Raw genomic sequence first — 72,089 nt, 5'->3', positions numbered from 1 at the left:
ATTTCCACTGCATGGGGTCTCAGTTTTCATTCAGTATTGCCCCGCTCTTTCGAATCTTTTCAGCTACTGAATAAGCTAAATTTAATCTAAAAATTCTGTTAGTTTGACTTTTTTGCGATCAATGGACTTTTATGGATATTTTTGACTCGTTGACATATGAATGGCATATCAAAGTGTCTGTTAATATTGTTGGCTTAGTGTTTTTAATAATATTTACCTTTGCAACACATCAATCGGAAATTTTTTTTGAGAAAGATTTAATACTAAACTTTATCATTAAGTTAATAAATATATTGCCATAATAATTATGCTTAGAATACTTACATTGCAAAAAACTCGAAGTGCATACCAATGAAAATGGTACAACCTGTACTTTCCATTTCCTTTTAACGCCCCCGCCATTTTTTCTTACTTACTGCAAAAATGTTGATGGAATTCTTTGTTCACCAGCCGCAGGTGAAGTGGCAAATGCTGTAACGTGTCCATTCTAATTATAAACTTGGAAGCGGAAAATGCTTTTGCACACGCTTAAGAAACCCATAAATAAAGAAAAAAAACAGACCGCAGCTAAGAATTTTAAAAGTTTCTGTAAATGGTAAAGAATGTGCAAAAAAAAGAATTGGAAAGAGCTACTACAAGCTTGAGATTACTAAAAAAAAACCTTTCGAACAAACCTTTAATTAATTTTTAAGCATCTACTAGGTTAAATAGGTATGTTCTCTGCATGTCTCTGAAATTGCAATTTGATTACAAATTTTTAATTATGGCGTTGGCTAATCCCCAGCTGCCTTCTAATTAAGATGATTATGCACAAGCCGCTGCTCAAAATCAGATGCTATGCTAATTCCGCGAACTGAAACTCAAACACACTGCCGAAAATATACACTGGCACACGGCGAAAGGTAAACGCAGACTGCGGCTTGGCTTGACCTCATCTAATTGAAAAGCCATTAAAAAGCTTTCAACTGCTCATTATAAATTTAAATATTCGCCGTTTTTATTTCGGCGCTCAAAACTTCCACGCCCACTCCCTAGTGCCCTGCATAAGCAAAGTTATTTCACTGTTTTTTTTTTTATAAAGCTTATGTTCTGGCAGCACAGGAATGCACAAAAAAAAAACCACATACGAAAACATGTTTCACATGCAATTTATGCTCAGGTAGCTACGTTTCCTTTTTCCATATTCAGCAGCGGTGCTTTCAAGGCATTGACTTTGTACATAAATGCATAAGAGTGCCACCCTACAGGCGAATTGAATTGTAAGTCGCTGCATTGGCAACCGAAATAATAAATACGACAGTGAGTTGTATAGATTTTTTCCTCTCCTACCAATTTCGGCTGCTACATTTTGTTATTGTAAAAAATGTTAGTTGGTTTCAAACTCATTATAGTTGTTTTCCTGTGTTTTTAGATTCTTCTATCAAAGCAAAAATTTTAGTTCTAGCTAGAAGTTCTCCGATTCCCCCTTGAGTTTCCCCAAAGGCAGCCATTAACCCGCTGACTCTCCAGACAGCTTAAAGTGGATGTGCACCGCACATCGAAATCCAATATCGCGCCAAACAAGTTCAACCTGCGTTGGCTGTGCGCTAACCGCTAATACTATAAACGCCCGAAACAGATTGCACAATTATAACGGACAGCATCCCGAGGGCGAATCCTGACATGCGGAGCGAAAGAGAGGGGCATACACTCGGCGAAAGAGACGGGGACACATATCCGCGGTCAACAAAGAAAGGCTTTAAGGCACTTAACGAGATGAAGGCGTCATCAGCTATGCAACGTGAGTTCGAATGGCTCCAAATAGAAGCCAAGAGGAGGGTGGAAATAAAATATTAATAATTTAAGGGGGGAAGAAAGCGAAACTAGACCAGAAATGGCTCGACAGGTGTCGTGCTCGGCTTACACAACAATAAACAAGGCTTCGAGGGGAGGTTGAGAGATCCTGGGAAGAGGTCCTTTTGCTGCGTGTCTGGGAATTGGACCAACGACTCCTTTTCCGGTTGGCAATCTTTGGGGAAATTAGTTTAAAAGGTCAACAAAGACGTTACCTTCGGTGCGAGCCAAAATTAACTGCGTAACTAACTTGTAAACAGATTATTTATGATGCCAATCGTGGACTCCAGGAAAGAGTTAGTGTGCAAAATTGTATTTTACTTGCCGCACATAGCAGCGAGTGAAATTATAAATTGCACTAAAAATTAACAACTTCACCAACAATTCCACTTAAAATGTTTATTGCGCTCATTAATTTTTCGGTTGTTTTCTGGAGAGCTGTTGTTTTCGGTTGTTTTGGCCAACACAATAAAAATTGAAATGGCAGCTGCTAAAAGTCGAAAGCCCGACGCTCAGGAATTGCATTAAAGTTTCAAGAGCTTTAATTTGTGCAATACTCTTTCGATCCTTGCCGTCTCCTTCTCCGGCTGTCTGGCGATACTTAATGAAAATTCCGAGCAGGCAAATATAATTTATGCCTTCTATATGGTTTATTGAGTGCGATTTATACGACAGCAGGCGACATCAGACGGAGTCAGCCAATGCGTAGCCAATACAAAGAGAGATATATGTGCGGCATAATAACAGTAAACAAGGACATCATCAACGCAAAGTTATTGTCCACGCATATATGTGTAATATATAAAATAAATTTAATATTAATATTAACAATGTTGTTGGCCGGACCAGCTATAAATAAAGACGACTTAAAGTTTTAATGGAGCGCATAAATAAAATGCGCAAATTAAGTTCATTGTATTTGTCAGGCGAAGGGAAACAAAAGGAAAGAAGAATGTTGGATAATCGATGAAAAACAGAAACGCTTTAAATAAAATAAAATTTTAAAAAAGTGTTCAAACAAAATGAAGTATTGAGTTTTAATTTAGAGTGGACCTGACTAAAACAAATTACCTGAGCTCACATCAAGTGTGATGCAAAGCCCCTCGAATATGAACACATGTTCCTTGAGTGCCACTTCATGAGTAAGTCCCAAAGCGAATGGCTTAGGGCTGTAAAAAAAGTCGGCCATAACAGAAGCGGGGCAGAAACACAAGTCCTGAAGTGAGCGGCCTAGAACACCATGCGCCATTAGGCCAGGAAATGAAACGGGAAAGGCTGGGACTAGAAACTAGAGAACTACACGAAGATGAAGATGCATGTAAGTCTCCGTCCACGTCCAAGTCCCCGCAGTCCTCCCCTCCTTCGGAGTGTAAATTGGTGCTAAAGTGCAGTACAGACAAGTCGGGCCAAAAGGAAATGTCGCTCCGAATCGACTGACACACGCAGGAGATCCTTTCAAGGATATACTCGCACACACCCGTTGCTTTAGAGGAGAAGGGGATTGAATTGAACGTTGAATGGATAAAGCCTCAGTCGCCGAGATGGGGACAGGTGAGAAAAATCATCAATGGAAAGTTGAAAATAACACAGGAAAAAATGTGTATGTCTGAGGGGAAATCAAGGAAAACCAGTTCAACACTTTTCAAAATTATTTTATAGCAAATTATAAATCTGTTATTTTAAAGGGCTTTTTAAATGCATATCCATTTCCATACAGTCAAATTGGATTATACCAAATAGTGTTATGGTATCAAAAGGAAACTAATAAAAAATTTTAGCTATTAAAGTAAATTTGATTTCCTTGAAAATTTGTCACAAATTTTTTAATTAGTTTTTAAGTTTCAAACTTTTATGTTCGTTTTCATTTTCGGTTTTTTGGCTTTTAAAATATCATTGGAGGCAAAGCGCCTTTAACGGCGAAACTTTTCCATTAGAATTGTTAATACAACAGCAGCGATACCAACAACAATAATGCCAAAAATCCCACGGCCACGCCCACTGGCGAAAAGAAGGCGCTCAGCGAACTTTGGCGACCGCCGTCAAATGCACTTCAAACTCATTTCATTTGGAAAATAAAACCTGAACCCAAAAAGCGGCGAATAAAAGACACTGGAACTCAAAGCGGCAAAAGCAAAAACAACAACGGCGACGAAAGGAAAACTTAGTTTTTCCAACTGTTATTGTTGTTGCTTTTTGGGTTTTGTTGTAGTTGTTGCCGTCAAGTGCGCGTGACTTTTTCGGGAGCTTCAACAAATTTCGGTTGAATAATTTAATTGTTGCCGAAAAGAGAGCGTGGGAAAAGAGAGAAGGGGAGGTGGAAAAATGGGTGGGAAAACAGAGGAACCTTGAATGATGGCAGCATCAGTGCTGCGGGAACTTTAGATTTTCCAGTCAGTTATTTTGTACGCTAAAATTTTAATTTTATAACTGAACTTTCAACTTTTTGAAACACAAGTTTAAAACTACAAATTTTCATGTTATTATTACCTTATTTAAAATAAAAAGAAATTGTTTCTTCTTTCTTTTACAACATTTTTTACTTGAGAGCAAAAACTAAAATTTAAGGAGAGTACATTTTTTTAAACTTAAAATTAAATTCTTACATTTAATAGCTCGTTGGTTTAATAACAGTCACATGAACATCATCCATTTTAGCAGCATTGCCGAAAAGCAAAGTTTTTTTTTGTTTTTACCACCCTGGTTATTCGTTCGCTTTGAAAATAAGCGCAAATAAAATATGCAAAAAGGCGTAGCGAACTTTATGATATTTGACTTTGTGGGACGCTAAGAAAAAAAAATCTCGCAAAAAAGAAAGAAAATAAAAAAATGCCAACCGAAAAAAAGCGAAGCAAACTTTTATTTTAAGTTCAAGTTAACTTTCTGGTTAGAATGCTGCGGAGGAGGTAAGGAAAAGCGTTTTTGGTAAAGGAAAAAGGGTGTTGATAATTTTATTTGGACTGTTTAGCTATGGAGCATTGTATACCCTACATCACATTTAAGTACTTTTTGGGGAGAATTTAAATAAATAAAAGAACGTAAAATAATTATACAACTTACTTATAAAAACGAAACTAGGATGTGTGCAAGTGCAACTCATATTCTTCATGACCGATTGTCAAAAACAAGCATACCCAATACCGACCCCTAAAAAAATGATTGTACGTTTTCCTAGCGAATCGCTCACCTGTTTTTGTTTCATACTTTCGTTTTTACTTTTCCTTCCTTCTGCTTTCTCAGGCAGGATTTTCATTTTTGGCCCATAGAGCAAAGCGAACGGAATAATTTATTTGCAAATCAAAGTCGGCAGCGCGTTGCGTATATTAGCAATGTGCACTTGGTGTGTGTTTTTTTTTTTTTTTTTGGTTAGCTGCCTAGTCGAAAATTTAATTTCCCTGCTTTCGCTCGCACTGTGTTTTATTTATGATCTTGATATGCTTATTCGTACCTTTCTGCAAGTTTTCACAATTCGACTTGGAGTCATATTTCATATTTCTTTTCTTTGGCTCGGCAAAAACTTGGCCAAAATGTGCGAGGAAGGGGGGAGTTAGACTACCTGCTGGTTTTACCTTTTGCTACCTTTTAGCCAGGTCTCTTCCGCTCCTCGAATTTTCTTGGCCTCCCCCCCTGCGCCTTTAACATATGACTTCCGTAATGTTTGCGTGCACAATGAATAACTTACTTCTATGTTATCCTTTTGTGCTCCTGCTCCTGCTCCTGCTCCTGCAGCTCCTGTGCGTGTGTGTTAGTGGGCTTGGTCCTTGCGTTGAAGCATACCCCATATAATATATATTTGTGTGTACTATATCCCAGCCCCAGCTGCGCTTTAAGTCATAATTTTGCATGCAAGCAGCGACAGCTGCTTAAAAATGTAAGCTCGGTCGCTCCTAGATTAAGTTTGCTCTGTTCCTGTTTTTACCCGCTTCTTCAGATCCTTCTGCGCTCCAGTTTCCATTCAAATACTTCTATAGCGCAGCCATCATCCAATCTGAATACGTTTCTATCAGCCAGGGAAATATGGGGAAAATGTTTTGCAGCTCAGTTTCGGTTGACGTAAATGTGGGGTTTATGATCCATTTCAAGAATTGTTTAGCATTTGAATTTTTAGATATCTAAAGATGTTTGTAAAGAGTTGAAGGGGTTTAATAAGAAGTTAGATCTAGACTACAATTTCCTTGTCATAGTACAGATTAATCATGACCACAATAAATCGGCAACTTTTAGGATGTTATATATTTTTATTTCTTTGTGCACTTTCTGTCAAATAATAATAAGTGGATTATTGATCAATGCGAATAATATATCAAATATTTTCAGAAATATAACACCCCCTCTCAAATTAAACACACACGCACAGCAAAAATATCCTCGTTAGCCAATGTTCCCCGAGTTTTCTGTTGTAATCAGCGAGTTTGACAAAATTACATTTATCAAGGCAACAGCAACAACGATGGCGATAAACAAATTACGTTTCTTTTTGCAACTAATCAAAAGTAATCACTTTGCAATTTTCCGACAAAAAGACAAACAGAAAGTGAGTCGAAGGGAAAATTCCTGACACAAGAGAGTTAGAAAGGGGGTTTCGTAGGCGGCGGTGAAAAGGTCTGAGGAACGGCGGAGGCAACCAACAACAGCTGTCATTTGCTGCTGGCATTCTCATCAAAAACAACAGTAACAGAGACACTTTCCCGCCTATCAAGGAACCAAACATACGCGACAAAGTTCGGCAAACAAAATCATGATAAATGAACCCAACCAACAAACAAACAAAGTGAAAACAGAGAGCTTCAACCGGGCCAAACTTCTGCCTTGTGTCTCTTCTGTGTGTTTTTAATTTGACAAAAGAGCGCAGGAAATTAGCGGGAAAAGGGCAAGAAAAACAAAACTCACGCTGATTGAAAGGGGTGAAATGATTAGGCAAAGTGCAAGCGTGGGAAATCGCAAAGTAGATGTGATCGAATCATTAAATTCTCTAGCGCTTCTAGAAAAGTTATCAATTTTGTTGAAAAATTGTTTAGCAATCAATTGAAATTTTTTTAAATATTTTAAGGAAACGAAACAAATATAAACAAACAGGGGACAGATTGTTTAAGATTAATAAACTAAGAAAAACATAAGTGGGGTGGGGGGGGGTTTTTGTATTTTTTTTTTAATTTTTTAAAAATATATTTTTTTTTTTTTTTTTATTTTATTTATAATATTTTTTATTTATTATTTTTATAAAAATAAATTTTTTTTTTTTTTTATTTTTTGTTTTTGTTTTTGGTTGATGGGGTATGGGGTGTTAAAAATTTTTTAAAAATTTTTATATTTTATTTAAATTAATTAAAAAATAAAAAAATTTTTTTTTTTTTTTTATTTATTTAAAAAAAATAAAAAAAATAAAAATTTATTAAAATTTTTTTTTATTTTTTTTTTTTTTTTTTTAATGGGGGGGGGGGGGGGGGAATGGGGGGGGGTGTGTTTTTTTTTTTTTTTTTTTTTTTTTTTTTTTTTTTTATTTTTTTTTTTTTTTTTTTTTTTTTTTTTTTTTTTAATACTTTTTTTAATTTTTGTTTTGAGCCTCCCCCGCTGGGGGGGGTTTGAGTTAATTTTTAAATTTTTTTTTTTTTTTTTTGGTTTCCGGATTTTTGGAAATTTTTTGTTTATAATTTATTATTCTTTTTTTTTTTTTTTTTTTTTTTTTTTTAAATTTTTAAAAAAATTTATTTTTTTTTTTTTTTTTTTTTTTGGTGTTTTTTTTTTTTTTTTTTTTTTTTTTTTTTTTTTTTTTCTTTGCCCCCCCCCCCCCCCCAAAAAAAAAAATTTTTTATATTTTAATTTTTTATATAAAATATTTATTTTTTTTTTTTATAAATGAAATTTTTTTTTTCTTCATAATTAGGTTTTGTCGTTTTCTTCTTTAACACACCCATTTCTCCAAATAATAATATAGTTTTGATTAATAACCAAAAAAAAAAACTACCCCACCCCCCCCCCCCCCCCTCGAAAATTATTGTCAAATAAGAAACACATTTTGGTGGTAATAAATTTCTTATAACAGCTCAAGTACCCACTCAAAATTTAGGAAAATCAAGTTCAAGAGCACAAGTGAAAAAGAAACGACTGCAGAAAGATCTAGTCATCGAAAAACTTTTCTTACGCGAAAAAGTATTTTTGTGAAATATCCTGCGGGCTTTCCAAAAGTTCTGTTTGAATTCCAGCACCATCCTAAAATTGTTTTGGATATTGTTGCGTTTGTTCACTGCACGCAAATAATTCAGCGAGTTATTAGAAAAGCTAATTACAACGGCTCTTACCACTCCATTCATTCCGAAAACCCTTCGCAAAACCCACCAAGTAATTATGTTGCCGAAACATTTGGGCCACAGGACAGCGAAAATATCTCATGTTTGTCTGGCCAATGCGATGCATTTTCCACACGCAATTCGCATAAATTTTCAAGTTTTCAGACCGCAATATAACGCATGTAGAGCAGTTATAGTTTTCCAATGGGGGAAAAAGGGGGGTTTCATGTCGCAGACAATGAATGAACATCGATTAGAAAGCCGCTAAAATGTTTCGCAAATTAACGACCTCTGAAAGGGTCGTGGCCAAATAATTGTTATGGCTCCCCTAGCTTTCCCTTTCCAATATAAAATGCATAAATGCGTATTAATTAAGGAAGTTTGGATTTGTTTAAAATTTTGTTAAAGGTTTGTTTTGATAAAAAAAGGGTTTATAACGAAAAAAAGTGTAGATATTTTTAAAGCAACAAAAACAATATCGTAGTATTTCTGGAAAAGTAAAACGAACTTTTCTCCAAAGTTAGAAAATCGAATAAAATTAAGTTCTAGAAGTACGGCGACCTGCCCTCATAATTTCTATACTATTTCTTCGACCATCACCAACCCCAACAATCATAATTCAATAATTCCCTGGCCGTCATTAGAGCAACTTCAACGGCTGTCCATCAATTAGACATGAGCGGAAAGCGGCGTCCTCTTGTCTGCGGACTTTCTGACCCCCAGTCAAGACGAGTCAAATCAAAATGGGCCAGGTGGGCGGGATTGTAGGCTTCTACCTGTGCCGGACCATTAATGATTGAAATGTATTCAATTGTCAGATTCACTGAGTGGGCGAGTAAGTGGATGGCCAGGGACTCCCAAGTACAATGCATGATTAATGATCTGCAGACATTTTGGGTTTTTTTTTTAGGCGCCGGTTCTTTTCGGGCGTAGGAATTAAAAAATTATTTGGAGGGGCAGTGTAAAACGTGTGGGCATCATTCATCGTTATCGTTATCGAATTATGCGGCAATTACTTGCTGGAATCATCGACAACCAGCGCCCTTCCTCCGACTGTCTGCTTAGCATTTGTCAATCATTAATCACACAATTTATGTTAATTGAATTGACGTCGATTTATGGCAATTTTTCAATCAGATTTCCGTTTTTTTCTTTTTTTTTGTATTTCGTGGCCCGTCCTTCGCTTGAACTGTCAGTTTCATATTGATTTTGCATAAAAAATCAAATTCCCGCCCAACCTCCCACGAGGAGGACGATGATGATGATGATGACGATGTGACAATAAAATGTCCGCAGTGCCCATCGTTGGCCATGGCCATAAAATGTATCCATGGATGCATGAGTATAAGCGCTTTAACTGCAGTTATTCCCTGCTTTTATGGACAGTGCGTTGCATAACCGTAATGCAGTTGATGATTTGAATTGCGGGGATTTATAAACTATAAACTAAAGCTCTAAAAATGCGGGGATTTCGTAGATGCGCACTTAATTCCCTAATGGGAATCCGTTAAATCTGTTTAAAAGTCATTTATTTTATATGCTATTATTCAAGCAAAAACGTTCTTTATTCGATTAAATCTATTCTTGTCTAATTCTAAAGTCTAATGAAGAAAGATACTTGATAATTGAAGTCAGTTGTCATTACGCTTGCCGTCTAATTGTCACACGCACTGTATATTATAGCCGAAATCAACTCAAACAATTGACCCAGTTAGAAACGCATACTAGCAAACACATTCTCTAACTCACACACAAACAAGCTTCACTGATAGTGTGTGTACTTCCGATGGATGGTCTAAATTTAAGTTTACCCAATCGTAACGAAAGCTTGACACAAGGGAACCTCCTCCGCAGCCAAAGCGCCCATATTTGTTTAGCTTGATTACAGACCAAATGTGATTTAAGGCACGTTAAATACATACAGACACGTTTCCGCAAAGCAGGAATTGGAAAGGGGAAAGCGGACAATCCACCGGGCCACAATCAAAGCTCAGGCAACAACAATTTAGAGCCCGCCAGACGGACAGACCGTAAGTGGAGTCGTGTCCTGTGGTCAGCTGCAGTTCCACTTTACTTTTCGTCCTCGTACATCTCCGATGAAGCCATAAAATATGCAAGCGCACGCCCCTCTTATTTTCCGAACGCCCACATATTTTCACTTGCCACTCAGCAACAAGGCCATGTTCGCTATTGAAAATTTCCCTTTTAAAGGAAATTTTAGTTAAAAAACAACGCAGTTTTTGTTAAACTATTTTCTTGCCAAATATTATTATATATTTCTTTTAATAATTACTTTTAAAATAAACTGTAACAAATGAATTTAAAGTAAAATTTTAGACTTTATGCAGGTTTCCAATTCCATTACAACCGAACAACTTGAGGAGCAATAACCATTTTAGGTTTTGAGTACAGCTTTTTGAGCAGAAAAAAGTTCGACAAGGAATCTGCAGTAATGAATCTGCACATCCACATTCGGCTCATCTCGGCAGAGGTTAAAGTGGAAGCTCTGTCGGAGATTCACTATTTTGGAATGCCTTCGGAAGTTGTTTCTGGCGTAGAAGTGGCAGTGATTCTGGTTTTGTGTCTATGCCACTGCCTGTGATGCCGCTGAAACCACAGCCAAAACAAACCCGAGCAACGCATCAGGAGACTGAGAGTGGCAGTCTTGGTCCATCCAATTCAAATGCACTTGGAAAAAATTGAAAAGGATTTAAGCAATTGAAGAACGGATGAAATCTTCGATTTTAAAAGCATAATTTAGTTGGTGGAAATTGGAATACATTTTTTATAAATATCTGCACTATCACATTTCCTTTTTTACTTCGCAGGAATTTCTCTCAGTTTTGAAATCTCTGTCAGACTCCAATGAGGTTGAGGGGCAGGCGATGCTGCTGTTACCTGGTTAACTCGTTGTTTCCTTGGCCCCACCTTGCTGAAATTGCCCGTATGTACAGTTTGTGGTCTCGATTTGTAATTAAGTCGAAGTTGCCTCTTTTAATGCATACTTTTAGCTGTGCTTTCGGCCTGCCTAAATGACAAATCGTTGCGGGTGAGAAACTTCAGTTTCTGCGTATGAAGGGGAATCATAAAAAAGAGGGCAAATCCTTTGATTTGTGTGCGTGCCGATGCCAAATTGCTTAATCTCCCTTCGCACGAACACTTGACCCAATTTTTAATCACTTTCCAAGCACACATGCTCACTTCTGCTCCGTTCCGGCATAAATTTGTGTCTTAAAACTTTCCACCTGGCCAAAGCGAAAGTTTCCATTGCACGTTTTAAGCTGCCCCAGCAGAATCGCCGTCCGAAACAAGCTTAAAAATTGTGAATAAAGCCAAACCGACGTAACTGCCACAAACTCCGAACTGCCGTTTTCGAGATGGAATATTTTGGGGAATAATATTTGGCAATAATCTGAACAGGATATTAAAGGCTAAAAGTTCTTCTTGTAAAATTCAGAACCTTAACGGTCAATTTGTTAACTCAAAATTTTACTTTTACCAACTTGATGATGAAAACTTAACTTTGATTTAAAACTCTTGTTTGAAATATTTTCAGAATCCAATCGAAAAATAAATTTTAATTTTTGGACGGCCACCTCTAGTCTCACTATGCATATGTGCACTTTTTGAGGTAATTCCTGTGCTACAAAATTTTCTAAAAACACATTTGCTCAGCACGAAACACGGAGACAAGGCCAATTGTGTGTGAGCACAACTTTTTGTTGTGCGGGCGCAAAAGTTTCTGACAATAATAAGCAAATGCCCAAAAGCGAGCAGGGGGATACTGTTGTTTTGTCTCCACTGCTACAATTGCCAACACTAAAGTCCCCTCAGAAAATATATATATCCCTCCTGTTGTTGGTGCAAATACGATTAAATATGGCAAAAGTTGTGCGTACACACACGTCGGCCATTTTATTTAGATTGCAAGAGGGCAAAAACAGAGGCAGTAACAGAAAGAGGAGCACCAACAACATTGAGGTTGTCGTCGGAGGGACCCCAAAAATATTTTGTGTACTGAAAACGATATTTAATAAATATTTGTTTATAAAATAATTTAAATCAATTCGAATTAATCCCTGTAAAATTACTTATAACAGATATGACTGATCAAACCCAGTTCTTAGAAATCACCAAAGATAATCTTAATATTTTGATATGTTCCAGAAATAATCATATACGGACACCTTATTAATTCCTTTCAAAATAATCACATGTATTTAAATTTCAAAAAACTTCTGGCTTATGGAATTCCTAAACAATTTCTAAATAACCACATAAGTCTGCAAAGTTTTACAATATTTTTTTGCTGTGCAAATGTGTGTGCTTTTCCTGCTAACAAGGGCAACACATGTTTTTGTGTTTGGCCCGGCTCGCACAAAGCACAGCAATTCTGTTAACAATTTTATTATTAAAATGATGTCAGTGCCTCAGTTCGTTTTACCACTCGCTTCCTGCGGCCCGGCAATTGACCACAAATGCATTAGAGTCGCCTCCACCTCCGCCTCCGCTTTCACCTACTTCCCAAGGCGAATTACACAAAAATTTGCAACACTCCATGCCATGCATAGATAAATAGGGGAATGTGTGGAGGCCAATTTCTGTGGTAATCCCCGGATGACCTACAAGTTGTCGGACATCGGTGTAGGAATTTCTGCACGGCTTACTTTGGTCGGAAATTGGCTAATTGATATAAATTTTTTACAATAGAATAACAATTCTGAACTGGTGAATTCAGTTGTTAGCGAACGGGTCGATATTTAATGGATTAAATATACGTTTCAATAAATCATTCATCCCGGTCAACCTGTGTTATTATACGGCTTATTTACTCCGGAGATATATCAACTGATATTCGTTCTTGTTTATTTATTTTATTATTCGGTCTTTATTTACATTTTTATGCGAGATCCACTTTCCCCGTCTGGATTTGCTCAGCTTTAGGCTATCGAAAACGCAAGTAACTCCCCCATTTTTCCCCCCGCCCAACAACCTGATTATAGAGCCAACCGTTCACAGCTCCTGAGCAGTTATTACGTTTTACTTATTGCATTTTTCTGCTCTTTGCATTTTCGCTTGAGCTTGCAAAACGATACAGGAACGGGAATGGAAATGGTAACGAGGATTCAAGGAGCCCCAGCATGTGGCTCACATGACATCTGGCCAAGGGGGAGATCACTGTGTTCCTGTATTCCTGGTGGGAGGGGGACGAAAAATGGGGCAACGAGGACGAACCCCCGTTGAGCTAAGCTCTATGCCCTCGCCCATTGTTTGTTTGTTTTTACAACTCTGATTGAGGTGAAATTGCATATTTCTGTGCTCTTTCCTCATTCCATTTCATTTCCTCAACTGCAGCACCATCTCCCCCTCTCCCTCTCTCTCTCTCTCTCTCTCTCTCTCTTTCTCTTTCTATTTGTGTAATATTTTCAAACGTTTTATTGAATGTCGTTTACCGCTTGCACTGTTTGCCAGTCCTGGCTTTTCCTTTTGCCACGTGCCCATCTTCAGCTCCATCTCCACATTTTCTCCTGGCTTGCACTTATTTCACCTGTGCTTTCCCCGCCGCCTTGCCTTTGAGTTTATTGTGCGAATAAATGTCAACAATGGAAAAATGCACATGGATTGGCAGCCGATTTAAAAGTTGGAGTGATTGGAATATTTGTCAACGATTTTAAGATGGCCATTTTATGGCACAATTGCCAACACTTTAATCCTTTGGATTTCCATAAAAAAAATTTAAAGGGATACTGACTATTTTCCAATACTGTAGTTTTAGGATTTTTAGGTATCATTTCAAGGACTTATTTCTCGGCAGGCTTTGCTTTTCACTTTCGATAACTTTTTATTGATTTGCTCCAAATATACGCACAAATATACGGGTTCTGTCTGATACAATTATTACAAAAGCAGTCAATATTCACATAAAAAAGCAGGTAAATAACAGAAGAACCAAACAAAAAAGTTTTGCACAAAAAGAAAATCTCAAATCTGCTAGGGGCAGATCAAAAATGATGGAACATGAAAGAGATACTGAAAAATTAGAGGGCGAAAATATTGTGAAGCTAAATGCCTTCGCCCAGGAGTTTGTTCCACGTTCTAAAAAGGAAGAGTCAACTAAAGAAGAAGCTGATGAAATTAAGAAATCGTTTGAGGCTACAAAAGCGCAGACAAAAAAAATTACTCTGACATTGCCGTGGAAAGGATTTCCCAAGAAAACAGAAAGACGTAAGAAAATAACAACCTTATACCATCAAAAATTATGTTTACAATCTTTATTGTTTTAGCCGCTCGCAGTACTCAGGTGGTTTTATTAAATGATGTGGACTACACAATTCTTCCCCGTATTAAAAGAGCTAAGAATTCCAATGCCGATAACCCACTGGTCGTAAATGTTCCTACTACATCGTCCAAAAACCTTCAGATTTCACAAAAGCGTTTTGATGCCGAAGAAAAGCGCCGTGAAAATGAGAGGAAAGTGGCTTTGGAAGCCATCAAATTAGTGGAACAGAGACGTATGAGTGGTTCCATAGTGCCCACAAATCAAGAAAACGAAAATTCCAAAGTAGAACCAATTATACATCTCTCTAGATCTCCAATAAGATTTTCGCCAGAAGAAAGAATTAGGGTGGACCGCTTAAGAGCTGCGAAAAAGGAGCGTATAGAAAGGGTCCTTCGGGAAATGACAAACGAAAAGCAGGAACAACTAATGCAACAGAGTCAGAACATGATGAATAAGCAGACAGAAAAAACAGAGGAAAAGAAAGGAGAAAAGAAAACGGAGGAGATAGTGGGAAGTAATGAGGAGAACAAACTGGAAGAGAAAAAGCCAGAGAAAAATAAGGAAGAATCGGTTGTGGTTCCCCCCAAAAGATTTATACCCACCACAAAGGAATGGGATGAGCTATGTCGTGCCAAATATATGCCTAAATCGAATGGGGGAAAGGATATAGAAGCCAATCAACCAACACCTCGCAGCACAGCTCCATTAAATCGACCTCAGGTCAACCCCAATCTGGTGGACATCACTCCATCGGGAGTTATCAGACTGGGTGATCTTAGGGCTACAGCAAAGCCACGTTATTGTCCGCCAACTGATCTTCTTGAAACCGAAAAACGAAAGGGAAATCTCACTCATTTCCGACCACTTCCCAACTGGACAACCCGTCAGAAGCCCCAAGCTCAATTGAAGGAGTTAGTCAATCAGAAGGGGAGAGTAATCAAACGCTACAGCATAGAGCAATTACTACAACTGGAACCTCAACCTAAAGAGCTTGAGAAACCCTGCATAAATGAGCACCTAAAAGGCCTAGGATTTGTATGCGAATGATTTAAATACAATCTCTTATATCGAAATTCCTAAAGCTTAGTTTTTGATTTGACTGTTTGCTTTTTGTAAGTAGTAATCATCATAAGTGTTCATTGTAAGCAGGTAGATAAAAAGAAAATTTTAACCAAAGCAAAGAAAGTAAATTTGTCAATTTGCATATCTACTTTCTTTGCTTAGGTTGGAATTTTCTACTGAATTGAAAAGAAACTGAACTCAAACATAAACCATTTACAAATTGATATAGATACAACTTGAACTCGTATGGTTTATTATTACAGTATTAATGCATTGGCATTATTCTGCTCTTTGCAGTTTGACTCCCGTAATTGAGCAGCATAATTATTCGATGTCATTGGAGCCGCTGTCAACTGCATTGGCCAGGTGCAATAATTTTAATGCCATTATTGTGCTTATTATTATTATGCCTACTGTGCGCAGTCCGCTGCTCTTGCATATTGAATTTCACTGAAAACTTGTTTTAATTTCATTAAACGGGAGAGAGAGCAATTTACACATCAGTAAAGAGTCTGCCGCTGCGATGAAATAAATTTTACAGGACGAATCCCCTGCGGACTCATGTAACCGAGGCCGAAGCGTAAAAATATTGACATGTGGCTATGGCAACGATTGCCGGTGGGGATGAGGGAGGCGGGGAGGTGGCTGGTGGGGGTCATGGGTGCACCGAAAAAGGGGGCAGCGAAAGGGGGTCCAGGGGCAGTATCATATAACGTACAGACATTGCCCTTGTCATTCTTGCTGTTGTTGTGGCTCGACCAGCATTGCGCAAATAAAGCGGAAAATTGTGTTTTTTGCAACTTGTTTTTTGCGTGTTCGAAATAAAACAAAAAAAAACAATGAATGAAACTGGAAAAAAAAACAAACAAACAATCAAATGCATTTCACTGCCCTGCATGTACGAGGATATGTGCATGTGTTCGTGTGACCTTTGGCTTTTATTGTCGCCTCCTTCTCAACAGCAATTTACTTCAACCAACTCCCACCAATGACCTTTTTGATTTTACCTTCTCACTTAGTTTGTCTGCTCTCCTTGTTTTCGATCCGCTGTTTTAATTACAGTGGTTATTTATCTTTATTTTAAAGGGCAATCAGTATTACATTACTTGTTAAATTATGCTAAAAAAAATATAAGATTTTCTATAAGAAACCCGAAACTTCCAATTAGTTATACGGTTATAAAATTTTATAAAGGCACTAAAAGAATATTCAATATATATTTCGGTAAAAGAGCACTGTAGTGAAATTATTACTTTACGCCTTTGCATTTAACCCTACTCATTCTTTCTTTATTTGCTTTTTTTTTTTTTTTTGCTTCAAGCTGTTGCGTTAATTGCATATTAAAATTTATGCTGTTAATTGTTGGCAGCCCACGAGCTCCGGATGCATTGCCTTCATTGCCAGTCGCTCGGCTGAATTATGGGTTCCCGGCCAATGCGAATTCGCGAATTCCCTTCGCTGAGTGAAAGCCATCATCAACTCGGCTTGATAGGCGCGTTTCCATGGATGTATTTGTGTAGGGGAATGAGCTTTTCTGCCGCCTCAATCGTTACATTGTATGCATTTAATGGAGCCGCTGTACAAAAAGACCTGGAAAATGGCACTCAGGGTGAATCATTTTAAAGAATATTTAATTGGTTTTAAAGGTTCACACTCAAAACTTTTGAATAAAATAAAAGAAATCCTTTAATATATATACGAATATTAATTTACACTGTATGTATTATTTATTTGTATATTTATTTAAATGATTTATATGCATTTAAAAAAAGTTAAACATAATCACCTTTCACATTATCCCTAAGTAGAATCAGATCTAAATCCTATATATTCCAACATATTACTATGTAATGGGGATTCTATTTATCTGCCGCATATCCTAGCAACAGATGGTGGTTTTCCTGGTCGGTTGACTTATGCCAAGCCACTTTTGACTGGTCCAACGAGAGGGAAAATCCTTAGCGCAGGACTCACACAGTCCACGATGTGTAAGCTGATTAAGGGCCGCAAGTTTGGGCCAGCCAAAAGAGGGACTCAGGAGGAGCTGGTTGCGTCCCTTAAATTGGCAAACACTTTGTCGCACTAATTAAGCCACTTATAGGTGGTCGTGGGCCTTGGCTTCTTCTTAGTGGAGCGCTTCACCCGGTCGTATGCGTAATAAATATTGAATGCACCAGCGATAAGCTCAGCCCGGCAAAGGCCAAAGTTTTGCATCAAGTATTCCCTTTTTGGGCGAGCGTGTGGGTCACTACGTGATCCTCGAAAGAAGACGTGACGAGCTGCAGGACCCGCTCTGAATTGCCTTAATTTCCCTGCTTCCGTCGCCGTGAGCAAAGTGGAAAGTGCAAAGTGCAAAAAGAGGCTGTTTCTTTTCAGGCTCGTAAAATTACGAGGCTTGCAAAAAGGGTTTTCCCTTAACTTCACTTAATATATATGGTTTAAAATCAACTTAATTTATTTTCCCAGAACAGAAATATGTTTTCAAAGAGGTATTTTTGGTTGCATAGTAGCTCCACATCGCTTATTCTTTGGAGTAATATTTCAGTAATCTAGTGAATTGTTAACGTACTTTGAAGTATATGCAAGTAACTATCCAAAACTGACCCCAAACTTAAGCCATGTTTTTTTGGTAAGAAGCCATTTTTAATTAGCTTTTTCTAGTTTTCCATTCATCATAAAACTTTGCCTTGTCAGCATGAATTCTTTTTTATGAAAACAAGCCTTGCCGAAATATGTCTTTATAGGAAAAAGGGTAAATGTGTGTGTGTGTGTGTGTGTGTGGCAAAGGTGCAACATAATATTGCCGTGTTGTCACCGATTGTTGTAGTTGCTCCGTGTTTCCTGTTTAGTCGTGTTGTTATTGCAGCTGGCTGTTGTTATTGTCAGCCATCCCATCATCAACATCATTGTCGGCACCATCAGCGTTGATGGCTTGTTAAATTGCCTGTTTCACCTTGTTCCTGTTGTTGTTATTGTTGCACGTGTTACCTGAATGCGAGTGTGCCAATGTGTGTGTGCGAGTGTGTGGGTGTTGTGTTGTATGTGAGTGTGTGTGTAAAGGACGTGGAATGTTGTCGTGAAAGTATGCGTGTCTGGTCTTTGGCTCGCATACATTATGCACATTAGCGCACATTATGAACATGTTCGCTGTGACCCTTTCACAGGAACATGAAAAATCAGGGCCCCGAAAAACTAAAACTGGACAAGCGACAGTTCGTGACCTGATTGGCAACTAGCCAGAAAGGCGAAAGCGGCGAAAATGATTTTCACTCTTAAATTAGTCGTCGCATCGGCAGCCTTCTGCTGCCAGTACTGAAATTAAGTCGACCATCAGCCAGCCGGGTGCCTGCCATGTTTTCCATTCCCCCCACTCCCCCAATCAGGGCCAGGTTAAGTGTTTACGTGTGCACTTTAGCCATCATCAAAGCCCAGCCAGCGGATGTCAGCTCGGCTTAGGAAAAAGTGCGTTAGAGTGTTGGAATTGCCGGGAACTCGAAAAGTGCTGCCTGCTTTTCGGCTGACAAACTCCACTGCAGTGCTGAGAAGTTGATTAAAATAGGTCAAATATGGTTCAATGGGTATTTTCTGAAAAATGTTGGAGCTCACGGAACTGCAAGTAGTATTGTATTATTATTGCCATTACACTTAATGTTGAATACTTAACACTCGAATCCTGAGAGTTTCAAATGGATGATCTGCGCTGAGTTGCAATTATTATCTGATTAAGAGTCGTCTGCGAATTGAAACTGTTCCCAGCTTAAATGCTACTTAAATGCACTTAAATATGTCTACCCATTTAAACCCTTGCCTCTCCACCTCAAACCTTTGTGTGGCCATAATTATCGCTGGAAATGGCTCTGCACCAATCGATGGCGAAAAATGCAGACACAAAAAGTCGTACATGACAATGAATGTTAATTGCAATGGGAGACTGTCTCTTTCCACAACTCATTACCCCGCTCGCTCTTTCTCTGCTTGTCTGAGCGACTCTGAAATTTACGCGCTCAAATTATGTTTAATAAATGTGTTACAATAACAGAACCATTTTGCATTAAGGGAAGCCACAATTGTTAGTAACTGTGCGAGCATTTTTTTATTTTTTATGCGGTAAAAGCAACAAAAAGATCAACGAGCGTCAGGCTATGAAGATTAAACTCGACTGGAGAAGTCACCAGCAGCTAATGGAAATTATTATTTTTAATTAAGGATTGCCATATAAAGTGCACTTTTATTCCTTTGGAAAAAATAGAGCCAGCAGAACGGTTACAGTGATAAGTTTTTTCCAAGGCAATAACATTTTTCCCTAATAAAAAATAAAAATGTGTATAACCAGACTTATCATTACACAGTTTTCGGCCTTGTTATCCGATGCTCTAAATATATATATTTTTTGCTTAACTTCAATGTATCCTTTTATGTCAATTGTAATCAGATTTTATTAATCCCGCATTCAAAGCTTTCATGTCATTGGTTAGTCAAGCACTTTTCGCATTAATAGCATTAAAAACTATTTGAAAATCCAAAGCAACAAAAAATGTTCATTATTCCTTTACAGTGGCTATAAGAATTAACTATTGAAAGTGCTTTTTACTAGGGCATGATTTTTTTGCAATTTCTGCAGGCGAAAAACAACAAAAAGTGGACAAAATTTAGTAAAAAATGTAATATAATGAAATAGTTTTAGATTTGAACAAACTGATGCATGGTAAATATTATAAATAAATTAATTCATTTCACTGATTGTTTGGCAGTTTGATAAACATTTTTTCTTTGAATTATATAATTCGTTTCGTTGATTGTTTGACAGTTTATTTAATTACTTTCTTTGGCCATTAAATTTATGCTTCAATGTAATCTTACAGAATCCAACTTAGTTCTATCTATCGTTTCCATATCCTAAACTTAATCCTTGATGTGCATATGAACGTTTATTCTGATTGTACCTGGCACTCATTAAGTTGACTTTAAGCCGTGCAGCGCTTTGTCCACATTAATCCTCTTGTTCAGCTTTCATTACATTTGCGCTTATCTGCATAATTGAAATGAATGTTTAAACGTTATTTGCCGTTTTAAATACCGATAAAAGTGTGCATAAAAAAGCGCATATTTACCGGACATGTATTTATATAAAATAAATGCACAAATGTGCAATGACATATGAAAAACATATCATTAATTTTAAATAACCAAATTAAACAATTAATTGCCAAAGACATGGCCCACACGCAGAAATTCGCGACAGCAAATTTAATTTCACATTTGAATGCACAAGCACCCGGTCCCAAAGAACCAATTCCAACTCAAACTTGAATGCGACCGTTCCCACTCGACCGTCATAAGTCGATAATTAAAAATTAAATAACTATCAACCAGCTGGCAAATGGAACATTGCCGAACAAAGAAAAACAAGAAAGAGGTCACTCATTCAAAATCAATACAAGATACTTATATATGTGGAATGCTTTTTGCATTTATTTGATATTTAAGAATTATGAATAAACAAGAATTAAAAGCAACTGTACAACAATTTAAGTGGTTTCCGTTTTTCATAAAATACTTCTTTTGAATATGTAAAATAAAAGAAAGGGTATCTCATTTTCAAATAACGCATACGTATCGAAAGCAAAAGTGTACAAAACAGAAAGCAAACAAACCAAACAGAAAAAGACTGAAAAAATGTTGAGTTTTGTAAACAGACCGACAAACAAATGAAATTCATTAACAGCTTTCTAATTACAACAGACAATGACAGCCGACGTTCGGCGGACGTAGGGAATAGGCCTCGTTTTTGGAGTCTGTGTGTGTATTTTGCATACAGATTGCCAAATTAATGAGCCCCCCAACGCGAAACCGCAGTAAATAAAGCCCAAATAAATATATAAACACAATGAAAACCGCGGAAAAAGATTTTCGCGATATTTTTTTTTTCGAATAGACAAATTAGAAACTGATTGAGACTTTAAATTTAAGGTTCATATTATTTTTGAGAATAAATTTAAAAAATTTGTGGTTGGAAACATTGAAAACGAGTTTAACTTTTGCAAAAATATCTGAAGTGTCGTCTTTTAAAACCATAATTGATATAATTTCGTTAGAAATATCCTATGAATGCCATTTAGAACTCATCGTAACCTCTGGCTAAGCATCTGTTTTGTGGCCAGGCCCACTCTCACTTCGGAAATGTTACCGATTTTTCAGAGTTGGGAGGAAAAACAGTTTTAAACCTGGCTATCGGCACCTGGTACATGTGCTTGGAGTTCTCCCAACAAGCCGAAACAGAATACGCCATCACAAAAGTCAGTAGTCGGAGTCAGAAGTCGGACACTGTCTATAGAGCCAAATCCTAGTTCACTTAAAATTTCACATTTCCTTCCGCACACTCGAAATGCTTGCGGGAAGCTCATAGATTGCGGAGGGAAATGCGGAGAAAGTCAGTGGGAAATGCAGAGAGAGAGAGGATGGCAGGAACTCACACAGCTCGACAGTAAAAGCTGCTATAGGAGCTTAAGTTAACAACTTATGCCGGTTGTGGAGATATCATGGCCACAGAGCTGGCGCTCAGCTCCTCGAAGCGGAGGACGAAGGACTTGGGACTTGGGACTCAGGCCGAAGGACATCTCGCACAGAGAATGCATTTAGGAAGGAAATTAGTAAGTAAATGTCATAATTTGCCGAAGCTAGTGGAAAATGGCTTTGTGCACGAAAAGGGGATAACGAAGTCATTATGGACACATATGTCTGAGCTCTCGCCTTCCCTCTCACTTTCTCCCCGCAAATGAAAATTAATGAGATAAGGAGCGGGGATCGGGCACCTTGGACTGTCATTCAGCGCGAGCTAATCAAAATGCAAATTTCAATTGGCCAACCAAAGGGACTAGGATACTCAGTGAGGAAAAAATAGGTAAAAACAAATGGATGGAGAGGCGTACATATCTGCACTTAGAAATCAAATACCTACTAAAGTAAATATATGTTTTTATAATATTGAAAAATTACGATGTCCGTTTTGTAGTCACAAAAAACAGAACCCATTATTATTATTAGAAAAAAAAGAATAACTGAAATGCTTTATACAAGAATAGAAAATTATATTATAATAACAACAATAGCATATTAAAAAGCAATTTTTTTATTTGTTCCCAAATTGCAAGTTAAAGCCTTCTTCAGCTAAAAGTATCCTTCTAACTGGAATATTCTTTTAGTGTGTTAAGTGTAGTGTGTTTCAGTTAACAATGCTTTTAATAACGAAGTCCCAATTGCACAAAATCTTTGGCTTTTTACCTTGCTCCGAGCAAGTGGGAAAATAAGGCGAGGACACTGGCAGTCAAAGGAGCGAAGGACCCAAGGGGTAGCGACAAATGGCCCAATAGCTGGTGATGCTAACTGGTTGTTGTCAACACAGACACACACATAGACACGGCTGGAGAAAGGAGAAAGTCAAGTGGCGGCGGAGAAATGGAGGAAGGGAAGCTAGCTGGCTGAAAGCGAGAGTTGGTCACAAAAGACGAGTCCCTGGCACGCCGTAATCCTTTTCAATGTTAACTTCCGCTGTGCCCACATTGCCCTTGGCAAATTACTTGTATTCTTTTCTTTCTTTACTCAGTTTTTTTTTTATTTTTGTATATATATATCTTTCCTGGCTGCTTCGTCTTATTTTTGTTATTTGTCCCGCAACTTTTGATAACGTCAACAGAATTGAACATAGCCGCAAACCAAAAGCAGCAACAATTTCTGTCTCTGCTGTGGCACATTTTCTTTGGCTTTGAATTTTCATTTTGGATTTTCCTTGTTTTTTTTTCTTGGCTCTGCTGCTTTTGGTTTACATATTTTTATAAATTTTTGCTTCCTTTTGTGTGGTTCCTGGTTGAGGAAGCAAGTTGGAAAATCCCTTTGTTCCATCGACGAGTTGGTCAATTTGTGGCAAATGCAGTAAACATCATCTAATTGACGTTGAAACTACCGCCTGCCAAAGCGCCACAAAAGGTTCGATCTGCTACACTACTGCGCTTTCCAGAGTTTTCTCCATCTGCTTGATTTTCCTTTTGCCGGTTAGGTTTCCCACTAATGCTGTGCTTGACATCTGTCCACGTGTCTTTCTCCTAAAGCTCCTGGCAATTTGCAAATAAGATTCCCAGAAGGGCAGCGGGTATGTTCAATTAAATCGAATGGAATACAATATCAATTGACTACATTTTTATTTTCTCTTTTCTTAGTAAAAATTATCTCTAATTCCAATTACAAAAATGTGTAATAACAACACTCAGATAATATTTCTCCACAGTATTAAACTTGCAAAAAACTCAATCTACACAAATTCCAAATCGTCAACACTGACATTTGTGTGATTGGTCCATACTTTCTTGTTTAAGGAAAACCCCCTCTTTTACATGTCTATTCTAAAGACAGCCTGTGCCTGTCAGTTGATTAAAGTTGCTTTGCATAATGTTTTTAATAGAGTGATGGATCGGTTATGAAATAATATCAATGGCTGCTGGCTTGCTTTAGCAAAGTAAAGTTCTCTTTCCGGAAGGTGAAATGGAAAATTGGGGTAAGAAAACGTATAACGATGCTGTCGTCCTTTTCAACAAGTCTATCAGTCAAAAATCAAATGTGCCATGTGTGTGTTGTAACGAAGAAAGTTTCTGGATTTTTCAAAAGTTTATAGTGCGCCAACTAGTAAAAAGAACATAGTGAAAGGGAGAAAAGCCTAACGGTATACATAAAACTAAGTGAAAGAAAAAAATGCTAGACAAACTGAACAAAAATATTCATATTAAATTCATTTTTCCCATGACTACAAAAAAAAAAAAAAACCTGTTGTGTAAACTAATTTGTGTTATTAATTCGTCTACATTTTTTGAATTAAAATAAATGAAAAATATTTGCGTTTAGTGGTTAATATTTGCTATTCCACTAATAAATCTAATTAATTATCTGAGCATAGTCGTAAAAAAACGATTCTTGGAAATGAGCAATGTACAAAATCTGAAAAAACCAAGGGTAAAATACACATAATTTGACCTTGGGGGAAAATTTAAATTTTCCAATAGCAAACAAAAATGTTTTTGTTTTGTATTTGTATATTATTTTTATAATATACCTACATTTTAAAAGCCTTCCCCAAAATATTATTTCTTAAATACACCCATTGTGTCGAGCAGCACTGTTTCGTGTTGTTTTAAATTGTTGGAATTCCTTTCGGTTCGCCAGCGTTTTATTATTTTCGCTTTACCTCGGCGTTGTTACTTGATTTGTTGTTATTGTTCTAGTTATTGTAGTTGCCCTCATTGCGCATTGTTTGCGCTGCTCGCGTTTTCCTCAGTTGCGGTTCAACGCGCCCGCCCACAACCCGCTTACCCCTTTTTCTCCTTTCTCCCCCTTTTCCCCAACCGCTTTCATCATCATCAAAGACAACAGCAACAACCAATTTCTGAGCGCGGCGAAAACTTTCGGCCGAAAAAAAGTTTCTCTGCACATGCCAATGGAGGCGAAAAAGGGTTCCACATGCGTGCAGGTGCACTCACCTGTGTGTGTGTAAGTTTGGTTTAAGTTTTTAGCATACACCAAAAGACAGAGCGGCAGAGGCGATATAGGTAGAAGGGGGCGTGGCACATCGGCGGAGGCAAAGTAACGCCAACGGTAGTGGCTTGTGCAAAGGCGAATGGCAAAAACTTGCACAAAAGACCAGCAGTCAGACAGCAGTCGAATGTGTAGGTGTGCACTCTAAAAAATAATTAATATAATTTTATCTCATATACATATTTTAAATATGAAGATTTTCAAAACTTTGTGTTAATTAATTTTAAAATGCTATCACTATTCATAAGCGTGCTCAGAAACGTATTGCTTACTTTATAAATATGAACCAAAATATTTATTTATTTCATATTCATTTTGATTAATGCTTTTAATAGTTATAAATAAACCCTTGAATAACCTTTATAACATTTTTTGAAATCAGTTTCAATTTCTAAAAATGTTTTTCATTAGTACCTTAATTTACAATTCATTAGAGCTTTCGGAATTTTTTCGCCCTGTGTATCAGCGAGTGTGTGTTTTTAACTGCGTGCCAGGCACACCTTGAGGAAAATTTTGCGCCTCGCCCGCAAGCAGACATTGGTTAACAAACTTTTCAACTACCTAACGCACACACACACACACGCACACACACTCGCAGCACACATGCGTGGCTTGAGAAATTATTATAACACGCCACGTTGGCAACCTTTTCATATGCCAACAACTTTGGACAGGACGCCAAGGATGTGGGGGATTCCTGGGGTCTTGGCAACTCCTCTGTAGATATAAAATTATGCGCGTTTATTCGTAAATTAAGTGTGCTGGGGCTGTTGCTCTTTGAAAGTTTGAAAGCAAATCGCTGGCTAACTTGGCCAAAACGGGAACCCATAGGGGATTTAACCAAGGCAAATGCACCTTTTGCGGTAAGAGGCGGGGTGGCACGTGACCGGGCGATTCCTTTCAGCCAGGGTGTTTATTAAAAATGCACAAGTCCTAAGTGGTCATGTCCATCGATAGCCGCAGTCATATTAAATTTATTTAACAAGGTTCACGAAATTACACCCCCTATAGGCTGAATTTTGGCCATAAACCAGACGATAAGCAAGTGTCTTTTGGTGTCAGACCGATGGATGGATAAGTGGTAAATGCTTCTTTAAATTTCCGAAAACTTTAAGGCGAAGCCTAGCAGTATAGTATTTCGTTTGAACTTAATCATACCGACAACTATCAGTAGCCCAGGGTTACCAAATTATTCATTAACAATTCGCTAAAGTTGTTTCGTAAACTAAGTCTTCAAAAATGACTTCTCCTCTCCCCGCCTAAATGATCAGTTTTCAAAGTTTAGTTCCATGTAATCGATATAATCAAAGGTTTGCCCCGACTCTGCACTTCCCAAACGATAAGTGCGGTAATACAAGAGGATGGCGGAAAGGGGGTCCTTCGAGTGCAACATTGGAGGAGTGAAAACCCAATGGGGCAGACACCGCAAAGTGGAGATGTTGCGGAGCTCCGATCCCAAACTGGGGAAAATTCAGGTGCAGATGCCAAGCGAAGCGCAGCGCACACAACATTATTGGCAGGTGGAAACAGCAGCCGTTCTCTTGGCCAAAGGGGCGTGGCAGGGAGAAAGCTTTGAAGCGCGCTAAAAATTTTCAGATTTTCAGAACATAACATTTTACGGTTTCACGGTTCATTGCCACATGCAGGAAAAGTGAAAGATACTTTCCCATACAGGTGTGTTTGTGCACGGAAAGAAAACGGATTCCCATAATATCATGCAACAAATATGTCTCATTCTTATAACATTTAAAAAAAATGCACAGTTCCATTATCAATGAGTTTAAATATAATTAGGAAATATATTGAATTGTTCTATCATACGATTTAATTATAATACTATTTTAAAAATTAATCTATTGATTTTTAAGAGTGCATCAAAGCACATATGAAACCGATACCTCTCGTTCAGACGTTTGAAAATCATTTGAAGAGCTCAAGGGGTCCAAAGGAGGTTTCGATGAGAGTTGGTGCCATGGATAACTTTTGGGTTTTCGTTGATTTTGTTTTTGGTAAGCTTCAACAAAATATTTTAAGCAGTTTAGAAACTGCTCATGTATATCAGAAGAGTTCACATATCACGCACACAAGAGACAGGCAGAGTGGGGAACGAAATTCTCCCACTCATCGATGCAACTTTTCCTTTTTTGGATTTTATTTCGCTGTTCCACAGGTTTTCGTCCGCTGTTTTTAAATTTTTTTTTATCACCTAGTCTCGGCGTCGTCGCTAAGCCTTTTGATTTTGGCTCTAAGCGTTTCGGATTTTCGCATATTAATTCATTTAAAATGTGAACAGAGTTTTATCGTGCCATTTTTATGGTGTTTTATTCATTTTTAATACCAGAGCTATTTGCGGTTTCTTGACTGATGGATTTAACTCCCGCTCAATTTAAATTAATTCATTTTGCACTTTTAATGATTCATTAATAAATAACCTAAATTTAATTGTTGAAATTACGGGTGCTTTTTCTTCTGAAAAAATTAATTTATGACAATAATTGTTTAAAATTCGAAGAACAAGTTGGATTTCCATTCTGAAAGGTTCTATAGGCTCTCGGTTTAATCATTTATGGGCATAAATAAATGTCAGCATTCCTCAAGCTGCCCTTTGCGGTCAGTCCTCTAATGCCCCTCCTTTAAACCTGAACAGCCTCCTCCATATTGATAATTTATGTTTATTGCTTATGCAAAGCGCAAAGTCCAATAAGCGGCAAATCAAACAAATTGCTGGAAAGTTTTCACCCAGAAGGAAGTGGCAGGGCCATATCCATTTTATGGGGAAGTGGAGGCCCTGAGCTAATGGCATTTGGCTTGTTGATAAGGCGCTTGATCTCGAAAATTAGCAAACAAAGAGCGTAGTCTTAAATGCCTTTGCCTTTGCCCTTGCCCTTGCCATCGGCCTTTGCCCTCTTCTACTTCCGCCGCTTGCATTTATTGTTTTTCATTTTGGGTTTTCCGCAGAGGTGAAAATTGTGTGCGAAAAAATCGTACGTGCGTGAAAATGGATGGCGTGGGCCAAGTGTAATTGTCCAGCGATGGAATGGGGGAAAATGCTTTCCGAGATGGCTGCGGTCCCGAAGAGATTGGCGATGTTCGCGTGGAGTTTTCCCGTTGGCGTGTGGTCAGGTGTTTGTCAGAGATATGACCATGCCCCCCGCGTCCATATGATTTAATGTTAATCACACTTAATGGGGGCGTTAGGAAGAAAATAAAAAGGCAAGGTTGGGAAAGGTAAGCGGGCGGGCATATTGAAAATACAAGCTCGTAAATTAAATTTTCACCGGCGAACAGCCATGAATAGCAAACAAAATAGATGAGAAACCAAGGAAAACATCTAGGAAAAGAGATAAATTCTTTGAAAACATATCTCCTATAACAATAGAGTTGATTTAAAAGTTTTGTTGCTCATTAACAAAAAAAAAAAGAATTAATATTTATTTAAAAAATATTGTTTAGAATTTTTTTTTAAATACATTAATTTTTCAAGAGAAGTAGTTCGTTCTATTTCTACCAATATATATCATAAAGTGGCCTACAAAGACTCCCTGCAAGAGGTGGTGCTTTTTATAACCCTCCTGATTTTACTCCATCGCAAACTTACAAAGAATAATGCCCCCAGGAAGGGTGTGAAAAATAGGACCGCTCACAATGGCCAAATGATGCCGCTACTTGGCTTCCCCTAAACTTTTCCATCTGCCAGACTAGGCCCATAAATTTTTACTAAGCACACGCAGTGCGCTCTCCACTGGACTGCTCCGTACTTTTTTCCCTTGCTGGCCTGGTCATCTATTTCCCTGGCCTGAGAGATGTGTCTACGTCTGCTGGCCGTAATTTTTTCTCCTTGCTTTTTTATCGTTTAATTAAAATTCGCAACACGTAAATCCATTTGAGCCGCTGCTGCAATCTTTACTTTAACCTTAAGGCGGTCCAATCCCAATCCCAATCCCAGTCCCAGTCCAGCTTTCCTGGTTCCATCTGCCATTGCCGAGTGCTACGTATTGTGTGTGAGTGTGTGTGTGTGTGTGTGAGTGTGGTAAATCCTATTTTTCTATTTTGTTGCCCTATAAAACCACTTTACACAATTTTCGTCTTTTGTTTTTCGATTTTCTCCATGTTTTCTGGGGCTGTTTCTTCTATCGTTCTTCTGATACACTTATTGGTATTAGGTTCTGTTGGGTATTCTGATCAGTTTCGATTGATAATAAATAGATAATGTAAGTTTTCTTAAGAGCAACTAGTTCAAGGATAATTTACTTGCTTGTGTTTTCTGTTCTTTTTTTTTTGTTAAATAATAAGCCCACATGTAAAAATTGTAAATTTTTTGTACTAAAAATATTATAAGTAATATCTATTTTCAAGTTTACTATTCAAAAAAACTTAATATTTTTCTATTATATTTTTATCTTCATTAGGTATTAAACTTTAAGAGTATTGTGCGGTTGTGGCGATGAAATTATTTTGCCGTTCTGATTCCGCTGCTTGTTTTGCAGTCGCAGTTGTTGTTGGCACACTAGTGTTGTTGGCCTGCTGAAGCCCTGACTTTTACCAATTATTGCTAGTGCCGGGGCCAGCCAGCGAATTAGCCTTTGTTGGGCAACCAATCAACTGGATCTGCCCCTCCCATCCTCCGGTGCTCCTCTTCGAATTTCCCCTTTCGGTCGCCGCTGGCTTTTCATTACTTTTCTATCAACGTACTTAGGCCATTGTTGTGCAGTTATTTAGCACAATCAACACCCGATGCCGCTGATGGCACTCACACTCCCTCTCCCCGCTTTTGATTTTCCCTTTGTCTTAGCCGAACATCGAAGGGATATCCTGCTACTTACTTGGGAGAGCTTAGTAAATTTTATCAATGGCAAACATTTCTTCGACAGTGCCCCTCGCATCCTGACGGGCATTTCACCTGGAGGCAGGTTCCTTTGTTCACTTACGTTTCAGTTGAGCTGCACACAAAATTAATGGAAATTGCTCTGCACAATGTACTGGGCAATCCAATCTAAGCAAGGACGAGAGACGGAGGCATTAAAAAATTAACAAAAAGCCCGGCTGCAAGTGGCAAACTGGAACTACGAACAAGCCGGTCTGACTTCAAGGGATTCCATGTAATTGTTGCATGCCCTGCCTCCGCCTGCGATTGCATTCAATTGGAATTATCTATGAACGGGCCGGTCAACTGAGGACTCGGAACTCTGTAGACGATAAAGGATGAGAAAGCCGGGAGCCGGGAGCAGAGAGCAGGTAGCTGATAGCTGGGCGCCCACTGATTGTCCAGGGATCTTGTCGGCTCTCGGACAAGTTGTTAAGCGCTTAAGTTGGGCCAGAAATTGTGTGGAAGGAATCGAGGGCCGTTGAGAGGTGAGATTAGGTTTAAAATTACAGCTAAGGTGGGCTGAAAAGGATTTAAGGGCGGTTTGATTACATGTGTAAGGGGAATGATTTTTGGGGGATCAATAAAATCATGACTAACCATTGAGTAAAATCACTACTCCCCCATAAGTATGCTATATTTTTTTACAACGTATTTCAGCCAGCTAAAATGTTTTCAATTTGTATTGAATATTTCATCGCATTTTGCAGTAATATCTTTACTCATCAGTTAAATTCGTTGCTCATCGCTAATAGTTCTTTCTGATTTTCTCGCAACTTGTTGATTAGTTTTAAATGAGTTCTGCCGGCGGCATTGCTTGACTTCACCCGCTGCCGTCTTAACCCTTTGCACCCACTTCCCCGCGGGCCCTGATTGATATTTACGCGCCTCGGCTGATTGAAGTGTAATCAGCAGGCAGTCAGTCAGCGAGTCAGTCGCTCCTTTACGCAGTCAATCAATCGAAGAAGCTGCGGGCCACGTATTAGCAGCTGAATGAAATGTAAGTGAGCAAATCGTAATTAAAATGGCGCCCATCAGCGGCAAGAAGGGCAAAAACAAAGCGAAGCGTGCCAACAACAAACGAGCCAGCAAAGTACGCTCGAGGACACAAACAATATGCATTAGAGCTGAACGCGTTAGGCGGCGTGGGAAAGTGGGAAAGTGGGTGGGGCTGGTTGGATGATGGCGGATCTGGAGAGGGAACGGGTCAAAGCACTCCACTGTCTGATGGCAATGACGTTGACAGAGACGAGACACTAATGAAAATGCATAAGCAGTTGCAGTCGAGGGAAAACAGAAGCTGAAAATGGGAGAATTACTGCCAGGAGTTCCCAGTGTTAATATCACAAAAGGTTATGAATTTCAACGAAGGTTTATACAAGTTTTTAATTCGAAATTATTAAAAAATTGTGAGTTTCAACCGTGTTCTCTATAAAGGTAATTTTAAATATATTCAAGTTTTCAACGAAATCGTACCCCCAAAAGTGGAGGTCCTCAGCCCATAAATTAGCCAATTTCGATCCGATTTCAAAATGGCATACCTCTAAACGTTTGTAATTTATCTTTTTGAAACTGCATTCAAAATTTTTAATTTCTCGGAGGTCGATATTTTGACCCCTGTTAATGTCCGGTTTTTCCATGTTTTGCATTGGTTTGCTGACTGTACCCCCAAAAGTGGAGGTCCGCAACCCATAACTCTGACAATTTTTCTCCGATTTCAAAGTGGCCTTTCTCTAAGCATTTGTTCCTGCATTCTTAAAGAAACTGAATTTATAATTTTCCACTTCTTGGAGGGCAAGTTCATGTTGGATTTTTCCTCTAAGCGTGGGTTATCGGATGTTCAAAGTTAAATTCCCAAAAGCTCTAAAAAAATAGTAAGTCGGAACGTCTTCCGTTCCTCGAACTGCAAACAGGAGTTACTGCAACAAGAATGAGTTACTGGATAATGAGGAGTGCAGCGCGGCAGAAAGGAGTTAGCGCATTGGGAATGCGCCAGCAAAACAAATGCTAAAATGGGCAGCACAAAGGATGAAAGCGGCTCACTCATAAATAGGGTGACACAAGTGGAAAACGAGAGGGACGAGAATGCACTGCACTCATCGTGTGTGTCTCTGTCAGACTTTCTGTTTGTCCCTGTCACTCACTCCGCCACTCAGTCGCCCCGTCTCTTTCCCTTTTGTTGGTGTCCCTTCGCTCAGTCTCGCTCGCGCCCTCCGATCCGGATTCTGAGTCTCCGTCCGGGCGTAAATCAAAGTGAAAAGCGTGCTAATTGCATTAAAAGCATATAAACAAAATGCAATGCAAGTGGCTGTGATAAATATAAAAAGCAACAGCCCAGGCCCTGAAAGCCTCCGACTGAATGTCACTGAATGTGCACTATAGCCGTATATCTCCCCGTCTCCCTCCGTTGACATCGTCCCTTTTCAGGGCTTTTTCTGCTGTGAAATTAAGCAAATAAGCATGGATAAAAAACCAAAAAAGGGGGAGCGCAAAAAGGACTGAAGATCCCACCAACATTTCAGCCCCAACGAAACCCTTTTCAGGTCCTGTAAATGCAAGAAAAGCTTTAAAGTCTGGCAATATGCCTTTTGAAATGGGTATTACTCAACTATAGAAACTCCTAGGATGCAAGTAAGCCGTTTTTAATTATTACTCTCTGAATATGTAGCTACCTGTAAAGACATTCAATGCTTTTCTATTAGTTCAACAGTCTGAGATATATTTTAATATATAAACGTCATATTAACAACAACATTGGTACATTCGGTAGTCCTTAACTCCAGTGTACATTTCTAGCAATACACATTATAATTTTTCCACTTAGCCAAAGCCTAATGTCTGATTTTGGCCCATAAATAGTCTGTGAATCCTTGGAACTTATCAAAATAAACATCATTCATTTCCCGAGTCGCTCTGGAGTATTCCCAAGTCATTAACCCGCCGTTAGGAAAGCATTCTGGATAAGAAAGAACACAATATGAGCTGCTCACATTTATGGTTAGCGATACGAATGTTCTTAACTGCATGTGCTCAGGCATCGGCCAAAGTTCGTAGCCCTGAATCGGGAGCTTTATAGCACCCAATCACGACTCGAAACGGAGAACCACCGCATGCGTAGCGAAAATTCAATCGTACAATGTGTTGATATATGACACGTAATCAAATGTTTAAGTGCATGGCACACGCATCGCCGACTCAAAGGGGGTTTTTCCATGGCACCCGATTTTCCATCGTGAAAATATGAACAAAATCTATAGGAGCGGGTGGCCGTGGAGGTGGCCAGAGTACACACAGCAAATCCGACAAGTAAATATAATAACAATAAAATGAAGCAACGACATGAATGCCATCGCAGCGCCAAGGCGAGATATTATGACACTGCCAGCAACAATAAAAAAGTATAACAGCGAAAAGAATGCCTGGCAAGGACAATTGCCGGCACGAATCTGTTCCCCGTTCTCAGTTTTCTGTTCCAGGTCAAGAGCGCTTACGAAGACGACGATGAAAAGCGGAGAGAGTAGTGGAAAAATTCTGACAAAAACAAGCAAGTTCGATGGGAAATATTAAATACCCTGTCATACAAATAGCTCTTAAAAACGTTTAGGTTGAATAGTTGAGCTGGGAACTGGTTAACTATTTTTGTAGTCAATTATTTAGTTACGGCGAACTCTTACCTTTTTATTTTTATGCCAATATGGGTTTCATATAGCCCTAAACCACCCACTTACAGGGTACCAGAGAACACAGAGCAAAGGCCCTGAAAATATGTTGGCAGTTACTTCCTTGGGGCAGTGCCAACAACAATCAGGCACTCTCATTTGTCTTTTCTTTTTTTTGCATTCTTTATTTTTTTTAAAGACTTAATAACATTCATTATCCGCATATACTTTACACTGCTACACAAGGTTTTGGCTTAAGTTCTCTATGGTTGGATATGATTTCGCTAGTTATGGTCTTAGTCTAGGTAACATTTAACAATTTGTTCATCGCACAAGAGAGAGACAAAGATTTTCTCGACAGAGATATGTTTTGGGGGTGCATCATACATTTAAGTGCCGAAAAATAATTCTAATGATATATTTGGGGAGGGATTGTGTTAGTCATTCCAATTATAACACATTTCGCACTGTCGAAATTGGAGTCAATTATGTTCTTATTAACTCCGACTAACAGATTACAAATAGTCATGAAAAACCTATTTTTTTCGTTTTTAAAACCAAATTAAAGAGGTGATGCTTTAAAAAATTGTAATATAAAAATACGGAAATAATTTGTTTGATATTAATTTTATTTAAACATGAACGAATTACATTTTATTCTAGGGTTTTGTTGGCTAGATTATTTGCTAGGTTTGAAATAAAATCAAGTTCCTAACTCGTTAATTTTTTGTTTTTCCTCTATTGATTTAACTTTTACAGTTGTTTTCTTAGAACTAAAATATCTTAAGATTAACTCTTAAAATTTACAGCTTTGGCTACTTACTTGAGTTAATTTATCTATACAGTTATGCGTACTATTGAAAATGTTTATTTTCTTTCTCATTTTCCCTTAGCAATTTCATAGCCAACAACTTTGAGCATTTTCCCTAAGACCGACAAGCAAAGTAAGCCCAGAGAGGAACAACGACATTTCAATGCTTTGCTAATAAATGTGTGATATAAATACAGTAAATATATGGATATGTACATACACTAGTTAAGCGAGCCGCCCACGCGGCGTATACTTGATGTGACAAAAACTTGAAATATTTACAAAGAGCCTAATGGGATTTTAGGCCGTGTAGCTGCCTCTTTTGATGCCACGACTGTTCATTTGCTCGCTGGTTAATTGTTATCTACGCCGAGCAGTCGCCTCCTTGGAGCCTAATTGGCTCGACAGGCGGCTCCCGTTTGCGTTGCCGCTGCTTATGTTGCTGCTGCTGCTGCTGATGTTGCTGTTGTTGTTGCTGCTGCTGCTGCTGCTGCCACGGTTGCCATTGTTCCTCTGACAGCAACTCCCCTCGACTGCCGGTCGAGAGCTACACAGAAACGCTATTAAGACTGGCAGCGCGTAGAGGGAAATGCGTGCAATTGATTTGGAAGCTAATATGCGTGACCAGGGCGCCGATGAGCCCCAGATCGCCCCAAATGGCGCCACAGTTGCCGTTGCACTGGACGAGGCTGCTGCCGCTGCTGCTGCCGCCGCAGCAGCCGCCGAAGTTGCCGCTGCAGGGCGTCGGCTCTTCTTCAGTTGTTTGTCTAGTTTGTGGATTCAAAACGGGTCAGTGGTCAGGAGGGGTTTGGTTATCGAAGGCGGGCGGATGGTTGGGCAAACTTTTGTGGCCACAACTGTTGCGGGTGCACTCGGAAAAAATAATCAATAATTATCTATTATTAATCCAAATGTAAAATAATGGAAATTAAAAAATATTTTTTTATCTGACAAATATTAAATTAAAACATTTATAAAACATTTAAATTACATTTAGACTTTTGTTTGAAATTGCCTTCTTCTTTCATTATCTGCATTAGTTTTTTTTTCCGAGTGCACAACCGTTGTTGACCAACTAACCGCTGGATGATTGATGATCACTCACCTTCGAGCGAGGACTGGGCCTTGTCCATGGACTGGCGGGACTTGACCGTCTCCCGCGACTCCAGGACCGGAATCCTTTGGTGCTTGTCACTCTCCACACTCTCCTCGTTGCTCTGCCAGTACACGGATGAGATTTTGGCGACACACTGCAGTCGGATGATGGCCGTGGAAAATGCAAGAACGAAGAACGGGGAGAACTTTCATCAAATCTGTGTACATTGATAAATGTGTGTTGAGGGCTGTGGGAAATGGGAAATGGGGACAACGACGGATTGGCCATCCTCTTGACGGCGTAGTAAAAGTTTTATGTTTTCATTAACTCCCCCCGTGCGGCCAAATAACCCGAAAATGACCCGCATACATCTCCGCAGGACCCACACAAATATGCACACCAGCACACCCACCAGCGTCACCACATATGCAAACGGACAGTGACCCACAGGGTGGCCAAAGGTCGGTGCACAGTGGGCTGAACGCAATGTTTTTCGGGTAAAAATTGTTAGTGGTTGAACAAAGAAGGAGCAATTATTGCAAGTAGAAAAAATACAAATTAAAATATATCCTAACACTTAATTAATTCTAAGATTTACTAATGGTTCAGTGAACTATTTTTTTTTTCCACCATTTCACAATAAAACATTTTAAGAAAGAGAACACTACACTCGAACCCAATGTCCTTAGTGGCCATGTCATAAGAGCACTTCGACTGCCGCCCGCGTTCGCATGAAATTTTGTGGCTTGTTCAACATACATTTGCACTCGCAGTGGTGCGGGTGGTTGGGTGGTTGGCTGGTGGGGTGGCTCAGTGGAGCGGCTCAGTGGGAATGGCCGTCGGGTGAGTGGCTGGCCAACTGGGTCCGGTCCGAATGGATAATAATCAACATGAGCTGCCATGTTATGTTGTCGCAAATTGAATCAGAGCAACAGTCCGCTGGCAAATATGTATGAGATGGTGTATCGGATGAATGAATGTATCAATTTTCATGGGCTTTCGTGGTAACAATAATCAGCTTACTGAAATCCTTGGCGGAGTTTCAGTACTTGCAAGTTATCTTTTAATTTTAATAAAAAATTAAAGATGTTTTACGGAAAAATCGTAGAAAATGGAGATATTATCCCCATTTATTTATAGTGGCTAGGTATCACTCTTAAAGCATTTATTATAAGGTAGGGTAAGATGGGGTAAAACCGCCAAAAATGTATATTTGACGATGTCAAGCTATCATTTATAAAATGATCAATGAACCAACCCATATTTCTGAAAGTTTAATCCCTTGGCTACATAATTCATTTAGAAAGTTTTTATGTAGCTTTTATTTTAAAACAATTGTGATCGTTCAAAGAAAAGTTTAAAACGGCGGTTTTACCCCACCTAGTGGGGTAAAAACGCCATTCTGGTTTCAGTGTAGTTAAGTGCCCAAATAATGTCAATAACAAGTAGATTATTATCATAAAATATTGAAATCTTAGATATTGATACCGAATAGAAGAAAATCTTCAATTTCAAAATTTCCAACATGTGGATTCAGAAGTTTTTTATTTAAAAACTATATCCATTGAAATGTTGCAAAAACTTTTTATTTAACAATTTCAACAGTCAATTTCACAATTATTAAGTGCCTAGTGAATTTCCAAAGTGTCCGCTTCAATATTATAGAAAAGTAAAATATTATAGAGTTTAAAAATTAAAACTTCTGAGCAATACCTTTTCGCGGCGTTTTTACCCCACACGCCAATTTTTTTTCGAGGTCACTTAGTTTGTACAATTTTGGAAATATTGGCTAACTTGATGTATGTACATCAGTATCAAGGTTCTTACTATAAGCGGACACTTACCTCTTTTTTTCAAGCCGTTTATTTACACTTGATTGAGCAATGTTGATAACAAAAATTTTTTGCTGCCGTCGAGTGAAACAAAAATGGCGCAATAGAAATTTTCACGACAAAGCTGCAGTATTCCGACCGACTGCAAAAACCGCGCATTATCAATCAGAATCTACATTATCAACGGTTAATCGTTTCGGCGCTTCATTTGAATTTGAAATCCAAATGGCGGTTTTACCCACCGGCGGTTTTACCCCATCTTACCCTATAATAATGACATATGATTTTTTTATAAATGGTGCATCTTTTTAAGGATAAAAATCTCTTCCAAAATGTCTACACTTCAATCAAACGCCCCAGTATAAATAACATGGGGTTTTTATTGACTCGTTAAAAGGTATACACCTCATAAAAATCAAAATCCAACCAGGTTTTTATTTTGCTGTTCAAGGACCATTTGAGATTGTGACCTCACTTACCTTTAGCTTCATGTCGCCGTGCTTGAAATGTCATCCGCGCACCCGGAACTCCAGGCCCAATCGGGCGACCTCCAACCCTTCGCGACCCACAACGAGGGGTTCATAAGGTCGCAGCAGCGAGCGATTGGCGTGCATCCCGTTAATCAGCCAGCTGAGATGGCAAACAGGCCTCGATGCCGCCGAGGTGCAATTGACGCGCACCATGTCGCCAATTTGGTACCGCGGCTGTCCGCCCGTGATTTGTGGCCCGTGCTTCGGAGTTACTGGAAACACAAAGGTAAACGGAGATACCGGATTAGGGCTTAACCCGATTGAGATGCCAGTCCTCATATAGGAGCTGTTTTAGTATCGGTTTGCGAGTTGTCACTAACTAAAGTTACTTTCTTAACGATGAGTATAAAGACATTTTTTTTTAACGACTGGAGGAAGCTTCAGATTCTTTACAATGAAAACAGTAAAAAGCACAAAATAATGATATCAAATTCTCCAATTTACTCATTTTAATTTGATATAACCCAATTGTTTTAAACAAAAGAAAACCAGGAAATAGTTGTTTGGCCATTCCATCATTGCTCTGTCATATATCAAAAAATGAAGTTGTTTCCCCCAAACAAGATTGATGGTTAATTTGTTTTTAGTTCCCAGCCAAATTCTATCCCCCTGGCTATTAAGAGATGCCAAATAATTTTTGTAAGCCATCAGTTGGGCAATTAAATCGATTCCCATCAGCAAAAAAGAGAACAATGCAAATTTAGTTAAAACCCAACAAAAACAGAAAATAATAAATATACGGATATGTCGAAAGCATCTCCTCGGTGCGCTATTTTTGCACGTTGTAGCATTTGATTTGTCTTTTGTGGGGACTGTGTGTGTGGTGGCCATGAAGTCCAGCTGCTGGACAGATGGCAATTGGGCGGAATAAAGGGGCTGGAGGGCAAAGCCATGTCTGCTGGCCGACCTGGCTGCCTGCCAATTGGGTCAAAAGCTGTGAAAATCGAACAAAACTAAAGCGAAACTTCAATTAAACATAATCGATAGTTTCCCACTGATGAAAAGTTTAGGAATATGAAAGGAAACTTCAACGTTTATCGCACAAAAGAATATTTCTTCCACACTTTTCCATCCGCTTCTTAATAATGGTAATAATTGCGCCAGGACTTTTCCAAATACAAAGCAGAAAGGAAAAAGAAAATTTATGAGAATACACTGTGAGCATTCTTAGGATCTAAAAACAAACAATTTTTGTAAAATTTTGCAATAGATTCCTAATTTGTATTATGATTACTTTAATACAGTTGCCATCTCGTAAGCCAAAAAAGAATTATTCTGATTGGAAATGTTAATATTAGATGTATATATTATCTGCATAAATTGTTACATTTAAAAGTGCCAAGTCAGGTAACGTTATTTATGGAAGTGTCCAAAATAGGGTCAGAAGAAATTCCCATTTCCTTCGAGAAATTTTGCTTTGTCCTTCTTTTTCACCCTCTCCAACTTTTCTTTTCTTCATCCTTTCTTCGTCTTATTGTTCGGCTTAACCGAACTGAACTGCATAAATTATTATTTTCAGCGACTATTTTTACGCTGCCCTGACATTGATTAAGCTGTTGATATTTTGCGGCACTCCTTTACGATTTTCCGCCTTTAATATTTGGCAAAGCGTCCAGCATTTTTCCCTTGTTGTTTGAGTTAAGGAACTGAGGGCTTACATTCTCTGTTGTGTTCTGTACCAGTATCAATTGGTAGTAATTGCTGGGCATTTTTATTCTATAGCCGTTATTATCCGACTTTGTTTGCCTCCGAGTGCTTTCAGACAAGGGATCAACATGGATCCATTTTGTTTTTCGTGGTCCGTTCCCTCGGGTTTTCATTGTCCCGGTCTTTGGTGAACAATGGGTTCAATTGAGCAACTGAAACAAATATCTAAGTAAATCGGATGCCTAAATAAACTAACAATTTTTCACCTTAATAGCTTTTTGGGCCACACATCTTTACAAAAGGGTCAAAGGGGCGCAATTGATTGAAAAGAAACGAGTTGCCAAACTTTTCGAACGCTTTTTTGTGTGTTGAGTAAAGTGAACCTTAACTTTTTTAGTTTGGGGCAGGTTTCTAGACTTTTTGATCAGAAATAATAAAGTAGATGATGGCTGTTAAATTTTCAAGACTAATATTATTTAAATTTAAGTAAGTTAAATTTGTCAGGAATAATGCGATTCTTCAGCTAAAACTATATTTTTGTATAGCTTTTCAAACTGCAACTCTGCGAGATTAAGTTCAACCCATTTTTCCGACCGGATGCGGCCATCATATGCAACTGCGTCGAAACGACAGTATTTTCCGCCCATTTCCCGCGCATTTCCACGCGGGGAAACCCACATTTTCAATTTCCGCGCATACACTGCCATTATCAAACATGTCGACTCCCCAGTTTATGTTGTCTAATCTAAGTAACTGGGTCAAACACACTTGGCCACGTCAATATACCTTCGCCAGCTGTTATTGCTTTCAATTATATCTGGCACTTCAAAAGCATTAGCTCTAAAGCTAATGTATTCATTTTAACATTTCCTCAATTTGACTGAGAATTGTAGAAAGCAACTTAAATACAGCACGTTGCGAATCTCTTTATTTATCTGTGTTTTATCATCACTTTTTCTGGCTTACTTATCCGTTTGCCTTTTGATGGCAACCAGTTTTTCACTTTTCCGGCTCAGAAATTCATTAGGTTTATTGATCCGCAAATCGTCATAGTCATTATGCCTTTGATTTAATCCGCTTACATTTGAACTGAAGAGCGAATTTTCCTCTTCGCTCTCGTGAATTTTTCCTCTTCCGATTTTCCCATTAAAGTCTAAGCGTAATTGAGTAATTTCCAGCTAAAAACGGAAGCTCTGATTGGTGGACTTTTCTCCCTCCTCCTTTCCCTCATTCGAGGAAATATTTAGTTAGCCTAATTATGCGATATACCAATTTTGATTGCCTCTTGCCGGAACCCTCTCAACATTTCAGTGGACGGAAATGAAGGTGAAATTTGCCTGGGTCAAACAATTATGCCGACTACTGCCGTTGATAAACATAATCATCATAATGCGGCTTTCTAGTTCTGTATTTGGGTCACAGATGTGTGGATATTCTACGCATCTTATCTTCTTTGAGGATATGTTGTAGCTAATCGAAAAAGTTATAAAAAACAGTGACAATTTAAAGGATATTTTATTTATCAATTCTAAATTCAATATACAATTCATATTAAAATAAAACCAAATTGATTTTATTGAAATAAAACCCGTATGGGATTTCACTTTTAAAGTCCACTTTAAGCTCGTATTAAAGTTTTTGTTGAAACTATCATCATATAAATCCACTTTAAGCTCATATTAAAGTGCCTGTTGAAACTAAGGCTTTATTTATCCTCCTCAGCGCAGCTTTCTGCTCGTTTCCGCTGTTATTAAACACGTTTATTCTAAGTTTTCCTCCGCAGCCGTTTTTCATATTGCGTTCGGTCATATTTTTGCGCCATGTTTTGTTGGATTGCGCAAAAATTTCAAATTAAGTTGCAGTCCGGACGAAAGAGAGGGGAGATGGCGAGCGAAAGAGAGGGAGAACGAGTCTGGGGCTGTGGAAAAATCCCGAGCTGTAAGTGAGCAACAGAATTGCATCACGTACATGGGCAATTTGCCAGTGGAATACAATACAAAGAACACACACATTGGAACCCAGTGTTGGCCAGGAAAAGGATGGCCCAAAATCGTCCCTCTCCCTTTTCCACTCTATCTCCATCTCTGTCTCTCTGCGGCCGCTGGCTTTTTTGGCACACAGGTTTTCTCCTCGAGAATTTGTAAATCGCAGCGAGAAACAATGCCGGGCATAAACTAAATAAATGTGAAATATTTTATACATTTTCGTAGTGTGCCAAAGGGAGTGAGAGAGATGGAAAGAGAAAGAGTGGGCTGCGTTAGAGAGAGACAGTATCAGCTCCGAACAGATTACTTTTCGTCGCTTAGTCCGCTTTCTGCAATTAATCTTGCCGCTTTTCTTGCGCCAAGCTCTCGCTTTCTCATTCCCCCAAAATGTATCCGTCTCTTTCACCCAATACTGTGTCCTCTCTTTCCTACACTTTCGTTCGGAAGGATTTTAGTGTGCATGTTTTTTGCTAGCCACTTTCACTTACCCACAACAATCATGTCCTCGTGACCGGAAACCGTCTGAAACGAAGGCGCCTCGCCGGACACTTCGCAGCGATATCGGCCAGTTGACTGAAGGCTAACTGAGCGCAGGACAACAACCACGTCCGTTGAGTTTTGCAACTGCAAGAAAAACGCGAAGCAAAAATAAGGTCAAGGAACACAGAAACAATGGCCGAAAAAAAATGGGAATTGGTTTTAAACTGTAAACTCTATAAAACACTTGAAACTCTTAAATTTGGGTTGTTTTAATGCCATCAAACTGATTAATGTCGTTTTTTTTTATTAATTATAGAAAACACCCATCAAAACTGTTAAAATCACTTAGATTATACATCTTTCCAGAAAACCTAGGCATAAAATTCTTGAACTTCAAATTTTAAATGCATTTAAGCTTCATATATGATATCCTCATCATTTGAAACTAAGATTTAAAGATAGAATCATTGCTTTGATTGCTTTCTGTTTGTTCAATATTGCCATCGCCATAATCCGAGTCTTTCACATCATCCTCATTCATATTATCATCGTCCTCATCCTCTTCCTCATCCTCATCCTCATCTTCATCTTCTTCGGTAAGGGCTATAAGCATTTCCTCAAGATCCTCATTCTTGACAGGCATCACTTCATCTAGCGATTCGGCAGTAGGTGAAACTTGGAAGCCCTGCATCGAATCCCTGAACTTCATGGCATCCTCTAGATGCAGAATGCTCAAATCTGTTTTAGTGCCTTGATTCCTTTCAATAGGATCAATCAGGGGCTGACGAATTTGGTCGGCTATTAACCGTACAACATCCTCATGATCGATGGGTTGCACCGAATCCTCCAGTGATCGCAACAATTTTGATTTTCTATTGCTCATTATTAACTATGCCAAATACAAATGTTATCGAAATAAATATCTTTCAAAAACTACAAATTTTCTAGCTTTGACAATGATTTCAAAGCGAATTTTTTACTTCATGTTGTGTCTTTTCCTTATAATAATATTAAAGAAAATATGAGATATAATATTTTGGTATTTGGTTTTTGTTTAATTTTGTCTGTTTATTTGCTCACCTCAACATCCACCTTATAATAATATTAAAGAAAATATGAGATATAATATTTTGGTATTTGGTTTTTGTTTAATTTTGTCTGTTTATTTGCTCACCTCAACATCGACCCCTGGCAAGGGAAAAACCTGGCCCGGTGGCATGTCCCGGGGCACGTAGCGATAGAACTCGAAGCCATCCTTGTACCACTTCACCGAGTAGAGTGACTCCCCGTCGAGATCGAACTTGCAGCCGAGAATGGCGTCCTCATGGCGCATAATGTGCTTGGGGATTTTGATTTCCGTCATTGTTAGGCATTCCGTGGATTCTGGAAAACAAAAACAGTGGGAAATAGTTATTCGCTAGAAATTCAGGCAGGGGTGTGAGCCACTTTAATAGGTCCTTAGGTTTGAGCTGCTTTCGCGGTTTCAATGCCAGTGGCAGGACATAAATAACTAGCAGCAAGTGCATAAAAGTCAAGGAAATCGAAGGAGAGTCGCTTCAGCCGCCCTCGTCCTGCTAACTAGAACAATGCGCTTTTGTTTTGCCAACACAATGGTTAGCTGGGAGGGAAAGTGAATGCGGCTAACTTGAGCAACGTGTCCTGGTTGGAAAGTCCTTTCCCGGGCCAAGATGCCGCCTGGGTGATGGCAGTGGAAAACCTCTCGGGACCCGGCGATATAACTCAGTACTCGAGACAATGCTGCAGTAAAATGAAAAGTTGCCAACTTATTTAACAGCCCAAGACAAAGACGGCGAACTGTGTGTAGGCCCGTTTACAACTGGTAGGGCAATTTGGGTCACGCAAATCGAGATATGAAATTAATATTGCAGGGCCCAAATGAGCAGCTGGAATGTGGGCCAATCCGTGAGGAAGGAGCGGAATTTCCTGCTAAAGTAGTTCCGATTGTGTATAATTTTGGCAATAGAATTTCTGTCTGATCTAAAATTTACCTACAAGCCAATTGTAATTTTCTTTATGATAATCCCCGCAGAAAACACAAGTACCTGTCATAGGAACACACCAGTAATTGAACAACTAAAGCTTCCTCATTCGTGATTAGCATGTTTTGCGTCACACAATGGGGACATAAAGGTAAATTAAACAAAGCCCTTTATTAAGTCAACGCAACCAGTAATATAATTTCCGACCAGCTTATACAATTATATCCGAGTGTCAACGGCTTGTTAAAATCCAATCAAATCAAAGGCAAAGGTATATCCTCGCTGTCAAGTCAAAAATAGATTAACAAACAAATCCCTCACTCGATCATTAAGTCCGTCAACAGCTTTCAGGGTTTATTTTCGGCCAAGTTCACAAATAACAAAGCAATAATGTTTAAAAATACTATTGTTGCCGACAGGGAAGACATAAGGAATGTCTGCCTAAAAATAAGTTCAGAATTACATTACCAAAAAGGAAGAGGCTTTTAAGGTATTTTGACGTGGGTTTGGTTTTGGTTTTGGAATTTAATGCGTACGACCATCATATTGATAGACTTCAACATTATTATAAAAGCTTATTAAACGCGTTTCCTAGCTGACAATAAAAATATTAACCTTAAAAACATGGTGAAATTATAATATGTTTAAATACATTTAAATCAGTTGAAACAGTTGAATCACAACAAAATCAGTTTCTCAGCGTTCAAAATTTTCTTGTTGTAAGGACTTGACTTTCTGTTTTCTTATTCCCAGCCATTCAGGGTATTTGTTGATTCGAGTCCTGCCAGAATCCTTGGCTTCCTGCTTTTTTGTGGTCGTTCAACCAGTCCGCCAACGAAGCGACAAACAAACCAACCATCAAACAAATAGAAAGCACAATGCACAAAGGCTAAAAAAAGAGGAGCCGCCGCCATTGAAGCCGATGACGAGGTTGATGGCGGTGTTCTTGGTGTTCCAGAGGTTGTGGCAAGTGGGTGTGTGTGTTCGGATACCAGGAAGTAGGCGTAGGGCCACGCCCACTCTGGGCTTTGCTCCTTTGAGTGCATTTCCGCTTTGCAGCGGCGGCGTCGTTTGAGTTCCTTTTTTTCCGGCCGGTGCGTGGCTCCGCTTTGGCGGACACTTTGTGGAAAGTATTTCGCCTGTGTGTGCGACTTAAGTATAATTTAGCATTTTGCACTCTCCAGTAGTTTGTGTACAGCTGCCTGCCTCGTTGGCGGAAGACAAACAAAGTGCGTTTTGCCAAAAGGTTTCCACCGCACAAAGGGCCGCCGCCAGTGGAAAGCTCCTCTGTGTACGTTTTTCTTCACGAAGCAAGAGAATTTTTAAGGAACCACTATGAAAACAACCCAGGGGCACGGGAGTTCCAAAGGAGCTGCGTCCGTCAAGTGACTTAAATGATTTTTTAACGTAAAGTACCAGGAACAGAAATAAGCATTTCCTTACCAGTTTAATCTTGGCCGAGAAAGCATTTTATTAAAACTAAAAAATAAATGTTCATAAAACCCCGTGACTTAAGGAAATTTTCCGGTAAATAATCTGTGACAAATTGAAAGTGTTCAAAGGCTAAGCTAGCTTTTTCTCTTGCAATGAATTCCCAATGAAGACCTGGCTTGTTCTTCTCCAGATTGGTTAGCTTCTTGGTTTTTTAATTAAAAATGTATTACATTTCTTAGTTTTGTAGCTGTCATTTGCCAAATTGCTTGGAGTGCCGATGAACCCTGCAATTTTGAACATGAACCCATTTGCGTATTGCTAGAAGATTGCGGTTTTACACTGTACAGCAAATGTCTATTCGACATACATAAACGATTTATTGATAATGATGGCAGACCACGTAAGTTAAAACAAATACTGAAACTAAAAAAATATTACGAACAATTTTTACAGCCCTTAAAGAATATATAAAAGGATATTGTCCGGAAGAGAAAAAACAGTGCTTCTACAGTCAAATACTGTCAGGAATAACTTTTGAATCCGTTTAATAATAAGTACACTCATAAATGTAAAAAAAACTTTATATAATTGTTATTGCAAAATTATTTTGTTTAGTAAATTAAATATTTGAAATGTTTTTGTATAACAGACTGTTATATTTAATTCCCTTCAAATTTGAAGTGCGCAATTGAAGCTGCCGAAAATTGAACCCCATTCCCCTCCAGGCAGCTAATTAATAAGACAGAAATTGGAAAGTTTTGTCATTTAACCTGAGCTTAATTAAGAAGAGCCAATGCCAGAAAGCCATGGAAGAACAGAGCGCTTGGCAGAGCCGGAAACTTTTCCATTTGATGTCGTGTAAACGTCATAGTTATGGTCGAAAGGGGATCACTCAGCACTTCCTTCGGTTCACCTAAAAACGAATTGCAGAGCTACCGCCACAGACAAAAGTTTGCTACTTAATTATTGTTGATTTTTAAATGATTTCATTTGCCGCCCGAGGACAACAAATGTCAACCGCAGACGAAAGTTGGTCGCCTCCATTGCCCAAAATGAGTTTCTTTTTGGGGTTTAGTTGTGCTCGAAATCTAATTCAATGTTGAGGGAAGGGAAGGGGGATTGGGATGAGTGTCAAGTGCAGAAGTTTACTGAGTAAAGTTTAGCTTTGCATATCATTATGGCTTTTTCATGGGGTGAACAATGTCCAAAGCCATCGAAATAATGTGCGAAGGGTGGCTTCCACAACTAATAAATACTCCAAGTTTTCAAGGTAACTCAAATTTTAAAGAGAACTAACGAAGCTATTGATCTGGTTCAGTTATTAAATTTCAAGAGGTTGGCTTACCAATTAAAACCGAAAAATATATTTTATAATATTTTTGTTTGACAAACAATTTTTTATTATTTAAGTTCCATTTTGCAATTGTAAAATCTTCGAATTTTCCGTAAAAATCATTTTCATGGTATGAAATTCACATTTTATTCTGACAAATATTCAAGGCATTAGAAGATTTCTAAGCAAGAATAGAAATATACAAATCCATGAGAATTCATTTTTAGCCCATTTAGCAGCTAAAATACAATGGTAAAAGCTCACTCAAGCGGATTAGTTTCACTTTGCAAACATTGTGCCCTAATCTCGGCTCTCTTTTTCCCTCGATAGGCCGGCAAACAAGTCCGGAAAATTCTCGGCAGAACAATTGCAATTTGGAATACGAATCTGGCTGTCACATGATCTCAACTTTGTTCAGCCTCCTTGATTCTCCACTTCTATCAATAAAGCTCGACAGGCAAATGCAAAATGCAATTAATTTTATTAGAGTCCATTGAAAACTCATTGGAAAAACGGTGCACAAAAGGGGATTGTTGTGGGAGAGGCTGGCAGCCAAGAATTTACGGTCCGGCCAAGGCTTCACTTACAATGCAAATTTTTCCAGACAGCCCAGAGGAGACATGGAAATTATGATGCGGCTCGGTTGAAGAGCTTACTCATGGGCTTTCAGGGGTTGTGGGACCGGATGCGGAGCCTTGAGCAAATAAAGATGTTTTTTCCATGTTTCGCAGACGCCAGCAGCATCAATACGCATCAATCCCCGCCTGCACCGCCGGCGGATCCACAGGAACCCCTTTCGCTTCCGAGGCAGTCGCCTAGAACGTGCTTAATCTGCAATCAGAGGCGGAAGTTGGTCTCCTCCTCAGCCCTCTCGATGGCCCGTCTGTCCTTTTGGCTTTCTGTCCGGCTTAGAGTCCTGTCCCCGTCTTTATTTCAGTTGCAGGCTGAGCCCTACTTCGATACCCTAGCAAAAATTATGCCTAAATGTGACTAGACTCTACTTTTAAAATATTTTAAAAATATTTAACCGTTTTTATTTGCGATTTTTTTGTTATTTTATGGAGAACAAGTTTTCTAAGAAAATTAAATTTATAAGCCAAAAAAACTAACACACCTCCTTAAAGTTTTTGTTATTGTATCATGTTTTTGTTTAAATTCTTTCAGAGTATTGAAGTCTTCGTTGCACTTTTGCACTCGCATTCTCCATTGTCGACTAGTGCATCCCCGTTGTCCTGGTCGTTGTCATTGCAGTCGGAAAACGGGAGCACGTCTGCCACTCCCCCTGTGCCGCCCAAACGCCCCCTTTAACCCCTTCTGGCCACCAAAGCCAACAGCTCCCAGTTGTCAGCTCAGCTCAGTTCAGTTTTTGCTGCATTGCAGGCGCACTTTCATTTGCATATTTCGCAAAAAGAAAAGGAGAGGAAAACAAAAAATATGGCATAAAGTATAAGGCAAGATGAGAGCTGCAAAAAACTTGGCAACAATCGATCCGATCCCATTGAGTCTGTTTCTTGTTAGATGGTTAATCGCCGAGCACATAAAGTCAAAAGTTTTGATATCGATTCGACTTGCACGAATTCTATGACAATATTTATGTAAGGCAATCTGCTGAACAATAAGCGCAAAAGGCTTTTATGATATGGCTTACAAAATTTAATCGTTCAATATATGTCAACAGTGCCATTAATTTTACGCCTGTCTCCTGTTATTTGCTATAATTACCTCAAATTGTGTTAGCCATCAAACCGAAATGACTAATACATCAAATTAATCAGGGCAAGCTTAGTCGTCATCAAAGAGACATGCATAATGCACATTATTTTCTTTAATTAGAAAATCAATTAAATTACTCGACACAGACACACAGCTGTTATAATATAATTAAAACTTACTTCACCTTGCAAGCGAAATAATGTCAAAGGCGTCACTGCATGAGTGCCCAAATTTCTCCTATCCACTTACCAAATGTTCATTGCAAAGCCAATCAATTTAATTAGGATTAAAACAATTACATTTTGTAAAACTTAAACAACAGAAAAACCATAAATAAATACAAATAAATGTACGAAGAATCGCTTCAAACCCAAAAAGCAAAGGTAAAGGTGATAACATTGATTTATTTACTATTCATGTGATTGGCCACTAAGTCATCAGAAAAGCCGACAATCTGTTAGCACCTCCCAGCATCTGCCCTTCAAGAACACTTTAACCCCGCCTAATCGCTAGAATAGGCACTTAATAATGCTTATAGGTATTTATGATGCCTGAGCAAACAGAGCCGAATCTTTAATAAACTCTACTCGAAGGGACCTCAAGTGCCCGGCGTCTCCGAGAAGTTTCATTAACCGAATAAAGGGGGAAATCGAGAACTGGGGGAGAGTGCGTGTCGCTCAACATTAGTTTCATGTGCTGCCAATAAATGTGAACTTCCCTTGGACATCGGTGTGCTCGGTCTTTGTTAGTTACAATTTGGCCAGAAGTGTGCGCCACGTTAACTTAATTTCATTATTTGTTGCTCGCTGCCAGAATTTTTCCCCTCTATGCGGCATGCGTACGTGACCTCATAATAGGAAAATAAGATTTCTATCTATAATTCAGGCAACGCTCGCTCGAACCCTAGCCGGCTAAGTGCCAGCAAATAATAATCATTTCGGTTGCCCCGTTTGTCTAGACAGAAATTGTATTTGTCAGTCATTATTATTTTGCTCCGCTGTCGCAATTGAGCGTGGAAGGGAAGCTAAGTTAAATAGTAAACACAGATCTGCCACAGAAACTTTTTTGCTTTGACAACTCTGCCGCAAAAGGAAACGGAAACGGAAATGGCAAAAAACTTGAGCATGTTTATTTATTTAATTAAATGCGGGTGCAGGAAAGTTTCGCTGGTTTCTTCTATTTTTTTTTCTTCTTATGTTTTTCCTACGCCCGTTGGTAATCAAGCTAATTAAGTTGAAGGTTTTCGCACACACACAAAAAATTAATATTAATAAAATATATTAATTGTGGTTGGCTATAATGAAAGATGTGCAAATAATTGAATTGAATTTATGGTTCAGCCAAGCGTAGTTTTCATTAGCTGTGAAAAATGGAAATCATTTGATCGAATGTCGGGTGTTTAAGTAAAAACTTCCAATATTTTTCTGCTCCATCAGAAAGAATTAGTAGTTGTTAATTTATTTTGAGCGATTTTTTGTCGATGCAGTGTAAAATTTAAAAAAATATTTTTTTTAATAATTAAACATATCTCATTTTTAATTTAAAATAGACATCTATCTTATCTGAATTCTCATTGAATGAAGTATCTAAAACTTTCAGTCAACCTTCATCGAAATCTTGACGAATCTCTTTTTAACTCGCCCTTACTGCGGTTTGCCGCGACTTTCGCTTGTTTGTCAGTTAATTTTGTTTAGTTTTTGCTCAGCAGTTTGTTGAACCTAATTAAAAATAAATAACAGGCAGGGTGGCAACGGAAAACTTGCTGTTTATTAATGCTTGGCAAAGTCTTGGGTTAGAAGGGATTTCCTGAAGAGATTTATCCCGGCGGCCTGACAGCCTTGACTTTGCTTCTGACTTTCTCAACTTAACGAAGTCTCGAAGGGCTTTCGTCTATCGATTATTAAATGAATTTTAAATAACTTATCTCGCAGAGGAAACACATTGCGTATGAATTACATTTGGAGGCGCAAAAAGTTTGTTTATGGGGTTAATGAAAAGTTTAAAATCTTCTTCTTACCGTAGCAAAGTTGGAGCAACAAAAATGAGAGGATGCCAGAAGCGAGGGAATATCGTTTGTATATTGGGGGATCCATGCTGCGTGTCCTTTCGTTCTATATATTTTCCTTCGTGCTAGTTTTTTCTGCTCAAACTTTAATTTTTCAATTTGTTTCGGAATTTTCGGTTATTTTTCTTGTCCATGCTCGCGCTTTTCTATGTTTGCTTTTGCTTCGTTTGCGTTTTCTCCTCGTCTCATTTGTGCAATGCAATAAATTTTCCTTGACCGCCAACGAGGGAAAGCGTCAACGAAATGCTTTTTTTGTTGCTCGGCTTGTCGTTGTCGTTGGCTTATTTATATTTATTTTCCATGAGCTCGTTGCTATTTGCTTTTCCTATTAAGCATTTGTCCACATAGAGACTTCTATGGGCAGTCACATTTACATGTTATATCCTGCCACTATTTGTATTTGTCTCCCCAGTTTCGCTTCCTATGTCGGTTTAGTTTCCTGTTTTGTTATTTTTTCTGTTTCTGCTAACGCACTGAATTTAATTGAAGCATCAGCAAAACTTTCCGGAGACAATCTGTAAATGGAAGAAAATAATGAAATATTTAATATTTATATTAGTTACAGCTTAGATTTGCCATCCAATTAAGTTTTTCTGTTGTTATTTAATCATTTGTCTAAATGTTTGATTTGCGTAATTCATTCTATTCTTGTAACAGGAAAAGTCATTTGTTATTTCTCTTGTTTGATTTTTTGGTGGGCTATTAATGTGTCCGGTATCTATTTCTGGTTTCCTGACAGTATGATCTTATTTATGGCTGAAGCTATTTAAATACCTTTTTTAATGTTGTTGACCTTTGGGAGGCAATTACCTTTCTCTGATCTGCTTAATAGGTTAAATATAAATAACTTTCTGGCCAAGTTGCACGAAGTAATGTCATTGCTTAATTTAAAGTTAATTATTTTATAACCTTTTTGCGGCTTTGAAAATTAGAAAGCATCAAAGCGTAGTTCACAAAAAGGTTATTGTCTTTGTCTCAACCTAAAATTTACAGAATGCCATGAATATTATATTGAATTTTGGAGAAAACCGTTGGTGATTCCCCCTGCTGTCCCAGTGTTTGGGAATTTCCAATTGCGACTGTCCTGAAGCCAACAAGGACAATCACTTGAAATAGTCAAATTACAGATACAAGAAACCAAATGAATTAATCATACAATTTATGGCCAATAACTGTTAATATGAATTAAATGCTCTCCGAACTGAAAGCCCTGAGGAAGAACCGACAGCTCAGGCTCAAAAATCATTGAGCAAAGGCATAAATTAACAATAGCATTGTACTTCCTGCGATTGTGTAATTGTTCTCGGGCAGGCAGAATTAAATTTGCATAAAATCAATTAAAACCAAAAACTCCTGGAAAGCAGAAAAGCCAGGCACTAGGGGGAAAAATCTGTGAATGCCTTTTGGGCCGAAAGTTTTCCAAAATCATGTTTTGTAATTAGAGGCCATGAATAATTTTAGCACCTTGTTGTCATCTATTTTAAGAGCCACGCACACAACGACTGAGTCACATGTCGAACGGTGAGTGGCTTATGCAAAATAGTCGAGTCGGACCCTCGGCACACACACGCTGCGTATACTTGATGTTTGGCTCCCGAGCCGAGTCTTTTGCATAATTAATTATGTGGCAAGCATGGCACTGGCTTGTTAAATATGCAAATATTCGGAGAACAAGGTCTGAGCGGACTTAGACACCGCAGGTCACTCACATCATGGAAATCTTTTCGCCTAGAATTTGCCTCTTAAATTGAGTTTTCTTCGCCGCCCGTTTTAAAACTTGTTTTTGCCCAACGCTTTAAAGAGATTTGCCTCTAAGGCCATGTCCAATGGCTTGTTGCAACACCCACATACAGAGAGCACACACTTTTTGGGGGCTGAGATGGGTGAAAAAGGGGCTTAAGCGCCTTCTATGAGAGCCCTCTGAATGCCGAATGAAGAATTGACTGAATGGCCATACGAGAAATGCCTCACTGACTGACTGACTGACTGAATGACTGGCATTGCCCTCTGCGTGAGTGTGTGTGTAACCATTGTGGGTGCTGTGCTTTTGTGTGTGCGTGTTCGGGGGGCCTTGAACAGCCCTTGATGTTAGTGCTTTGAGCCAGAATGTGGCTTTAAAATTTAAGCTTAGAGATTGGTGAGTAACTCGAGAATGAGGGCAGGAAAATATTAAAAGTTTCCTAAAATTTGTGAAAATTCCAAGAGAAATTCTAAATAAAATATTGAATTTTGTGTAAGCTTTTATTTTGTATTTTAAACACTGTAATCTTTTTTAATCTTATTGCTTTACCATTGTATGAGATTTAAATGTAAAGATTCGATCAAAATCAAATTACAATCTTCTCATGCAAAATAAAGTCTTTGCTATATTATTTTTCACAAATAAATAACATTTTACAGGCATACAAAGTATTTTGCAGAAATGCCACAAGACATAATTCTTGATAATAAATAATAAAAGTAATTCCTATAACCGCAATCATTGAAACTCGAACCATTGACATAAATTTAAAAATGCGCCTCCGGAAAACTTCAAAATATGTTTCGCTTAATAACGGGAACCGGATACTTTATATTTATATCGATGTTTGAGTTTTAAGTGTCAATTGATATGGCCATAAAGGCCAACGAGCCGTGGAACTGACCTCCTTGCGAGTTTGGGAATTTAACGGCTTGCTGGTAGGACATATCTCCCTTCTTGGAGGACATCCCCTCCGACTCGCCTTATACTAAATGAGACTAATGAAAGGCCATAACTCAAAGCCGGGCAAGAGGATGTCCCAGCTCAGCGAGTCAAATTAATTGGCATTGTACGGGAATTTCATAGATATGCGACGCCAAATGGAGGTGTCCACACGCTTGCGGTGAAAATAATAAGGGCCATGAAGTCTTGAGTGTGGTTCAATCTTAAAAAACAGTCATGGATTTTTTGAATTACCTCGCTTTTTATGAAAAAATACAACATATTAAAAAAAAAAATACCTTATAAAATGTTAAAATAAGTGATTACCAAATTATTACCAATTATAGTTTAATTATAGCTTAAAATGTAATGGACCTGTTCATTTTTACCATAAGTGCCCCCAACTGGGCTGGATATGCTTTACAACCTAACAAAAACTTTAGGTGGTTATACATTATTATGTCCTTTGCTGTTTCTTGTTTATTGTATATTGCTGTTTTGCCGTATCCGGCTATAGAATTTCATAATTATAATAATTTATGTTGACACCTGAGGCGTGTGCACAAATTGAACTGGCCCCAAGGTCCGCGCCAAGTTAATAAAACTTTAAGTTACAATTTGTAGGTGTATGTGAGTGAGTTTCCCTCGCTTTCGGTGAGGAAAATCCCTAGAGAAATATGAGGAAAATTGTATGTCGCATAATACTCACTTATTGCTGCTATTTCCACTGCTGACGATGCCTTTTCTTTGTATTTTGTTTTGCTCTATTTTTTTGCAAAGAACTTTAAAGAATGTCTCCCGCACCGGCTGAGAGCTCAGTGGGTGGAAATTTTTGGGGTGGTGGCGGTGTTTTAGCCAAGTTTAGCTTTTGCTCTCACACTGTTTTTGTTTGGCTGGCCCACGTGCATAATAATAACAAATGATTGGTTGTCACGCACGTAACGGTACTTTCATTCATAATTTATGCATTTTAATTTGTCAAACGAAGTTTGGGGAAAAGGGGAAGCGCTGCTGCCTGATGAAAATGAATTCGGAGAATCCAACTGGGGGAAATTAGTTTTCCCTTCCGCACAGGTGCAGTATATTTTGTGTTTGTTTGTTTTTTTTTTTTTTTCGTGGGTTACATTTTATTCATAATTTTATTTTCACACTGCAGCTGCTCCGCACAAACACAATCACAAACTCTCGCAAATGAAACACTCGCATACACTCGCGCTTACGCACGAATGTCCTCGGTTCTATCGCGATTTTCAGGACTCGGGACTGGAGCAAATTTGGAGTGGAAAAATCGAGAACGGAGAATCGAGAATCGAGAATTTGCCGCACACGGACTTGTGTCGCCTTCGCCAACCACACAGCACCAATAACCGACCAAGACTAAAAGCTTTGCTCTCCTTATTACCTGGTTTTTACTTGGCGCCCAGCACGCACACCCCCGCACAACCAAAAAAACCAACAACAACACACACACACGAGCCAATTCACGAACTCGAAAAACGACGACCGGATATCAGGATAAAAGGCGAGCCAAACACGAAAATTTTCGAGCAAAACGCACAAACTAGTTCGCATTGTCTAAGGTTGCGAAATCACGAGAGAAACACAGCGAGAGAGCTCTCTATATTCTCTGAGAGAAAGTAAGAGAAAGCATGGGAGAGAGCTCGTGTTTGGTGTTCGTGATTTGTTTGTTTCAATTCCAAATTCCACAGATGTATCTCAACAGTTATGTTAAACTAGTTAACATTCTAATGCAGAGGAAGATTTTCCTTCGTGCGAAGCAAAAATAAGGGGAAAATTATTCTGCTTACAAAATGAACAGCAGGATAACAGAGTTATAATTTTATGCAGGCTAAAAAAAATTCAAATAATTGTTGATCTAAAAATTAATTAAAACGAGGGGATGTCTACAAATCCTTTTTATTGAAATATATGTTATATTATTATAAGATTATTTTTGAGTACTAATATAAAAACCTTCCCTCTCAATAGTCAAACGCACTATGCAAAATGCCTATCAATGCTAAGTTTAACTTCGATTAATTTATCCTTTAAATAAAAATTCAGAAATATAAACACAGTATCATAAAACATACAAATTAGTATAACCTCCTCTAACTAAGTGCTCTCCCACTTACTCCGTCAAATAAACCCGGAGATGTTGTTCGTCAAATGCCTAGTTAAGTCCTCGCAGAGCCTGCATCAACAGCAATTCCTTTGATACGCACACAACATTGGTAAACAACGAAAACAATAGAAACAAGTGGAAGAACAAGGAGTAGCCTAAGACGAAGCCAGAGAAGTTTGAGACGGAAGACAGATCCTGGCCCAGTGAGGCATCAATAGAAAATACCAATAACATCGACATCATCCTCCGCATCATTAGCCCAAACAAAAACTGCTGACTGGGGCACAATGCCAGCAAGCAAATCGGGTGTAGAGCGTTTTTCCCCAATCCTATGTACCGAAACCCCTATCCCGAATCTTCTACTCCCCATCCACCCCGTTCCCACTTCTTTTCTAGACCATCGTAACCCTAGCTCGAGGGGCTCGAACTTTTTTGTGCTGCACATGCCCCGCTGGCAATTTGAAGTTGAGCCAGCAGCTAAGAGTTCTACTCGTTCTAGTTCTCCTCCTATCTTTGGCACAGAGGAAAAAAAATATTAACAAATATCAAAATAGAAAAAATTTATTTTCCAAATACTTTGCTAAAAGGTTTTAGAAATTATTTATTAAGTTCCTAGCAAAAAACTTTCATTCAAGTTCGAATTTTTATCAATGTTTTTATCTTTTAATCTTGTATCTTAAATTTTTTTCAGTGCATCTGCTGGCATCGGCTCATTGACAGTCATAACGCTGAAATGCGCCTCAACTTGAACTAATTTGTGCGCAATTTGCGCGAAGAAAGGCGTCGGAAACACCAAAGGCAAAGCAAAGAGAGAGGGACACGCAGATATAGCCAATGAATGGGGAAAGAGATGGGGAGACCCTTGGAGAAAGAGACGGAGAATGGGCGGAAAAAGAATGGCAAGCATTTGCACTTTTACTTAAGCGTAAAACTTTTCTTTTGCAGGTTGCAGCCAACTAATTTTGCTTCCTTTTCTCGAATGGATGGAAAAAAGTGATGGTGGCATAGAGACATTCAAAGATAAGAAGAGATAGAAATACTGTTACTGATTGCGTCAACTTTTTCTGCAACTTGCTTTGTTTCAAGTTGTTTTTATACTCTGGAGTTCTCAGTTATAGGGTATATTAGGTATATAAATAAACAAGCCAAATATTTTTTAAACGCTGTTTAAGAAATGATCCAGAAGTTTCAAAAAATGTTTGTCCATATGAGAGTCCATTTCAAATTAAATGATACATGTTATCTTCCCTTTATTGGGTACACATTTAGATGGCTTTATAATATTTTTTATAAAGCAATCACATTTTTTAATGAGTGTCACTAAGTCCTCAAATCACATAGCAGCCCAAACACTTGTTTTATTCTCTCATTTTTTACATTTTTGTTTTTGTGTGTCTCTGTAAATTGCATAAATTTGATTACTTGAAATTCAGTGTAGGTGAGACAGATCCTTCCAATGCGGTTTGCTCGTGTATATTTACATTCCCCGCAGATCCTGTTAAGTTCGTCCCTTTGTGAGGCAAATCCAGTTCCTAATTGTCTCCGTCGAGGACTGATTGAATCTCTTACACTCCACAGGCGGCTTTATTATTTAACGTTTCAATTACACGGCGACGGTTCTCAGTCGTAGTCCGATTCAAAATCGGGGAGTGGCATGTGAGTTGGGGTATTAAGAGTCCCTTTGCCAAGGACGAGGCAAAGGCTATTTAGCATGTAAATGCGAGTCAGTGCCAAATAGTTGAGTATCCGAGACAGAGTCTCAGTTTTGGTCGGAGGCAGTGTCTAGTTTGCATACAAATGGATTTTCTTTATGTTTATGGTGCGAGTGCGATGTAGACTGGAAAATAATTTCGCAAATGTTTCATTTGATTACGGAATGAATCTTTTCTTGGATCTTTCAATCTCTAATTGTCTTTTATGTCGAATGCAAATAAAGCTCTTTGGCCTTGATGACGGTTACCTAAATTTGGGTTTAAAGTATTTAAATTTTAGCTTCTGAAAAATTAATTTCAAGAAAATATGACAAAAATTTCAAGTACAATTTCAACACACCCTCTATAATTTTTTCTGCATGGATATATCATCAAATTATTCTTACACTTTTTATTTCAACCTAAAAAAAAACACATTTTCATTCAACTAACCTAGTCACGTGCAATTAAGCGTTTTACATTTTTTATACTTCACTCTGTGGCGAGAGTAATTAAGAACCTGTCGAACGAAGAAACTCAAGCCTTTGAGGAAAAAATTTCACTTTTCACGAACTATTTGCCGCAGGAAAAACACAATTTAGGCGAAAGAAACCTCTCATTCACACAGAACGAAAAGCGACTTCAGGCTCATTGTCGAGGATTTTTAGTGTTGAAAACAATTGCAAGTGTTGGCAGCTGTGCGCAGTGTTGATAAGGGAAGGGGGTGCAAAAACGACATGCAAACTCATAAATGCGGCCGCAAAAACACAGTTACACACACACACATACACACAAGCATGGATACAATGCATTTACAACTACCAGCAAAGGCAGCAGAATCAGAAGTAGTAACTATAACAAAGAACTCGGTCATTTGGTGCACAAAACGCAGCCAAAAGCACGCCCCATGCTGCTAAATGCTACACACGAAAAAAAGGGGCAGACTAAAAAAAATAGAACGTGAAAAAGGGAATGTGGCAAAAGGACTAGGAAGCACGCACAGAAGGCACCCACTGTTGCATGCATGCATGTGTGTTTGATGGGTGTGAAATGTTTGCCGAGCAGGCTTCAAAAAATGCTAGAATCGCTTTGGAACTTTGGCAGGGAAATTGTGTAAAGGTAAAGAATAGTTTTTATTCATTCAACTTTTTTTATAATTTTTTTTGAACATCGATATATTTCTAAAACTGTTCTTTTATTTCATAGTGAAATTATTGCTTGTTTTATGGTGTGAAAACGATTTGTTGACTTAAGTTATGACACTAGACCCATGTGGAGGAAAAAAGACTCCCTGGGAGTACGTGCTGCAATATTTATTCGAATCAATTTAGCTGCGACCGTAAACTGATTAATGTTGAGTGAGGTGGCCGCAGAATTGTGAGGTTCCGCTGTTCGCATGCTATTTATAAGCCTGCGGCTTTCGGCATTCCAATGCATTGGCTTCAATGAATAATTAAGCGGTTGGCGCTGCCAGGATTAAGAAGCAGCTCCTGCCGACCGCAACCACTCACTCGCACTTGCGAGGCTCCTTTGCCACTCCCCCTTTCGCTGCCCCTTCCACGGCCCCTTACGCACACACACTCACACATAGGAAAGAACTCATGTCAGGCTAAGAAGTGGCAAGGATATGCGTGTGTGGGACATTTTTCACCCGTCAGGCCATTGCGCATACGCCTCGTTAGCCAGGCAACCCAAAAACCTGAAAGCGAGAAACGCCATCTAATTTATAGAACGTGGCGGTTATTTCTTTTAAGTGCTCGACAAATAGAAACAACAAACACAAAACACATTTCGTCACGTTCCCCAACAGCCAGCAGTAGCATCAATATTTTTATTTGAATTCTGTCTCCCTTTTTGTTTATAATTTATTTGCATTTGCTCATTGAAATGCTGCACAAACCAAACGGGCCTAAGCGCCACGAGCCTCAAATAAATGGCAATCGTGGGAAAAGAAGAGAAATTGATGGCAGGAGATATCATTCTGCTGCTAAAAGATATTTTGGAAGGATACGGCTGTTTAAGTTAGGAAGAATAAAATGGCTTGGTTAATAAGAATAATGTTTTCAAGCTTAAGTATTCTTGCATTCATTAAAAAATTATAATTTATAAACTTTTCATAATAATCAACAAGTTTGGGGATAACATTCAAATCTCAAAAAATGTTAATTAAGACGCAGACAGTCTAAAATTTTTTTTAAAAATAAAAATAACAGAAATCATTTACTAACATTTTCTTAGCTAAACATAACTTTAAGGGGAAATAAAATCTTTATTAGGGTTGACCAAAATACTGATAAATACCCACACTCAAATGGGATTAATTTGCAACATTTCAGGCAGCAACAGGAAAGTGAATAAAACGGAATCCTAAACGAATTTCAAACATGCAATTTTTACTTGTGTTTTATTATTTGGTACCTTGCGATTGTCCGCATGAAAGCGTCCGTCATAAATTCTCGTTATACAATTTAAAAACATTTGCTAAACACGCATTTCCTGCATGGCAATGGCCAGTCAAAAATGGCCAAGAATCCGGGTGTGAGAATGGCTTTGGGCCCGAAAAACATAACATAAATTTACTTTTTGGCTGCCCTGCCCAGCGGCCATCGCTTAGAAGGGAAAAAAAACGCAGAAAAATAAGGGACACTTGAACACCCATGGAGATAAAATTGTCAAAATGTTTGATGAATGCGAAACGAAATGAAAATTTATTTATATATATTTCCGTGTGTTTGTGTGGGTATGTTTGAATTCCCGGTCCATTTGGTATTATTTGGGTTGTGTTTTTTAGGTATTTTCATAGCATAAATAGATCAGGGAAATGTTTGCAATTCGCCATTCCCACTCATCGTGTTTATTTGCGTATGCAAAAAACGTTTTAGGTTAATTTGCCATGAAGTTTTTTGGCGATAGCCGTAAACCAGGAATTTTTCGTTTCGTTTTCGTTTTATATATTTTTTTGTAGCAGACTTTGGCTTTTCAGACACCGTTTGAAAATTGATCTATTGACACTTGACTTGAATTATTTATATTTTTGATAAAAACATATCCCATGAACGCATCAAAAGCAGGATACCTTCGTTATTTACCGCTCTGTTCGCTTCAATTCTTGAAGAATACTTTTGCTCACCGAAGCGCAAAATTAGTGCCGAGCTAATTTACAGACATTTGGGGAAAGGGAATCCATAGATGGCGGGGCTCAAAACACGTGTCAATTCTCACACACATACATACACACATTTTTTTGCGGGGAGGGGCAGAAAAAGGCGCATGGACAACGTGACGTGCCACTCATCGCCATGAGCCCTGAAAAATTATTAACACATGCCAATCATAAAAAGCGCAAATCGCATTTTCATTCGAACAAAAGCCGCCCAACCAGAAATCGAAACTGGAGGAAGATCTGCTCATAGAAATGTTGTAATTCCAACAAACGGCAAAATTGGTTGTATTAAAAAAGAAGATTATAAGATAAATAAACCAAATGCTGAGAAATAAGAAATATTCAGTTTAAAATGTTGACGAAAATCTCAAAACTTCTTATGACTTATTTCTAATTAAAGGTGAATTTTGTAAGCTTATTGCTTTTCTTAGTTTGAATATTTTGTTTCCCTTAAAGTGATTTGTAGAGGAATTTGTATTAGGGAACGTCATTCAAAAAGCAACTTCGCTAGGCAACTCAAAAATTACAGTCACGTTTTCGATTATGAAAAATTTTATTTCCAATTTTTCCCCTCTTTGCCTTCGAGCATTGTGTGCCACACTCCCTTGTGGTTTTTTCTGTTGATTGTAGGTGCATTCAAACATTTATTTATTATTTATGACCCGCAGACAAAGGACAATGCCCAGGACAAAAAGCGAGCGAGTCACACTGTTGCAGCAAGCAAATAAAGTTATTGGCAAATGAGGAGTGGGAATAGGGAAAACTTTAAAGACCGCCTGCGGTTTGTCGAAAACTGTTAATTGATTTTGTCTCTTGCTCCGATGGAGTTTTCAAGTGGTTCGGCGATCCTTTGTGCTATGTACCTAGGTCCCAGCTATCTGCCCATTGGATTATTGTGGTTTTAGTGCAGTGGGGCGCGGCATTAGGTCGTGGACACCGAGCTAAACTGCTTAACTTTCATGCAATTTGCAGGCGGCCAGAAAATAAAAATAGAGTTAGAGAAGTCAACTACTTTTTGGCCCGCATAAATCTCAAGCCCAGCTGGGGGAAGGGGATAGCCAGCGAGGTCCTTTTGAACGACAAACAATTTTATTGTGCTGCCCAGAGGGGACACACACTCTCACACATCCATGGACATTGGTATATGAGTGAAGTTGCTGGCCAACAGCGACGAAAATTGCAAAAGGATTTAACTTACACAGGCAGGAATGCACACACACGCAAAGTACAATAAGCGAAAATAAGGAGGACACTTAAAGGAAATATTATGGTCCTAATTCATTAAACCTCTTATTGTTCCCATACCAATAAAAACTTATTCTTACCTAAAATTCCATATTCATAAGTTTCGAAAATAGTTGACTAGGTTTTAAAATTAAATTTTCCTTTTTTTTTGAAAATATATAAGTTCTTAAATTTATTTATAACGACCTTTTTAATAATAATAAGAATAAGAATATACCCATTATATGAACATTACTTAAAGGGTATCAGAACAAACACACTCTTGAAAAGGATAACCCCATCTAAATATATGTATGTATATAGTACCCAACAGAGCCCCACATGCGGTTGCATTGCGTTGGAAAACCTCCCGGCCACGCCCACTGTCACAAGGGGCGAAGGGGCGGATGGGCGTTGCAGTCCACATAAGAGCATTTCCTAGCACAGCTTGATCCTTTTTTATCTTCTATTTGATTTTCATTTTTAATACGAAAATAAGTTTAGCTTAAAATTGAATTATTTGATTTATTTTTAGAGAGCAAACCGGAGGATCTGAAGTGAAGGGGAGCGGTTGGAGATAGAGTGTGCCGAAAAGTTTTCTTATTTGATGCAACCAGGCTCCACCCAACTTGGCCGAAAGTGGTTTGCTGACCAGTTTTGTCTGCGCTTTTGACTTTGAGCATAATTTAATCGGATATTTGTTGCTGTTGCAGCTTCCGTTTGCCAGTTTCATGTTATTTAAGTTTTTCTCTACGCTCTCACTATCCTCGTTTTTTCGTATAGATTTTTACAGATTCCATTTGACAGGCAAAACTAAATGGAAAATTTTTGTAAATCAAATTTACGTTCATTTTTCTGGGCAGCATACATACTCGATTTTTTTTTTTCCCCACATGCAGAGCAAAACAAAAGATTTTAATCATCTTAATTAGTTTACGGCTCTGATTTCACAGAAACGAAACAAAGTGAGACCGAAAAACCAAACAAAAAACCTGAAGTTAAGTCCCAGAATAGAGCAGTTTTAATACCCTAAGAATTATTGGAGTAAAAAAAATAAAAAACCGTAGTTCTTAGTTAAATTTTACTTGTTAAAAGTATTCAATTACAATGATTAACAACATGGCTGCCTTAAAATATTACTTAAGTCTTATAATTTTCGCCAGAAAAAATATTGTTATGTGCTGAATGACACATGGTTATCTTTACAGGGTATCAAGATGGTGAATAGTAAGACTAGCATCTCCAGCAGCCATTTGCTGGGATGAAAAATTGCTCTGGCCAACAACTTCGCACATGTTGCAGCCAACTTGCAACTGTCTTTGTGTGAGTGCAACGTGTTTGTTAGCCAAATTGAATTTATGACCTGTGGCGCTACATTTACACAGACACACACCTGCAGAGAACCAATTCAGGGGGATGCCCCGGGTGAAGTGGGGGAGTGGAAAGGGGAGGGGGAGGGGGTGTGGCTTAGGTGAGGTCTGCAGGGCGACATTGTTAAATTTTGCGTTCTAATAGCCAAAGTGTTGCACCTGACAGGTGAGACAGCCGGCAACGAGCCAGAATCAGAATGTGCCATGTCACACTTGACCCCAAGCCGAGCTCGTTGACTCTGTTTTCTACTCGTTTTTTTTTTTTTGTTGTTGTTGTATTTCGCCTCAATGCCTTGCATTTCGACTGTTTTATTATGCCGGCTTATTTGATGGAGTTCCCTTCATCCATAAGGGTGTACAAACTCAAAAACTAGGAGAGCTTAAAATAGTTTCAGATTGATTGTGTGTTTAGGAAACTGGCTTAAACTTACAAAAAAATATGATTTTTATAGAGCAATTTCTAGATAAAAATAAATACATAATAACAATTATATTATTACCTATTTATCATTACATTTAATACTCATAAGGTATGCATAAATTATTCAAATAACCATTGCCTATCTGTTTCTACCTCCAAACCCTTAAAATTCCACAATCCAAAAACAAAAGGGATAAGGTTCCATTTCCTGTTTTACCCACCCACAAACACACAAGAAGAGGCCTTCCTGGGCAGCTTCAATTAATTGAAGCCAACTTACTGCCGAAATGCAATCGACAATTTGCTGAAATCCCACGAGGGCCAACTTTAAGTGACTTCTGCACTCGGTGTCCTTTCCCGTAGCCCCAAACAGTTTCCCAATGCCAGCAACTCGGTGTTTGGGAGAGTGGATGGGGTGTCAACTATTAAGTCGGCTTGCAGGGCATCATCAATATGTTGTCCACACCCAAAAAGTATCTATTGCCCGGATTACACACACGCACACCTCACACCATACTTTCCCTGTGCATAATTTCCACCGGTCGCCGGGAAATGCCGAGAGGGTGCTGCTGGCAGGTTAGTAGGAAAACTTATGCGCGAAGCGAAGCATATGGAGATGCCATTTGTATGCATTTGCCCAACTGAGCCTGGCTCGAGCACGTTTCCAGATCCACAATCTAATGCACTAATAAAAATAACAGGGAAAACTTAAGACTATAATAAAAAGGAGGATTTTTTTTTAATAAATGATTCGAAACTAAAAACGCTTTTATAAAATGTGGTAGAAATCAGATTGGGATTCAAGTGATTTCATTTTGAAGCATTTTAAAAGTTGATGTAAATTTTATTTTGTTGACAAAATGAATTTCAAATACTCTTTATCTTATAAATGCTTCTTTTTCTCAGTGTCTGTGAGTGGGTGTCTTTGTCTTGGCCACCTCCAGCATCCTGGGAGACATCCGAGTCCTTGTCCTGACCCGACCCATTCAGGACCTTTCCTCGTGTGGAAGCAGTGTTTCGGGCTCATTGTTGATATCAACACAATTTAGTGTCTTATACATGCGACCTGAGTTGCTGCCGTACAGTTTCACCTGCAACTAGGCAGAGCTTTAGCTAAATACCTGCCATTGGAGCCACCTTCTACCTCCCACCTCCCAACTCACACCACCCAGCAGAAGCAGCACCACCACCAAAGCCCCAGTCGGCGTTGCATGGCTCTAAGCAAACAAGCCACATGCTCGTGCAACCACCCCGCCCACTCGCTTGGTCACATGGACCATGCACCTGCATGGAAAACAAAATGAGTTGCATGTTGATTAAGTCACCTGTACACACTTTTGCACAAGCAAACAGCACTGCCTGCCACTCCCACATGCTGAGCGCTTTCTGGCTTTGGCTGGAAATTGTTGCTTTTTATGCAACATCTGCTGTAGTTGCTTCTGCTTCTGCTTCTACTTCTGCTACTGCAGCCTGCTAAAAATTGCTTCATTAAGTGTTTCTTGTTGGCCTCTCCGTAGCCGTGTATTAGTAACGCTTTTATGCTAATGTCCTTCGAACCAGGGAAGGCCGCAAAAGAAAACAAACCGAAAGGCTTTCAACGCACCTCTACAGACGGAAAACCATTTCTGTAACTGCCAAACCTATAATTCTGCTCAAAAATCAGCTAAAAACTTCTTCGTTCAAAATTATTACCAATACTTTTCTTCTTATTTTTTTTGTAGAAAAATATTTGTTTAGCTAAGTGCGAAAGCACTGATTGTGTGCTTTAATTTTTGCCAGTGTATTCAGAAGCTTAGCATAACATTTGATATTCGAGATGGGTTCTTTTTCCTTGCACGCACGACTTAAAAAATCTTTTGTTTAGATAGTTTTCCCTGTTAGTTTAGGTTGCATCTTCTAGCGTTTTAAAGTTTGTATGCCAGGAAAACAAATTTTGAAATGTCTGATAAATATTAAGGTTTTTTGTTAATTTATGATTAAAACTACCATGCAAATAAACAAAGTCAATTTATGTTAAAGACTTAATTTAGTCCAGCTTTTTCAGTTTTGCCTGCTCTCGAGCCTTTTGACAGTTAGCCCAAGATTTATAAGGCTCTAAATCTCAGCTTTCCTTCCTTTTCCCTCACATCATCCACATTACTTCTTTGTCTCTGGTTTAGCTTGACGTGTAATTTATTTTTGCACTATTTTTCAATTATTTAATTTCCTTTGCAAGCACACACACACACACATACGCATCCCATCTAGGCAGTAAATGAAATGTAAATTGAAAATTCTGCATCTGCTTGGCAATCAAGATAAGGATGAAGAAACAAAAACTCTTTTTCTGACTTAGTGCGTATGGCACTTGGAAAAATGTTAGGACTTCAAAATGTATGTGAAATGTTGGTTAATAAATAAGTTTGTATACTATTTGTTGCAGCTTTAAGCATATTTTGTAAATTTTTAGAAGGAACAACCGAGAGTCGAGTGTGCCACAACACTATACTTTCACTGCTTCTCTGATTTTACTGATTTCTCTATTTCGTGCTTCTCCTAATTGTCTTAATTTGAGCAGCCACATAGTTTCAATTAGGCGCAGTGCGGATTGCCTTGACGATTACTCCCGCCCCTTTGCTGGAAGTCCTGACTTTTGCCACCTCCGCCGACGGAATTAATTCCGCACCCAATCACACACCCAGTCGAACACTCGCACATATTTGTGTATGCAAATTTTTCAAGCTATTTGCTGTGAAATTATGCCAGTGGCTGTCGACGAGCATACGCGGCTAATAAAATACGCAACAAACTACGCGATGCCTGAGTGATGAGGCAGCCAAGCGTTTGCCATAATTTATGTTGCGGTAAACCTCGCTTTTCCGCCCAAACTCCCCTCCCTCCTGACCCGATTCACCTTTTCAGCAACCGGGTCTGCGGATCCGGGCTGTTTATATTGCTTATTTAATATGTGCACGGTTGCCTGGATCAGCAGCAGGAGCAACAGCAACATCAACATCATCAACAACAACAACAACAGCAACAGCAACAATGGCATTTCATTGAGTTATGCCGCTCATTTGAAGCGTCAGCAGTTGGCTATAGTCGTAGTCGCAGCCATAACAATGAGCTCATTGCTCCTCCCAAGCATCCCCAGCTTTTCCGCCCGCTTTCCATCCACCATTCACCATCCAGCATCCACCTCACAGATTTTCCCCGTCCATGTGCAGAAACCCTAAATAGTGGCGCGTGTCAATTTGGCGCTTGGATATGACAGACCGGCATCCATCAGCAGCTGCCGAGCGCTTCGACTTGCAGCTAATATTAGTTTTCGCGGTTTAACTAATATTCCCTGATCCCATTTAGTTATCAAACTTTTCATGAAAGCATCAAGAGCAACTTAGTTAGCAGTGCCATTTAGTTTTTGAACATAATTTTTGTACGCAACATGGAAAATAATTTAATTTAATTAAAGGTTAATTGTAACAAACTAAAAACTCTTAAAGCAATCCATAAAATCAAACTACTTCAAATAAATTTGAAATACAGCCCAATCAAAACGTTTTGTTATTTCCATTGAAAACAAGGTTTGCATATCCCCCAGACTGATCCAACAAATAAATATCCACGAGCTTCCATAAATATCCATATCACTTCACATTTCCCCCGCATCGTTGGCTAGCGAGAAAATGTGAATGGAGGCGAGTTCATTGAAATTATTGACAAAATGCAGCGACAACCATTGAATACCTAAACGAATACCTTGCATAGCCAAGTCCTTCTCCCCTTTTTGTGCAAGTGTGTGTATTTTTTCGCCCAAGGATCGCAATAGCTTTTGTCCGGTTTTATCAATGGATGCTCCTTATCAAACATTCACAGCCAGTTGGCAAGTTCCTATGGCAGCCGAAGATTTTTTACAGGAATCTCCACATTGCGTAATTTTTTTCATACACCGAAATAAACACAAAAACATTTAGTGATTAATTTTAGTTTTTAAATTTGGTTCTTGTTTTCAGGAAAATATAACCTTACCAACTATTAAATCCAAACACCAAGATTATTTGTCTGCCATCAAAACTTAGGTAAGCAAGACCAGACTTAAAAACTAAGTAATTTTCTAACTATTTAAAAACTTACCTTTTATGAATTTTAAAAATTAAGTTTTAACAAATTGTTTTCTTGGACATGTTTCCTTTGCAACTCATTTCTTTCCCATTTCTTCATTCATACTTTGACTATGATGTGGCAAAACGTAGCCTAACTGGCTGGCAAGCGACACTTTCCTTTCCTTCAGTTCAGCTCAGTTCAGTTGGGTTCAGTAAGTTGGCTTGGAGTTCAGTTTCAGTTCATTTTTCATTCATTCAAAGCAACAGACGCAGTCAGAGGCAATGCAGATGCTATTTCTTATTTTTACCAAGATTATTTTTATACTCTTCTTAAAGATAAAGAATTAAAAAAATATTTTTTTTTAAAATATCTAGTGCGGGTATTTATCAATAAAAATTAAATTCAAGTAATTTAGGCATTTTTTTCTTTCTATATAAAATTTCCTTTCATGCACGATCATACTTCGAAGGGTATTAAAATCGTCTGCTATTCCAAAGACAAACTTAAATCTTATATCGTTGCATTCTGCTCTTCTTACTCCTCGTGCTCCTTTGTGCCTGGGCTGCTTTTCATATAACAACAATATTTTATGCTCAGCTGTCTGGCTTTTTATGCATTTGCCCGGCTGCCTATGTGAAAAATTACAAAAAGCCAGCAAGTAGTGGCCAAAGTGGCGGGAAGAGGGCTCAAAGTGCATCGGGGGCAGGGGCAGAAAGGGACAGAAAGTGGCCACAGCCGCAGAGACGGCGTCTAGGGCCAAGTGTTTGCCATGCACTTGACTGTGTTATTTTTGCCTCCTGTCCGGACCCGACGCATAAATCAACCTGCTCCAAACACACACAGGCACACTCCCAAGGAGCAGATATATATGAGTATGTGTGTATGCATATGTATGGGAGAGGCAACCTCGTGACAGGAGATCGGGATAACTATTAAAGCGAGTGGTGGACCCTTAAAGATGAGCCCGCAATCGGATGCGACAAATTTTATTGAGCATCTGTTCAATGATGCAGCACACGAAAGTGACAGAGAAGAATCGAATACAGTAGAACCCAAATTGAACGAATTTGTGAAAAGTATGTCTAGAAATATATATATATACATCGATCGTTTCTCTTGATGAAAATTCTCAAAAGTTCAATAATTCTTATTATATTATATATTATAAGTTATGTATAACATAACTTAATTTTAATCAGATTTTGAAGTGGCATACCTCTAAAAGGTTGTACTTTAATTTTCTAACCAAATGATTTATTGTTTTTTTGTGCCAGACTTTTTTAATTTTTATGATACAACACATGTCGAATTTGCCAAAAAAAAATTGTTTTCTGAAAATTAACCAAAATTCGCTAATTCTAAGTTCATAACTTTTCTAATTTTAATCAGATTTTGAAGAGTGATACCTCTATAAGTTTGTATTTTTTTTCTCTAACAAACCGTACCATGAGATAATTTTTTTATTTTTTTGAAATTTTTTTCAATTTTTTAATTATAAAAAAATCAAATTTTGTACCAGGAATATACTATTTCTATATCTTAACAATCCCACCTTGAAGTCTATCAGTATTCACTCACATCATTATTTTATATTTCACACACAACAAACTTTTGCCCATTAAAAAAGAAAGTTTTCCGGTAGCACTTTGGTTAACTGACTCCGTTTCTTTGGCTTGTAGAACAACGTTTATCTTTGTGAGATGGAAACATGAAATGGGTTTGGCTTAATTTGCCAACAAAAGCGAAAACAAAACAAATGGTCGCCGGATAACTCAAGGCGACTTTACTATCTATAGCCATTACCTTTTTCTTGCTTCCATAAAGATCTGTGTTAATTTTGCGTGTGTGGTTGTTGCCATTTTAATTGGGGACAAAGCCAAAACTTAAGCGCTGATAAAACTATAATCAAGCGCAGGTTTCCGCTTCCAGGCGAAATTCAATGTTAGTTGCCAAGGCCAGGATACAGGAGTCCCTCCTTTCACTTTTTCGTTAATGCGGTCATTATATAAAGTCTTCTATTCCAGGGATCCGCCATGTAAGTCTATCCTAGATGACTGTTGCCCCCGTCAACCGACAGTACGTCTCATGTGTATAAGGTTGATTTGTACAGTCCAAGATTAATTATTAAAAAAAATTCGATCCACAAAAAACCAAAATATATTTTTGGTTTTTAACTACATTTATTGTTTAATGTTGTACGACGAAATTTTTGTCTTTTATTTAACTATTTCTTTTTTTACTGTAGCAAACGCGAATTTTCTTTGCTCCATGATTATCTGGGCATCAGCATGAACATGAACACCACCATCGTTCCATTTCTAAATTTTTGCATTATTTTTCCAGCAGTTTTCGCTCTTTTATGGCATTTTTAATGACAGCTGAAATTTGATGTGCATGGATTTGCGGGTAAAGTTTGGAGCTGTCCTTGAGCTAAAAAAGGTTTGGCGGGTAGAAATTGCTTACTCAAAAGTCAGCGTTAAAACATGAAATATGGCAGAAATTACCCAAGTTAATGGTTATTATTAAGCACCATAAACAGGTGTGTGTTTTTAATAATAAATAGAGGAAATAGTAAACATCATAGGTATATACCATATCATAATACTTTTTTAAACACTATAGCATAGTCATTTCGCTATTATCATTTAGATTGCTAATGCAGACTGCATTTTCTGCACCCAAAAACGCTTATTCCCCATTTTGCTCTTTTAGGTATTTTTCTACTTTATGTCGACTGCCGAATCCGCTGAAACGCTTTTGGCCACTTGTTTAATTTTGTGCTCAGCATTACGCTTAATGCGTTTACACAATAACCATGCGTTCTCCCTGACAACCCCCCTTCCCCTCCGCTTTTCCGACGTCCTGCTAATGGCCTTATAATTACTGTCCACGTCCGACGAAAGCCAGTAGCGACGAAAGGCGGAAAAGAATTGGCCCAGACCGAAGTTAACAAGAAACAGAGGAAAAATAAAATGAGATTTCGCTACATAGAAATGTAGCGTGTTTCATTAAATGCTCAAATTATGTACTTGCTAGTAGTGGTATGTCCTTTTCCCTAGCTTTCCTTCCTCTCGTTTTTCTTCACTTTTGGCCCCACTTTTTTTGTGATATTCCCAAGGCGAGGGAAAAGTGTTGGCAAGCTTCAAAAAGTTGCCTGCCACGGACAGCCTTGACTTGCGCTCAAGTGCGGAAGTGCGTTTATTTAAAGGGCTTAACGCAATGACTCGCAGCTTTTAATACCCTTTGTTCACTCTAGAAACTTTTAACGAAGTGTACCTATATTTTAAATTATTCATTTACATTCAAACAACAGGATATTTTTCTACCAGAAAAACAAAAAATATTATTATTGGACTTCAAAAAAACTTTATAATCTGATGGATATCCATTTTATTAAAGCTTTTCAAGCAAAAATAAGGAATGTTTTATACTTGTATGTTTCGAAAGTAAGAAAGTCAGACTAAACAACAAATGCTGTTTAGAAATATGAAGGTAATACCGTAAAAGAAGCATTTCTTCAAGAGAGCCACTGGTATCCTTGGAGACGTTCATACACTATGCAGGAGAGTAAGTTTGCGTTCACAGCTCCGCTTTTATAGGTTGGAGAAAAGGACGTGGGACACGCCCCCTGAGCTAGCCACAAACTTTCAAAAGAAAAATGACTTTTCCACGCATGTGGCTGGAGTGGAAAAATTGATGCAGATGCGAATACGGATGCAGATGGTAAAAAACAGGAATGGATGAAAAATGCAGCTGATGGAAATTTTCACGTATGCAAAATGTGCAAAAAAAAACAATAGCTGACAAGTAAGTGTCATAAGTGTCATAAGTGAAAACAGAAATACCTTTTTATTTCCTCAACTAACTCTTCTGACATTTTTATTAAATCTATACTAATATTATAAAGATTATAAAGAGGTAAAATTTGTTTGTTTGTTTGTTTGTTTGTTTGTTTGTTTGTTTGTTTGTTTGTTTGCAGGGAATAGGCTCCTGAACTACTGGTCCGATTTAAAAAATTCTTTCACCGATAGAAAGCTAAATTATCGTGGAGTTAAATAGGCTATAATTTATTTTAAAAAAATAATGGATCCGTAAGAAAATTGCAATATTGTCGCATATAAAGTGAGTTGCTACCTCATCACACTGACAAACACGCTCCTTAGCATTTTAACTCAATTTTTGTGTTCACTGTGAAATTGTGAAAAGAAGAATTTTATTCAATTTAAGTTGGACTGTAAAAATTATGTGGATCGTGCATTTGAGGATAAATTCACCACTCTGTCCATAGTCCGAAATGCTTAGAGGACGACGTGCAAACATTGGCCGCAGACATTCAAGTCAGCAGCCAGTATATTCACAAAACTTAAGCGAAGAAAGACAAATGAGCACATGGAGATCATTGGCATCATTCAATCGCTTGGCATTCCAATATGACCCCACTGCGAACTACAGTGATAATGAAAATTTAGATATTGGACCAATGGCGACTATATACCGATATTGCAGTGCGTTAAAGTTTAAAAGAGAAACGGCTGGATTGTGCTGCGCAAGTGGAGAAGTCAAACTGGAAAAGTGTTAAATAACCATCTTTCTATACTTCCATATATTTGAAAAATGTTGCAACATTGACTTTTATGTTGTTAAATTGTGTTGACCAGCGAAGCGGACACAGGCCCTCTAGTCATAAATAAATTCTGAAATACAAGCTACAACCACTTAAACAAGCTTTTCAATAAACATTCACACAATAATTCCTTATTATGCAACCAAGAACCGCAGTGTCTTAGAAATTTGCTCGGAAGTTGCGGCTTTAAGCAATTGCAGCTCTTAAAGAGCCAAGTG

At 38.4% G+C, this 72,089-nt stretch overlaps 4 protein-coding genes across 4 annotated transcripts; 2 read left to right on the top strand and 2 right to left on the bottom strand.

The window, feature by feature from the left end:
• The first annotated feature begins 13,934 nt into the window (after window positions 1-13,934).
• Window positions 13,935-15,477, top strand: LOC108098174. Its single transcript, XM_017200906.2, is given in 3 exon segments — window positions 13,935-14,050; window positions 14,113-14,342; window positions 14,402-15,477. Coding segments are annotated over 2 exon segments (1,293 nt in total). The 5' UTR covers window positions 13,935-14,050; window positions 14,113-14,125.
• Window positions 15,478-34,172: 18,695 nt separating this feature from the next.
• Window positions 34,173-54,525, bottom strand: LOC108098270. Its single transcript, XM_017201073.2, is given in 7 exon segments — window positions 34,173-35,139; window positions 35,478-35,622; window positions 37,780-38,042; window positions 41,951-42,086; window positions 43,117-43,325; window positions 50,440-51,002; window positions 53,880-54,525. Coding segments are annotated over 6 exon segments (1,236 nt in total). The 5' UTR covers window positions 50,516-51,002; window positions 53,880-54,525; the 3' UTR covers window positions 34,173-34,732.
• On the bottom strand, window positions 42,201-42,896 carry LOC108098271 (nucleophosmin). The gene has a single exon (XM_017201074.2). The coding sequence runs from the start codon at window positions 42,823-42,825 to the stop codon at window positions 42,388-42,390; it is 438 nt and encodes a 145-aa protein (XP_017056563.1). The 5' UTR covers window positions 42,826-42,896; the 3' UTR covers window positions 42,201-42,387.
• On the top strand, window positions 45,528-46,019 carry LOC108098273. The gene is made up of 3 exons (XM_017201075.1): window positions 45,528-45,570; window positions 45,624-45,776; window positions 45,830-46,019. The coding sequence occupies exons 1-3, from the start codon at window positions 45,540-45,542 to the stop codon at window positions 45,922-45,924; spliced, it is 279 nt and encodes a 92-aa protein (XP_017056564.1). The 5' UTR covers window positions 45,528-45,539; the 3' UTR covers window positions 45,925-46,019.
• Window positions 54,526-72,089: the final 17,564 nt, after the last annotated feature.

The sequence above is a fragment of the Drosophila ficusphila genome, unplaced genomic scaffold (genome assembly GCF_018152265.1).
Source record: "Drosophila ficusphila isolate 14025-0441.05 unplaced genomic scaffold, ASM1815226v1 contig_797, whole genome shotgun sequence".
Taxonomy (NCBI): Eukaryota; Metazoa; Arthropoda; class Insecta; order Diptera; family Drosophilidae; genus Drosophila; species Drosophila ficusphila.
This window is presented reverse-complemented; position numbering and strand designations above follow the sequence as displayed.

Coding starts and splice junctions, on each gene's coding strand:
- LOC108098271 (XM_017201074.2), bottom strand. CDS start 42,825: ATGAGCAATAGAAAATCAAAATTGTTGCGATCACTGGAGGATTCGGTG.
- LOC108098273 (XM_017201075.1), top strand. CDS start 45,540: ATGAAGACCTGGCTTGTTCTTCTCCAGATTG. Junction 45,571..45,623: donor GCTTGTTCTTCTCCAGATTG/GTTAGCTTCTTG, acceptor TTAGTTTTGTAG/CTGTCATTTGCCAAATTGCT. Junction 45,777..45,829: donor TGATAATGATGGCAGACCAC/GTAAGTTAAAAC, acceptor CAATTTTTACAG/CCCTTAAAGAATATATAAAA.